Consider the following 72,089-nt stretch of genomic DNA (forward strand, 5'->3'; position numbering starts at 1 on the left):
AGCAGAGGAGGACAAAGGGCTTAATTAGGAAAGGAAAAATAGATTATGAAAGAAAACTGGCAGGGAACATAAAAACTGACTGCAAAAGTTTTTATAGATATGTGAAAAGAAAGAGATTAGTTAAAACAAATGTAGGTCCGTTGCAGTCAGAAACAGGTGAGTTGATCACGGGGAACAAGGATATGGCGGACCAATTGAATAACTACTTTGGTTCCGTCTTCACTAAGGAAGACATAAATAATCTGCCGGAAATAGCAGGGGACCGCGGGTCAAAGGAGTTGGAGGAATTGAGTGAAATCCAGGTTAGCCGGGAAGTGGTGTTGGGTAATTTGAATGCATTAAATGCCGATAAATCCCCAGGGCCAGATAGGCTGCATCCCAGAGTACTTAAGGAAGTAGCTCCAGAAATAGTGGATGCATTAGTAATAATCATTCAAAACTCTTTAGATTCTGGAGTAGTTCCTGAGGATTGGCGGGTGGCAAACGTAACCCCACTTTTTAAGAAGGGAGGGAGAGAGCAAACGGGGAATTACAGACCGGTTAGTCTAACATCGGTAGTGGGGAAACTACTAGAGTCAGTTATTAAAGATGGGATAGCAGCACATTTGGAAAGTGGTGAAATCATTGGACAAAGTCAGCATGGATTTACAAAAGGTAAATCATGTCTGACGAATCTTATAGAATTTTTCGACGATGTAACTGGTAGCGTGGATAGGGGAGAACCAGTGGATGTGGTGTATCTGGCCTTCCAGAAGGCTTTCGACAAGGTCCCACATAAGAGATTAGTATACAAACTTAAAGCACACGGCATTGGGGGTTCAGTATTGATGTGGATAGAGAACTGGCTGGCAAACAGGAAGCAAAGAGTAGGAGTAAACGGGTCCTTTCACAATGGCAGGCAGTGACTAGTGGGGTAATGCAAGGCTCAGTGCTGGGACCCCAGCTATTTACAATATATATTAATGATCTGGATGAGGGAATTGAAGGCAATATCTCCAAGTTTGCGGATGACACTAAGCTGGGGGGCAGTGTTTGCTGTGAGGAGGATGGTAGGAGACTGCAAGGTGACTTGGATAGGCTGGGTGAGTGGGCAAATGTTTGGCAGATGCAGTATAATGTGGATAAATGTGAGGTTATCCATTTTGGTGGCAAAATCAGGAAAGCAGACTATTATCTAAATGGTGGCCGACTAGGAAAAGGGGAGATGCAGCGAGACCTGGGTGTCATGGTACACAAGTCACTGAAAGTAGGCATGCAGGTGCAGCAGGCAGTGAAGAAAGCGAATGGTATGTTAGCTTTCATAGCAAAATGGTTTGAGTATAGGAGCAGGGAGGTTCTACTGCAGTTGTACAGGGTCTTGGTGAGACCACACCTGGAGTATTGCGTACAGTTTTTTTTTTTTTTTTTTTTTTAATATTTTATTTTATTAGAAGTAAGTACAGTCATATGGCACCAAAGTGCCTAATATATATTTTCATAATTCATTTTATGTACAACTTCTTTTTTTTTTTTTATTACACTGAAAAAAGATTAGAATAAGAAAAAGAAGTTAGATAGTAAAGGATAGAAAGATGTGAAATATATAGTGTGTGAAAAAAGAAAACGAGTAAATGAAGAAAGTTGAGAGATAGAATAGAGAAAAGAAAAGAAAAGAAAAAAAGAAAAGGAGATCATTATTTATAGTCTTGACCAACCCTCGTCCAGTCCTGAAACAGTTATTTTTTACAATTGTGTTGCACCATATGATTCCAAAAAAACGACGAATGGAGACCAACTCGTTATGAATTGGTCTGATTTATCCATTAGGAGGAATCGCATTTCCTCAAGATGAGCGGTGTCCAACATACTTGCAATCCACATTTTAAGCGTTGGTATTGATGTACCCTTCCAAAATTTAAGAATTAATTTTTTTGCTATTATTAGACCATAGTTAAGGAATAGATTTTGAGATGTATTCAATTTATTCCCATCTTCCATTACGCCAAATATAATCATTTCAGTATTAGGTTCCATTCTTGTCTTGAATAATTTTGTAAATATTTCAAAAATATCATTCCAAAATCTATAAAGTTTTATGCAGGAAACTAAGGAGTGTGTTATAGTTGCCTTTTGGGCTAGACATTTATCACAAGTGGCGGATATATTTGGATAAAATTTGTTCAATCTTGTTTTTGAATAATATAATCTATGTACAATTTTAAATTGAATTAGATTATGTCTTACATTAATTGAACATTTGTGAATATATATCAGGTATTTTTCCCATTTAACCTTCGTAATTTTTATAATTAGTTCCCGTTCCCACTCTTCTCTAAGTACCTCTGTCGATGGTAGGTCTATATTTAGAATACTATTATATAAATATGATATTAATTTTTGTGAGTCAGCTTCAATATTCATTGCTTCTTCCAATAAGTCAGGAGTTACTTTTTGATATCCTTGTATATATTTTTTCACGAAATCGCAAATCTGAAGATATTTAAAATATTGGTTGTTTTTCAATTTAAATGTTAATTGTAATTGTTGGAATGATAGTAGGTTTCCCATTTCATACATATCCCCGATCCTTCTAATTCCGAGACTTTCCCATTGGTTATATGTCTTATCAATAAGAGATGGTTTAAATAAAGGGTTATTCGCTATTGGCATTAACAGTGATAGATTTCTTAATTTTAAAGATAATTTTATTTGTTTCCAAATTCTTATTGTACCATATATAATTGGGTTCTTCTTATATATTGTGTTATTCAGTTTTTTTGGGGAGAAGAGGATCGTTCCTATATTACAAGGATGGCAATCCTCCTTCTCCATTTTTATCCATTCTGTCTGTTGGGTAGAACTATCCAACCAATAAATCATATTCTTAATATGCACTGCCCAGTAATAATACATAAAATTCGGAAGTGAAAGTCCCTCGACCTCTTTTGGTTTACATAAGTGTTTTTTTGTGATTCTATGTGATCTATAGTCCCAAATATAATTAGTAATATTAGAGTCTAATTTAAAAAAAAAATATTTTGGTATATATACCGGTATAGATTGAAATAGGTATAGTAATTGTGGTAGGAAGATCATTTTTATTGCATTTATTCTACCTAATAATGATAAGGGAAGTGTTTTCCAAAATTTAATCAACGTATTAAGTTTATTTAATAAAGGCATGAAATTAGCGTTGAATAATGCTTTATATTTTCTAGGTAATCTGAATACCCAAATATTTAAATTTTTCTGTTGCGATTTTAAAGGGGAACTTCAGTAAGTGTGTAGGTTCTTGAGGTTTTAATGTCATGATTTCACTTTTATTCCAGTTTATTCTATATCCAGAAAAAGACCCAAATTCCTCTATTAAGTTTAATAAATTTGGTATACTCGTTTGTGACTTTGTAATATATAAAAGTATATCGTCTGCATATAATGAGATTTTATTCTTTGAGTCTCTGGTATTATAGCCCTGAATATTCGGATGAATTCTTATACTTTCAGCCAGGGGTTCTATCATAAGGGCAAATAGCAGGGGTGATAGTGCACATCCCTGCCTATTACCCCTTGATAGTTGAAATTTTTGAGATAACATGTTATTAGTTAAAATTCTTGCCATCGGTTCATCATATAATAATTTTACCCATGTTATAAAATTCTCTCCCATATTAAATTTTTGTAGTACTTTATATAAGTATTACCACTCTACCTGATCAAATGCTTTCTCTGCATCCAAAGAAATAATTGATATATCTTCTTCCTCTACTTTATGCGAGTACATTAAATTAAACAGGCGTCTCAGATTATTAAATGAGTATCTTTTAGGTATAAACCCCGTTTGATCAGGGTTTATCAATTTACTAATATATTTGCTTAATCTTCTTGCTAAAATCTTTGCTAAAATTTTCTGATCTGTATTTAAAAGTGATATAGCTCTGTACGAGCCCGGATCTTCTAAATCTTTATCTTTTTTTGGAATAAGCGTAATAGCTGATTCTGCTAGTGTTTCAGGTAGTTTGTTTTCTTTAAAAGCATGGGAGTATAAATTAAATAAATAAGGGGTTGTTATCTCCTGAATTTTTTTATAAAATTCATTATTAAAACCATCTGGTCCCGGTGTCTTACCATTTTTCAGCGATTTTATTGTTTCACCTATTTCTTTGATTGTAATTTGAGCTCCTAATTCCTCTTGTTCCAAAAGGTCCAGTATTGGAAGATTACAATTATCTAGAAATTTTTTTATTTTACTATCTTCTCTTTTAATTTTAGATGTATATAAGTTTTGGTAAAATTGGGCAAATCTATTATTAATATCTTTAGGTACTTCCGGCGGCGTCATGGAGAATTAAGGCGCGGCATTGAGCTTCTCCCCCGTAAAAAAATTGTAAAAGCCGTTTTAAGTCAGCTCCGATTAAAAAAAAAAACTCACCGAAGTCTTCTTGTGTTGTGTAAGGGTGTTATCATCAGAAGGTGACGTGAAAATCGGGGAGATTAATGGTGAAATCGGGTGTTTAAATGAGTTTAAATGAGCAGAGATAATCGTTCAAGGGCGCCAGAGAAAAATACTATCAGCCTTCAGCTCGAGGAAGTTTTGGATACTCTGCAAACGACAGAAGAAGAAGATTCTTACAGCCAAGGGTCTCTGCTTGAAATGGCAACAAAAGGAGACAAGAAGGAGAAAGAGGTGAAGCAAATGCTTTTAGATATGACTGCTACAATTAACATGACACTGGAGAAGATGCAAAGTATGGAGTCTCACATGGAGAGTAACAAGCAGAGTATGGAGATTACCATGGAGAGTAACAAGCAGAGTATGGAGATTACCATGGAAAGTAATAAGCAGAGTATGGAGACTTGCATGGAGAGAATTTCTCAAAAAATTGATAATACTTGCAGTGAGTTAAAAGAACTCAAAAAGCAGTATAAGGAATTTGATAAGAGATTAAAATCAGAGTGTGTCAGAATTGAAAATGATTACAACAAGAAATTTAAAGGTGTAAAGGATGATATCGGAAAGCTGGATGAGATAATGGAAGAGATGGAGAATGAGATAAAAGAGATTGTCTCGGAAATAAAGAATTTGAAACAATCACAGAAAACTGAAGAGGAAAAACTTGGAAGAATGACTAATAAATGTCTGGACCTGGAATCAGGAACTCGGAGATATAACCTGAGGATTCTCGGAGTAAAGGAAGGACGAGAGGGACATGAATCTCAAACATGTACTTTCGTTACGGACTTACTCAAAGATGTCTTGGAATTGTCGGAAGAACCAAGAACAGACGTCGCTAAACGAGTTGGAAGAGGAACAAATTATTCAAGACAGATAATTGTGAAATTCCGTGACATCTCTTCAGTAGAATTTATATTGAAAAAGATCACCTATGGGAAGAAGCTGACATACCGTGGGGATAATGTGCGAATATTTCGCGATTACCCGCCTGAGGTAGTCCAGAAAATGAGATTGTTTACACCGGCAAGACACACTTTGAGGGAAGTCCCGGGAGTAAGATATGGAATTTACTTTCCCGGAAAAATGAAGATATCTTATAACGGCGTTGAACGCTCATTTGCAGATCCCGGAAAAGCTTTAAAGTATGCAGAGGATATCGTTAAGAAAACATCGGGGCAAGCTGCCGACAAGGAAGAAATTTGAACTTTTTACAGAGTTTTGAACTGATTAAAATGGCCGAGCTACCCAGACAATTATAAAGCTTATCTCGTTGGAATGTGTTATTCAGAGAGCTTGGTTATATTCAACCTTGGATGAAAAGCTCAAAGTTTAACCCCTTGGCACCTGCTTGTACGGTAGTTAACCCTTTGGTACCAGCTTGTATGATGTATGGTAGTTATAGAATGGGATATTATGTAAGAATCCTGGGTGGATATATATGGGAAAGTTTAGATTAGATTAAGATTGGATAAATTAGAGGGACATATATACTTATATAATCGTGTATATGTTTGTTCTATATTTGTTTTGTTTTTTTATTCCTTATGTCTCTTTTTTCTCTCGGCTGTCACTAGCGCTGATTTGATAAACTCATATAAGAAAAAACACAATATGAAACGGTATGTAACTTTTTATGAGGATTCACCAAGGGGGAGGAGCTCAATGTATAACAACATCACGGAGGTCTATACATTTTTTGCCATCGTTGATGGCTATTCGTCCTTAAGGTATCTTCCCTTAGATACCTTAATAGCACCTTTTTTTTTAAAGCACAATCAAGATTTTTATCTGTTTCATTTTTTTGAAAGTAATTGTGTATCACATTCTTTTTTTCTTTTTCTAAGGCACTTTACAAGAAGGAGATGCAATATAATTCTAATAAACCGGGATGACCACCCAAGTCCTAAAATTCTGAGGTATTTGTTTGCACCATATGATTCAGGAATATTACCTTGATTTACAATGCAAGACGATAGACAAATAAAGAATGGAGGAATTACATTTTGTAGTTGGAATATAAGGGGTGCCAACGAACCAATTAAGAGGGGTAAAATATTTGCCCAACTAAAATCGTTGAAAAGCGACATAATGTTTTTGCAGGAGACACACATGAAACAACAAACACAAATAAGATTAAAGGCGAATTGGATAGGCCAAACATACTACTCCTCATTTACTTCTAAATCTAGGGGTACAGCTATTCTTATTAGGAAAGGTATTCCTTTTAAATTAAATAATACCATATCAGATAAAGAGGGAAGATATATTATAGTTTCGGGTGAAATTTATGCAACCCCACTAACTTTGATAAATATTTATGCTCCGAATTTTGATAACCCCCACTTTTTCGATAAAATTATTGACATAATATCAGAGTTTAATTACCAAAATGTGATAATAGGGGGGGACTTTAACTGTGTTTTAGATTCATATCTAGATAAATCAGCAAAACAAAAGAAGAGTAATTTAAAATCTAAAACTAGCGAACTTCTAAATACATATATAAAAAATACTAATTAAATAGATGTATGGAGATCTGCTAATCCAGTTGGAAGGGAATACTCGTTTTACTCTTCGGTGCATAAAACTTATTCAAGAATTGATTATTTTTTAGTGGATATGAAATTAATGCCATATACAAACAACCCAACATACCACATTAGTAGTATTTCAGATCACTCCCCGTTGACATTTTCAGTAAAATTTGAGGGAATGCGGGGTAAAAAATTTTTTTGGAGGTTTAATACACATATTTTAAATGACGTGCAAGGCTATCAATATTTAAAACAACAAATGGAACTTTTTTTCGATACAAATGATATACCAGGTACTTTGCCTTCTTTATTATGGGAAACTTTTAAGGCATTTGTGAGAGGAATTATAATTTCATATCAAAGTTTTCAAAATAAAAAGAATAAGACAGAACAATTGTTGTTAGAACAAGAAATCAGACAGTTAGAGTTGGATAATGCCAAAGATTCCACGACAGATAAACACAATAAGATAATATTACTGACATTTAAACTTAATCGAATTTTATCGGCAAGAGTAATAAGACTATTCCAAATTACAAAACAGGAACATTTTGAGTTTGGTGACAAACCACATAAGCTTTTAGCTCGCCAATTGAAAAAACAAGAAAAGGAAAATACTATAACCAAAATTAAATCAGAGAAAGGTGAATTACTAATACTACCTAAAGATATTGCGTACAGTTTTGGTCTCCAAATCTGAGGAAGGACATTATTGTCATAGAGGGAGTGCAGAGAAGGTTCACCAGACTGATTCCTGGGATGTCAGGACTGTCTTATGAAGAAAGACTGGATAGACTTGGTTTATACTCTCTAGAATTTAGGAGATTGAGAGGGGATCTTATAGAAACTTATAAAATTCTTAAGGGGTTGGACAGGCTAGATGCAAGAAGATTGCTCCCGATGTTGGGGAAGTCCAGGACAAGAGGTCACAGCTTAAGGATAAGGGGGAAATCCTTTAAAACCGAGATGAGAAGAACTTTTTTCACACAGTGGTGAATCTCTGGAACTCTCTGCCACAGAGGGTAGTCGAGGCCAGTTCATTGGCTATATTTAAGAGGGAGTTAGATGTGGCCCTTGTGGCTAAGGGGATCAGAGGGTATGGCGAGAAGGCAGGTACGGGATACTGAGTTGGATGATCAGCCATGATCATATTGAATGGCGGTGCAGGCTCGAAGGGCCGAAGGGCCTACTCCTGCACCTAATTTCTATGTGTCTATGTTTCTTTCATATCACCGCACAGTCCAAGCGGCGATCTCCTAGCAAGTAACGTGGTTAGATAGTTTGATTTTTGAATTAGATTACTTATTTTGTGACCGATACATATTTCATACAAACAGCAAAAAGGCAAAAGTTTGTTGTAAATTTGAAAGGAAAAAAAAACACGTCACGATACATATCGGTAAATATTCAGCAAGTGATCGAATTAACGGATCAGAATAAATAACTAGGTGTTTGGCAGCCCGTGGGAAAGGTACCCGCGGGTTCCACAATGGGAGAATTTCTCTCCCCCCCACCACCCCCCCCCCCCGCACCCCCACAGACACACACACAAACTGGGTTCGTCAGCCCGTGTCCCACATATCGATCCACTAGAGGCTACCCCGCCCTCCTGATATAAACAATTGACCATTTATCCACTTAAGTTCTCATAATCGCTTCTGCCTTTGTCGCCCACACAAAATGCTGGAGCAAAATGAACGGCTCAAGCAGTATCTGTGCACGAAAACTATCGGCGAGGTTTCGGTCAGGGACCATTCGGTCTGAAGTGGCGTCACCCATTGCTTCCCGAAACGTCACCCATTCCTTCTCTCCAGAGATGCTGCCCGTCCCTCTGAGTTACTGACGCTTTTTATGTCACCCTTCTTCAGACCCCGTGCTTTGCCACGATACCTCGCCTATCCATAAACTTCCACAGATGCTGCGTACCCGTCTCATTTAATAAAACGTTTCATGTTTAGCTTAAGATTGCAGCATCAACAGTTTATAAGTTGATGTTGTAGGAGCAGAATTAGGCCATTCGGTCCATCAAGTCTACTCTGCCATTCATTCATGGCTGATCGATCTTACCCTCTCACCCCCGTTCTCTCACCTTCACTCCATAGCCCCTGACACCATTACTAATCAAGAATCTGTCAGTCCCCGTTCCAAGTTACTTGAGTCTATCTTTGGCCTTACTCGGACTGCGTACAGCTCTGTGAACCTTGTTGCACTCTTTCTGTCTGCAGGGTCAACTATTTCAGCGCTGGCCCGCATTGGAGCCTGTTGCTCTCCTGCTCAATACAACGCATTTCCACTTCCTTTCATGCTGTAGCTGGGATCCAGCGAGTCTGAATGTGTCGGATGCAAATGGTAAGCCGTGGAAGTACACTGCATCTACATGAGAATCTCCAACCAAAGATGCTTCAGAAAGAAACAGTGAAGAGGACAGTCTACAATCCTATGATATTAGTGATGTATTTTGATATTTCAGGTGACTCACAGCCACCATTATCCTTCCGATTCCCACCTGTCCACCCAAATGCTCTGCCAAGTGTCATCTATTTCATCCCCTGCCTCTTCCACAGATTTGCCAGGACGACGCAGTTACCACCATGGTTTTATTTCCAGTCAATGGCGTTCTGCTGAGTTTTGGTTGCTTTTGTTTTTTTGCGTAGTTGACATGAAGTCACAGGAAGTGGTGGCGTGTCACAGCTGCGGTCTTCAAGGCAGCTATGCTGACGATTCTTAGAAACCTTTGGGGAGGAGGACGAGATCAAGCGTATGAACCATGTCCAGGCGCAATAATTAGGGAGATGATCACTGCCTTCCTGTAATTGGTCGCCTCGCCCTGCAGATGTGTTCTGTTGAGCCACCGGGACCGGAGACACAGAGCGGGGAGCTTTTTTACTATAATACAATACAAATTTATTGTCATTTGACCCTCAAAAGAAGTTCAAACGAAATTTGGTTTCTGCAGTCATACAACAAGAAAAGAACCAAGACACACAAACAACACAATTTACACAAACATCAATTTCAGTGAATCAACTCCTCACTGTAATGGAAGTCAAAGTCCTGTCTCTCCCCTGTGTTGAATTCTTCTCCCGATGTTAATGCCCCCGGCGGGCTATGGGAAGTCCCGCGGCCGTTAAGGCTGCGCCGGGCGATGTAAAGCCCCGCTCCGGGTATTATTGTTGGAGCCCCCGGCAGTCGATGGCAAGTCCTGCGCCGGGCGATGTAAGGCCCTGCTCCGGGACCTAATGCTGGCGCTCCCGGCGAGCTATGGTATGGCCCGCGGCCGTTAAAGTTGCGCCGGGCGATGCAAGGCCCCGCTCCGCATCACTATCAACTCCGCAACTCGGGCGGGAGAAGTTGGCCGTTGCGCGAGCTCCCGATGTCACCGTCCATCGGACCTGCGGCTGAAGCCTCCGTGCACCGTAGTCGGGCCGCAGCTACGCGCCACCACAGCTCTTCACGCACCGAGGCCGGCCAGCCCCACGATGGTAAGTCCGCAGGCTCCGCGACTGGAGCCCCCAGGTTGTTCCGATTGGAGGCGGCTCCGCGGTGCTAGGCCCCAACGCCAACGGAGAACCAACAGAGAGCAGTTCGGGTCACCCGTACAGGGTATATATTTAAATCTGCCCCCCCCCCCACACACACACACACACACACACACACACACACGCACGCACGCACACACACACACACACACACACACACACACACACACACACACACACACACACACACACACACACACACATACCCACACACACACACACACACACACACACACACACGCACGCACGCACACACACACACACACACACACACACACACACACACACCCACACACCCACACACACACACACACACACACACACACACACACACACACACACACACACACACACACACACACACACACACACACACACACACACACACATAAACACAGCTAAGAACAATATAAAACCACAACAAACTATACATTCAACGGGACAGAAATTAAAAAAAGACAGACGGACTGCAGGAGTCTTGCAGTCAGTTCTCAGTCACCAGCCCCAGCACAATGCAGGCCGACATCAGGATGCACAGATTGAAGTCAAACATTCCATCTACCAACAACTTATTGAGAAAATCATCTGAAATGAGTTGGTGAAAAGTATCAGCTATTCGAACAGAGTGGGAGCCGCCAGAGACTGACGTCCACTTTAGACCCTCTAACCCACACCCTCTCCTCCCCCTCGAGCCTGTAGCGCTCGTCGACACTCTCCGACATTTCTCGCCCAGTTTTCATGCCCGAAGACCACGCTCTCTCCTTTCCCTCAAGAGGGAGGGTGGGTGCCAAGTCCACCATTGGCGGGAAGCGTAAGGATATATTCTTACTTTAACCCGTTCAATCCTTTCCACGTTAATTCGGGTAGATGACGTGTTAGAGTTTGCTTCATTCTTCAGTCACACGTTGATGAACCGTCTGCTCGTCGTGTGCTCTTTCGTGCATCTGCGGCATCAACAGCGGGAGAGACTCCGGTTTCCTCAGACCACCAACATACGATCCAGGTCAACACGCACGGGTCGTCAAAATACTTTAAAAGGCTACTCGAAACGGTGCGCCTACTGGCCATTAAACACCAATTTAATCTTCGCAGATCTATGTGATCTGGATTATCGACCATAGTGACATTTCATCCCTGAAGCACCATCGCCGTCCTCCCCCTTGCAAACTCCAACTCGGTTCTCCAGCCTCATGTTCCATTCGTGGCCTTGTCCGTGCAATTCAAAATCTGTGCATGTTTTTCCCCACATCTGTCTGAACGTCTTTGGCCTGGTTTACATTCATGCCACAGACAGAAGCTCCCCTGAAGTCCTTCGGTTAGTTGGCCCAGCGTGAACCTAAAATAAAGAACAGTCCAGGATTGGAAGAAATACCGCGCATCATGCCTGCGGCGATCACGATGCCAACACCTATGATCTTATCTGCGTCCATACGATGTGTGCACCTCCATTGTATGCCTGTTCATGTGCGGCTAAATTGCTCCTGAATGTTGCCATCGGATCTACAGCTACCGCCTCCCCAAGGCGCGCATCCAGCACCTAAAGGAGAACTGTACTGGAAAATCTAATTAAAACTCTCCTCCATTCACTTTATAACCATTCCATTTAGCAATTAACATTTCATCCTCTTGCTTATACTATATGCATAAAATGCCTTGGACTTTTCCAGTACAGTTCTCCTTTAGGTGCTGGATGTCCGGCATAATGCCAGACTTCATCATACTTGCCTGGAAACGTCCATGGCTTTTTTGTTTAAATTATTTCTTTATATTCGGCTGCTTACCTTTCCTAACTTTACATATGCTTCATTGTTGATTAAGGCTACAATACTTCTTATCATCCAAGGTTTACAATCTTGCAATCGTGTCCTCATTCCAACTTGGTTCTTAACTCTAATTATCTGGCTTTCAAATGATTCCCACCAATCAGACGAGGATGCACTGAAAAGGCCAGTTCAACCGGTGTTGCAGCGGTAGAGTTGCTGCCTCACAGCCCTTGCCGCGCAGGAGTCTCGGGTTCGATCCCGAACACTGGTGCTGTCTGTACGAGGTTTGTACGTTTTCCCCGTCACCGCTTCTCGGAGAACTTCGGTTTCCTCCCACGCTCCAAAAGCGTACAGTTTTGCCGGTTGATTGGCTTGGTACACGTGTACATTATCCCGAATATTATCCTGAATATTGTTAATGTGTGGGATCGCTGGTCAGTCCGGCGTCGGTGTGCTGAAGAGCCTGTTTCTGTGCTGTATCTCTAAACTAAACTACATCTAAACCTAATTTCTCCAGTTCATGGCTGATAATAATGTGATCACCGTTTCACCACGATAGGTTTTATCCAGATTCATTTTATTACGTATCAAATTATGATAATTGTCCGCAATACGCAAATCCATTGAAATTTGATCACAAGATCAGAATTATTACTAATATATTTTAGTGCTGCCCTATCCCTCGTTTGGCTGTTTACATATTATTTCAAGAATCATTAGAAAGGCATCTAACAAATTGTGTGCAATCTGAGCTTCACTCTATAAGTGAGTTCCAGTCAATATTGCCAATGTTAAAATCACCAATTACAATAGCCCTTTTAATTGAACCTCTTTCCGTGATCTGCCCGCATATTTCCAGGAAGCCTATAACGTAACTCCATCTGTAGTTAATGTGATTTTCTTTTCTTGAGTTCGAGCCATACGGCTCGGTTGGATGAGCCTTCAAAGATGTCCCCGCATAGCAGCAATGACATTGCTCCTCATCCCTACTGAAAATCCCCAGCTAACTTTCCTCCTTCTCGAAAACGTTTAAAACATGGTAAAAAATCCAAATGGTTGATTGGAAGAACCCCTTGTTCAACGTGATGGTAACGCTTTGAAGAACAGGCTCTTGCACCTTCTTACAAATGGTAACAACGCGCTCACAGCGTCGCCAGAGTTGTATGTGTGTATTTGGTGGCATTATCTTCACTGCTTCCTGTAGGCCTCGTATCACAGTTGGATGTTCTGATGTAAGGTGCGGTGGAAGATTGCAACCTTCACGTGGTCCGTCGTGTGTCGACGAATGCAATCAACCCGGTGTGCTAAATCAAATAAGATCAAATAGAACAAAATTGTCCTGCACCTTTAGGTTGTGCACGCCATTCGAAGGAAGAAGATGTGACGTCATTAACGTGAAACGCTTAAGACAGGAAAATACAGATGTTGTGCTCTTGAGCAAAAGAACAAACTGCTGGACGAATACAGCGGCTCCGGCTGCTTCTCTGTACATTCATGTTCAGAAGTGATAGAGCAGATTTGGGCCATTCAGCCCATCACGTCTACTCCGACATTCGATCATGTCTGATCAATCTTCCCACCATAACTCCATTCTCCTGCATTCTCCACATAACCCCGTAGAAACCAATAATCTATCCATCTCTGCCTTAAAAATGTCGATTGACTTGGCCTCCGCAGCCTTCTGTGGCAATGCATTCCATGGATTCACCACCCTCCGCTGAAGAAATTCCTCCTCAGCTTCTTCATAAAGGAACGTCATTTTATTCTGAGGCTATAACATCTGTTTCTGGCCTCTCGCACTTGTTGAAACAATAGACAATAGTCAATAGACAATAGACAATAGATGCGGGAGCAGGTCATTCGGCCCTTCGAGCTTGCTCCGCCATACAATGTGATCATGGCTGATCACCCACAAACAGTACCCCATTCCTGCCTTCTCCCCCATACCCGCTCACTCCGCCGTCTTCAAGAGCCCTATCTAGCTCTCTCTTGAAAGTTTCCAGAGAACCGGCCTCCACCGCCTTCTGAGGCAGAGAATTCCACAGACTCACAACTCTTTGTGCGTGTTCATCTCCGTTCAAAATGAGTTACCTCTTATTCATAAACTGTGGCCCCTGGGTCTGGACTGCCCTAACATTGGGAACACGTTTCCTGCCTCTAGCGTATCCAAACACTTAATAATCTTATAGGTTTCAATAAGATCGCCCCTCTTCCTTCTAAATTTCAGAATATACAAGCCCCGCCGCTACATTCCCTCAGCAAATAACTGTCCCGCCATCCCGGGAATTAACATTCCTATCCACATCCACTTTATCCAGGCGCTTCACTGTTCGGTAAGTTTCAATGAGGTCCCCCGAATGGACCCCCCCCCCCATCCTTCTAATCTACAGCGAGTAGACGTCCAGTGCCGTCAAACACTCATCGTATGTTAATCCATTAATTACTGGGATCATTCTAATTCCTGGAATCATTCTCATGATGCTCGTTCGGACCGTCTCCAGCGCCAGCACACAGTTTCACTGATATGTGGCCCAAAATTCCTCACAATACTCTAAATGCGGTCTGACGAGCGCCGTATAAAGCCTGACCATGTCCCCTATGTTTTTTATTCTAATCCTCTCGAAATAAATGCTCTCGTTGTGTTTTCCTTCGTTACTACAGTTTCGACTTGCAAATTAACTTTTTGGGAATCATGCACGGGCATTTTCAAGTCCCATTACGCCTCCACTTTTCGAAATATCTTCCCATTTAGTAAATAGTCTATGTCTGTATTTCTACTTCCAAAGTGCATGCCTCCACACTTGCTACGTTGTATTGCATCTTGCATGCCTCTGTCTACTCGCCCAACCTGCCCACGTGCATCAATAAAGTACCTGCTTACTCTACACGACATGCCCCTGCACATATCTTTGTATCATGTGCAAACTTAGCCACAAAGCCTTCAATTCCCTCATCCAAATCATTGATATACAACGTGGAGTAGCGGCCCCAGCACCGACTCCTGCAGAACTCCACGAGTCACTGGCAGCCAACCAGAACAAGTTCCCTTTATGGCAAATCTATGCCTTCTGCCATCGAGCCAACCTGCTGACTCATGCTAGTATCTTCCCTTTGATACATTAAGATTTCATCTTTTTTAACAGCCTCGCGTGTGGCATCTTATCAACGGCTTCATGGAAATCTAGGTAAACAACATTCGCAGACTCTCCTTTGTCTGTTCTGGAATTTACATCCTCAAAGAATTCCGACAGATTCGTCAGACCATGCTGCCTTTGACCTATCTTATCATTATTCTAGGTACTCATACACAGCATCCTTTAGGTTGATCTAAAATCGTATCAACCATTGAAGTCAGGCTGTGTTTTCTACTCTTCCTGTTTGCTCCCTTCTTGAGCAGCATATTTCCAATCTTCTGCAAGCCGTTTAACTAGCGATTCTTGAAAGATCACTGCGCATCACATCGCAATCCATGCGGCCATCTCTTTCAGAACCATAGATTGCAGTCCATCAGGTCCAGGTGACATATTCACCTTCAGACCTTTCAGTTTCCCAAGCACCATCTCCTTAGTATTAGCCATTCTACTAACTTCCATCCCCTGACTCCCTTCAATTTCAGGCACGTTGCTGGCGATTTCTACTGTGATGCAAAAAGGGTATTCAATTCCTCTGCCATTGCTGCGTTCACACTTCTCCAGCATCATTTTCCAGCGGTCCAACGTCCACCCTGACCTCTTTCTCATTATTTATATATTTGAACATCTAGTGCTATCCTCTTTTATATAATTGGCGCCTTATCTTCGAATTTCATAATTTTTCTCCATATTTCCTTTTTTAGTTACTTTGTTGTTTATTTAAAAAAATATCAAATTCTCTACTTTCACGCTCATCTTTGCAATGTTTTTGCCTTCTCTTTTATTTTAGTGCCGGATTTGAGTTATCTTGTCAGCCACGATCGCTTCATTCTGCCTCTAGAATCGTTCTTCCTCTTTGGGCTGTAAAGATCCTTTCGTTATATTCCCAGAAATTACTACATTTCTATTCCACATGGGTTCCTCCTCGGATCCCTTTCCATTCAAATTTGGCCAGCTAATACTTCATGTCCAGTGTAATACCAATCGCTCCGATTTCATCTTCTCCCTCTCAAATTGCAGATTGAATATTATCATATGATGATCGCAACCAGTTCATTACACATATTCATAATTACCTAATCTCTGTTTGCTCCACTACAAATCCATCCTCGAAAAAAACATCTCAGGGCCCTAATAAAATGTGTTGGGAATAGTCAGATGACGTTTCAGTTCGGGAACCTTCCACAGGCACCTACTACAGGGTAATTTATTTCAAGTTGAAATCTTATTACACTCTACACGTGTCGCCCGATCTGATGAAGAATTCAGGACATTCTGTGATGTTTATGTCAAACATAATCAAACTATCAACACATGCCGGGTGTTTTTACTTTTTGCGTTTGAAATATAATGAATCATCGGCACGTAAAGCAGAACTACACTTAACGAGAAGAGTACAACGGCGAAGATGCCCAGATGAATATACTGTCGTGTCCGAAGAGGGCTTTGGATTTGATCGGCTTCAACTCCACCACATGAGTTTTACAAGTTGTTTAACTGAATAATTGACCTTTGAATTCGAACTAAGCAAATCGTGGTGTCATGATCCTTCCCTTCCATATGCCTATAATTGTGATCAATAGCGGTAAATATTTCCGAGTTAGTTCTGCTAATACACTCCAAAAACAAACCAACCGATGCCTTGCTCGGTTGCACAATAGTTTCAGCTAAAGGGTCGGTAATATGTCCGCGGCCTCATACATATGATTTTGCATAAAGCATTCCTCCACCAAGGGATAAGTGATATTATTTCACAGTACGGAAATAAATGTGTTTGTTCAAGAGACTGTCAATAACACCTGGGATCCGCCACTCCCCTATCTCACTGGAGAGTTGGCGCGAGTATTAATGAGCATCTGAACCGCGCTATTTGCTCATTGTCCGCCCGAACATAACGCCGTCACAGGAACTCTTCCAGAATGGGACGTGCTCCAATTCTGTACGTCACTGAAATCATCTATCCGACCCTGGCGGTGTTTGGTATCCCCGGTAAGCTGTATTTCAGTCGCTTAATGTGGTGTTGGTCTGATTCATCGTGACAGACCACGATTGCTTTCGCAGCCCTTTTGCGCGATGTCCTGCACTTAGCAGTAACCCGCTGTGCTATGAAGAAAGCGAAATCATCTGCATACGCATGGCCGTAGCACCACCAAGCATAAATGGATAGATATGGAACAGTTTAGTAGAAACATCGGGCAGACCTCTAAAGCGTAGATAAAACGAGATTTTAAAGCATCGTTGTAAATGGGTGGGCGGGGGGATATGGGTTGTGGTAAACTGGAACCTGACTTTCCAGATCATCGGTTTATTCAGGGAAACAATGAAACAGTTTTCATAAACTCAACTGTTTCATTATTTCAATGATTAAACCGATGATCCCAGACCAGAATGGAAATTGAACGGTGAGCTCGGGACAGCGACGCTGGAGGAGGAAATAGGAATTGCAGGATATAAGCAGAAAGAGGGGTTTACAATGAGAGGAAGAACATTATGTTGGAAGGCATTGCTGGAGTAACTCAGAGGATCACGCAGCATCTCTGGAGGACATGGATAGACGTTGTTTTTGTTTCTTTTATATAATATTTTTATTAGAAGCGATGCATATCGTAATCCAAACCAATAATAATTTGTTTAACGATTACATATTATTAATATCGAGGTTCCCGGGGTCCCAGCTATCATAATAGCTGGTGTCCTCATTGATCAATTACGTATTAACACTGCTTCTAATTGTTTATTTGTATTCATAGAGAGGAAAGAAAACAAGAACATATAAAAAAAATAGAGTAAACTATCAATATGAATAATACATCTTAGGAGATGGGTCCGTAGGTTAAAAAAAATGTAACTATTCATCTAATCCTGGATTCAACTTTCAGTCAGGCTTCCGTGCTGGACCATTCTACCCCTTCAAATAATTTATAAATGGAGACCATATTCTAGTAAATAATTCTGGTTTGTGAATTAAGACAAGTCTATTTGTTTTTCAAATGTAAGGTCTCCGACATCTCCATAATCCACATTTTAATTGTTGGGTTTTTCCAAAATTTTAATAATACTTTTTTCACAATTATTATAGTATAATCAAGGAAATGTATTTGGCTTGTTATAAGTTTTACGCATTGTTCTGATATTCCCAATATCATTAATTTGGAATCAGGGTCCAATTGAATATTAACAAATTCGGAAATTATTTTAAAAATATCCGTCCTGATTGTCTTTAATTTTTATACAATTTACAAAAGTATGGGTTAAATCAGCCACTGAATATTGACATTTGTTACATATAGGGGAGATATTAGGAAAAATTCTATTTAGTTTTGGTTCGGAAGAATGCAGTCTATGTAATACTTTAAATTGCATTAAAGAATGCCTGACATTTAACGAGCATTGATGTATGTGTTGTAGACTTTCATCCCAAATATATTTCGTAATAGATTGAGCTAATTCATTTTCCCATGCTTGTCAATATAATTCCGACGACGGGATCTCACTATCTAAAAGAGTATTATAAATGTAAGATATTAATTTAACTGTATTAGGATGTTTATTCAAACATTCATCAAGAATATCTGGCTCTCTAGTTCTATAGTCTTCTGTATGTGATTTAACATAATCTTTAAGCTGTAAATATCATATAACCATATAACCATATAACAATTACAGCACGGAAACAGGCCATCTCGCCCGTTCTAGTCCGTGCCGAACACGTATTCGCCTCTAGTCCCATATACCTGCGCTCAGACCATAACCCTCCATTCCTTTCCCGTCCATATAACTATCCAATTTATTTTTAAATGATAAAAACGAACCTGCCTCCACCACCTTCACTGGAAGCTCATTCCACACAGCCACCACTCTCTGAGTAAAGAAGTTCCCCCTCATGTTACCCCTAAACTTCTGTCCCTTAATTCTCAAGTCATGTCCCCTTGTTTGAATCTTCCCTACTCTCAGAGGGAAAAGCTTATCCACATCAACTCTGTCTATCCCTCTCATCATTTTAAAGACCTCTATCAAGTCCCCCCTTAACCTTCTGCGCTCCAAAGAATAAAGCCCTAACTTGTTCAACCTTTCTCTGTAACTTAGTTGCTGAAACCCAGGCAACATTCTAGTAAATAAATAAATAAATTCTAAAAAAATATTTGAATGTAATCCATAATTCTGTTGAAACTCCAGAAATGAAAGGAAAACACCGTTTCTATAAAGATATCACACATTTTTAATTCCGTATTTTTCCATTGTTCAAAACCTTTATCCAACACAGAAGGTTTAAATGAAGGATTATTTACAAATGGGAAGAGAAAGTGAGAAATTATCCAATTTTAACGCATTTTTTAATTGTTTCCAAATTCGTTTCCCACTGTATATTATAGGGTTGTCATTACAAGTTGTTTTATACCGTTTTGTGGGAGCTAACAGCATCGGGCCAATTTCAAAATGCAGGCAATCCTCATTTTCCATCTTTAACCAGTCTGGTTGCTGATCCATATCTTCCAACCAAAAGTTCATATTTTTAATATTCACTGCCCAAAAGTAAAATAAAAAAATGGGTAAAACTAATCCTCCTTTCATCTTGTATTTGCATAAATGTTTTTACTTATTCTATGGTTCTTATACACCCAAATAAAACTTGTGACAATAGAATCAACTTTAAAAAAAATGGGGGGATATATCGGGATTGATTGGAAACGGTGTAGTAATTGCGGGAGAAAAATCATTTGTATGGCATTGATTCTACCGAGCATTGAGATGGGAAGTGTTTTCCAATATTGAATATTCTTATGTAGTTTATTAAGTAAAGGCGGAAAAAATAGTTTAAATGATAAATCATTTATCACATCAATTCCTAGCTATTTAATTTTTTCATTGACTATTTTAAAGGGAGATTGTTGCGATATATACAAGTTAAGTTCCGTCATTGGCATGATATCACTTTTATTCCAGTTAATTCTATATCCCGAAAATAAGCCTAATTGAGTTATAAGATTTAACAAGTTTGGGATGTTAGTTTCTAGATTTGTAATATATAGTAATACATCATCTGCATATAAGGAGATTTTATTAACTGTATTTTTAGTATTATACCCATATGTTTCTGGGTGGGCTCTAACACTTTCTGCCGATAGTCGTCGTTTTGGGTCTGAACATTTCATCTGACCTTTTGGACGCTGGGTTACTCCACTACTGTATTCGACGAACTTAAAACTATCATACCGATGACTCCCAGGGATGCTGCCTGACCCGTTGTATTAAAAGAGCATTTCGCGTTCCATGGACGCATCAAAATATCTACCGTCCTTTTCGTCTCCTGAATTATATTAGAATCTGATTTAACATGTGGACAGGGGATGCGGCGAGGGATGGAAGGGAGGTCGAAGGACGCAGTTGATATTGATACCGGGGGATTGGGGATGAAAGGATCATAAGCGGCGTAATAGAGGGAAATGAATGATAATATTAATTCCCCTGCTTCTGAGTACTTACTTCCCAGACTGCCTACCAGCCAAAAGTAAATCTTCATCCTTTTGCTCACCATTACATCCACCCTCGTCTTTTCGACCTCCCTTGCCGCTTGTGCCAGCAGTTGTTCTCTCCGATACCGCCCCCGACCCTACATGATGAAACGAGTTATATTGAAGCATTGAATCTCGTCTCCCCGCGTCGATGAATCCCGAATAGCTATGTATCCGCAGCACTATTTGATCCAAAATCAAATATACAGATCCCGTAGTTTTCACTTTGCTTTACATTTTGATACGTTTACAAACCAAAAGGGGAATCAGCGCGCAAATGCTCCAGATCAGAAATCAAATCAGAATATATTGGTAAACAGAAGCAGCGTCTTTGCTTAGCCTAACGACGTCAATGTTTCACGCCAGACATCATCAATTATAATAGGAATGTTACAACATTTTGAGATTTCAAAAATCAAGCCTGTACTTCGTCCCATCAGATAAAGCATTAAGATAACTTTAATTTGAGACCTAATTCACTTCAGTATTTTAAAAGTTATGGTCATTCTCATACTCGGAAATTAGCATCTTGTTCCCTGTTGTTTTTCCATTCTTAACACAAAATCTGTGACGGAGGACAGTCAAAAGCCCATAACTTTCTTAAAAATTAAGAGAGATTGAATGACATTTTCAATTATTATAGATTGAAGCATTCTGAAACAAATATGAAACACTTTATAACTATATAGCCATATAACAATTACAGCACGGAAACAGGCCATCTCGACCCTTCTAGTCCGTGCCGAACACGTATTCTCCCCTAATCATATCTGACGAATCTTATAGAATTTTTCGAGGATGTAACTAGTGACTAGTGACTAGTGGGGTACCGCAAGGCTCAGTGCTGGGACCCCAGCTATTTACGATATAAATTAATGATTTGGACGAGGGAATTGAATGCAGCATCTCCAAATTTGCCGATGACACGAAGCTGGGGGGCAGTGTTAGCTGTGTGGAGGATTCTAGGAGGCTGCAAGGTGACTTGGATAGGCTGGCTGAGTGGATAAAGGAGAACCAGTGGATGTGTTATATCTGGACTTTCAGAAGGCTTTCGACAATGTTCCACATAAGAGATTAGTATACAAACTTAAAGCACACGGTATTGGGGGTTCAATATTGATGTGGATAGAGAACTGGCTGGCAGACAGGAAGCAAAGAGTAGGAGTAAACGGGTCATTTTCACAATGGCAGGCAGTGACTAGTGGGGTACCGCAAGGCTCAGTGCTGGGACCCCAGCTATTTACGATATATATTAATGATTTGGACGAGGGAATTGAATGCAGCATCTCCAAATTTGCCGATGACACGAAGCTGGGGGGCAGTGTTAGCTGTGTGGAGGATTCTAGGAGGCTGCAAGGTGACTTGGATAGGCTGGCTGAGTGGGCAAATGCATGGCAGATGCAGTATAATGTGGATAAATGTGAGGTTATCCACTTTGGTAGCAAAAACAGGAAGGTAGACTTTTATCTGAATGGTGGTCAATTAGGAAAGGGGGAGATGCAAAGAGACATGGGAATCATGGTACACCATTCATTAAAAGTAGGCATGCAGATGCGGCAGGCAGTGAAGAAGGCGAATGATATGTTAGCATTCATAGCAAAAGGATTTGAGTATAGGAGCAGGGAGGTTCTACTGCAGTCTTACAGGGTTCTGGTGAGACCACATCTGGAGTATTGCGTACAGTTTTGGTCTCCTAATCTGAGGAAAGACATTCTTGCCATAGAGGGAGTACAGAGAAGGTTCACCAGACTGATTCCTGGGATCTCTGGACTTTCATATGAATAAAGACTGGATAGATTCGGTTTGTACTCGCTAGAATTTAGAAGATTGAGGGGGGATCTTATAGAATCTTACAAAATTATTTAGGGGTTGGACAGGCCAGATGCAGGAAGATTGTTCCCGATGTTGGGGAAGTCCAGAACAAGGGGTCACAGTTTAAGGATAAGGGGGAAATCTTTTAGGACCGAGATGAGGAAAACATTTTTCACACAGAGAGTGGTGAATCTCTGGAATTATCTGCCACAGAAGGTAGTTGAGGCCAGTCCATTGGCTATATTTAAGAGGGAGTTAGACGTGGCCCTTGTGGCTAAAGGGATCAGGGGGTATAGAGAGAAGGCAGGCACAGGATACTGAGTTGGATGATCAGCCATCGTGATATTGATTGGCGGTGCAAGCTCGAAGGGCCGAATGGCCTTCTCCTGCACCTATTTTCTATGTTTCTATTATTTTTTTCACAACACATCTAACTAAAACTGTACGCTGGATATTTAGATTAAAAATATTGATCATGGATATACAATAACACAAAATGTAGATGATTTAGATATTCTTATGACATGATTGTGCAAAAAAAAATTATTTGATTATCTTGAGAGTGGATGTTTCTTGAATGTGATAGATTGGAATGTTGACGTGGCCGTAAATTTAAACCCACATCGGCAGGCAAGACACGGTCGATTCGTATGTGGGCCTAAATAACATTTTCGCATCATGCGATTAAAATGAAGCCACAACAAAAAGCAAACTAATATGTTAAATAAACGACATACCTTTTGTTTTGTCCTGATATTGCGATCCGTGATGTTGAAGGCGTTAAATGCGTTTTTAGTCGAGTTAAAATTTAATTTCTGCGATTAAATCGTCTAATATTTTTTTTTAATCCATGACCGGAAGCCCGAACGATTTTTCTTCATCAGTAGCCCGAAGATATCCCTCTCTATCCCTTTTCTAGCAGCCCGAGGACATCCTTTTCCGACAACCAATGCAAACCTGCATTTTCATCCGACCCCCCTTCCCCCCCCCCCCCCCCCCCGCGCACAACGGCTCCGGAATCGCACGCACCGGCAGTGGCAGATCTACTGCGCCGCTGATGGTAGGTTTTGTAACATCGCCATTATATGTGTGTGAAGGAACTGCAGAAGCTGGTTTAAACCAAAGATAGACACAACATGCTGCAGTAACACATCGGATCGAAATGCTGCATGTTTCGCTGAGTTACTCCAGCTTTTTGTGTCTACCCCACCCATTTTTCTCTGATGCGCACCGCCAATCCAGCTGATGATCCTTGGACCGAACGCCTGAACTTTAAGCAGCTTCCAGCTTACTCTCTGCGTACATCCAGGATGTTCTGTATATTTTTTCATTTGTTCTGGGGTAAAAAATAACAGTCGAAAGTTCAAATTGATGATCTTTAATCAGATATCCTCGAGCGCTTTGGGAGTTTGCGAAAGACAGCAACTATTTTTAAGAATTAATTTTTGGAATATACATGGCATTGCTCGTGAACGCCATGTATAGTTGCAAAGTTATTGCTCTGAATGTTTTTTCTGATTAATCCCGTTGATCGCAAGACTAGTAAGATCGAACAGTAACCATAACTCCGTAACACCAGTGGCCATTTAAATATTAATTTCGCTGTACTTTATTATTTCTCCAGCAAACATACTGACGGCAGCGGTTTACCATGTCCTTCACATTTGACCGTTTTGTCAGCATTTGCTGCCCGAAGCTGAGACTCACATATTGCACGGATAGGACGGCCGTCACGGGCTGCATAAAGTATATCCCCTTCCATTTCATGTACGTGCCACGTTTAACCGTGGACAATGTGAATTGGTGGTTCTACACAAACGCGCCTACTTCATTTCCACTTGGTGGTTGTTTGGTTCGTGGATGTGTTCAATCTCTCTCCCCTTACTACCCTTCATAATAATTATATTGTTCAACGGACTGACGGTCAGGAACATCATAGCGGCCAACAGAGTCCGTCGTCGCCTGAAGGCAGTTGATAGTCAGGATACTGAGACGGAGAATCGGCGGAAGTCCATCTTTTTACTGTTCATCGTGTCCGGCGCCTTCATTCTGCTGTGGACAACGGTAGCTGTAACCTTCGTCTGCACTCAGGTCACTGTGAATTTCGCGGGCGGGGATCACTCATGCACATCTTACATCGGCAATGAAGTTGGGAACTTGCTCATGCACATCAGCTCCTGCGCCAACACGTGTATCTACGGGATGACACAGAGGAAGATCAGGCTGGAGGTGACGAACGCGCTTATAAATTTACAGCGTATTATTGTTAAACTCGTGACACCCGCGCGGCAGTTGCCTAGTACTGGAGCCCTTAATCTATTCCTTCACATGACCGCGCTATTCCGTAAATTTGGTTGCACCCAGAGCGGGCATCTTGGGCAGGACTCTTCGTGGAATTACATTTTATACCAATGTCCAATGTATTGTTAGTTGCTATCCCCAAAATATTTCTTATGTCGCGCGCTCGACATTGAAGACTAGCTCGTAGGTGACCTCTTTTTTCTTCAATCATTAATATCCGGCACATACTTTATGATTCAAATCCATAGGTTCTACAAATCCATACAATCTACATGCCCCCTCCACTCTTTGTTGTGTGCAACGTGAACGCACATTAATTTCCTCCCACCTTCAAATCTGTACCCTCTCCATCCCTCCGCCTTCCCGGTTCTCCGACCAGTTTGACTCTCCCCGATTACATCATCTCTGTTTGCTTTTTTTGTCACCTTCTCCTAAGTAACAATGATCACACCTGACACTTCCTTATCTCTGTGCCTGCCTCTCCAATGACGTTTAGTGCGAAGAATGGTCTCGACCGGAAACGTCACCCATCACATTCAGAGATACTGCATTTCCCGCTGAGTTATATAGCATTTTGCGTCTACCTTCTGTGTAAACCAGTATCTGCAGATGCTCCATTCTCCTTTCCACCGATATTGGTTCCTCTGACTTCATATTTTACGCGTCCTGTATTTTTAGCTCCTTCTCTCACGCTGTTTTCTCTTTTCATCTCTGGTATTTGTACCGATACGAAATTCCTTGTGTCTGCATTTACTCTGGCTGAACGGAAAATACGGCCGTCGCGTCTCGGTGCCTAATGGTTCTCTACAACCGGCGTCTGCATCATTTACCCTCGATCCAATATGTAAAATTTATCGGTTTAAATGTACGCTCTAGTGAAATAGAACGATTAACTTTGATTAATATTTGCATTGACATCGAGTGAAAATCTGCATTGTTTTAGAATCACTTCATCTGCAAACCTGCCAGAGTTCTTTTCGAATCACATTGCAGATAATCCGTTCTTGGGTGAGGAATGGCTAAGTTTCATGATAAAAGCAGATGCGCGGGACAAGTGCGGAGGTGTGTTTTGAACAGGAACAGGTTTGGATGTTAGAGGAAAGTGCTTTCTTGGGGAATAGGTCCATCGATGACATGTCCGAATCAAAAGGCCTTCTGATCAAAGTGCAGCATCAGCATCTTCCAGTGAAGAGGAGAGCTAAGGATGGCACTCGAAACGGTCAGTGTATGACGAATAGGGTGGACAATAGACAATATACAATAGTCCATAGGTGCAGGAGTAAGACATTCTGCCCTTCAAGGGAGCACCTCCATTCAATGTGATCATGGCTGATCATCCACAATCAGTACCCCGTTCCTGCCTTCCCATATCCCCTGACTCCACAATCTTCAATCGCCCTATAGAAACATAGAAACATAGAAATTAGGTGCAGGAGTAGGCCATTCGGCCCTTCGAGCCTGCACCGCCATTCAATATGATCATGGCTGATCATCCAACTCAGTATCCCGTACCTGCCTACTCTCCATACCCTCTGATCCCCTTAGCCACAAGGGCCACATCTAACTCCCTCTTAAATATAGCCAATGAACTGGCCTCGACTACCCTCTGTGGCAGGGAGTTCCAGAGATTCACCACTCTCTGTGTGAAAAAAGTTCTTCTCATCTCGGTTTTAAAGGATTTCCCCCTTATCCTTAAGCTGTGACCCCTTGTCCTGGACTTCCCCAACATCGGGAGCAATCTTCCTGCATCTAGCCTGTCCAACCCCTTAAGAATTTTGTAAGTTTCTATAAGATCCCCTCTCAATCTCCTAAATTCTAGAGAGTATAAACCAAGTCTATCCAGTCTTTCTTCATAAGACAGTCCTGACATCCCAGGGATCAGTCTGGTGAACCTTCTCTGCAATAATGTCCTTCCTCAGATTTGGAGACCAAAACTGTACGCAATACTCCAGGTGTGGTCTTACCAAGACCCTGTACAACTGCAGTAGAACCTCCCTGCTCCTATACTCAACTATCTAGCGCTCTGTTGAAAATATCCAGGTAGTCGGCTTCCACCGCCCTCAGAGGCAGAGAATTCAACAGAGTCAAAACACTTTGTGTGAAAAAGTGTTTCCTCATCTCCGTTCTAAATGGCCCACTCCTTAAACTGAGGCCCCTGTTTCGGGACTCCCCCAACACCGGGAACATGTTTTATACCTCTAGCGTGTCCAAACACTTAATGATCTTATATGTTCCAAGAAGATTCCCTCGTCCTTCTAAATTCCAGATAATTAGCCTAGCCGCTCCATTCTCTCAGCATATGACAGTCCCGCCACCCCGGGAATTAACGCTACACTCCCGCAATAGCAAGAATGTCCTTCCTCAACATTGGAGACCAAATCCGCACACAATACTCCAGTTGTCGTCTCACTGGGGCCCTGTACAACTGCAGAAGTACCTCTTTGCTCATATACTCAACTCCTCTTGTCATGAAGGCCAACATACTATTTGCTTTCTTCACTGCCTGCTGTACCTGCATGCTTACTTTGACTGATGAACAAGGACCTCCAGATCCCGTTGTACCTCCACTTTTCCCAACTTGACACAATTTGGATAATAATCTGCCTTCCTGTTTTGCTACCAAAGTGAATAACTTCACATTTATCCATATTAAACTGCATATGCCATGCATCTGCCCCCTCACCAACCTGTCCAAGTCACCCTGCTTCCTCATAGCATCTTCCTCACAGTTAACACTGCCACCAAGATATGCGTAATCTGTAAATTTGCAAATGTTACGTGATACCTTCATCTAAATCATCAATATGTATTGTAATTAGATGCGGTCCCTCTGAAAATGACACGTTAATCGCTACTCTTTGTTTCCTGTCTGCGAATCAAATTGATGTCCATGTCAGCGCTCTACCCCCAATACCATGTGCCCTAATTTTGAACACCAATCTCCCATATGGGACCTTATCAAATGCTTTCTAAAAGTCCAGGTACATTATATCCACTGGCTCTCCTTTGTCGATATTTCCTAGTTACATCCTCAAAAAAATCCAGAGGTTTAGTCAAGCATGATTTCCCCTTCGTAAATACACGCTGTCTCGAAACGATCTTGTTACTGCTATCCAAAGGTGCCGCTATTTCATCTTTCGTGATTGACTCCAGCAACTTCCCCACCACCGATGTCAGGCTAACTGGTCTATAATTCCCAGTTATCTCTCTCCCGTCTTTCTTAAAAAGTGGGATAACAGTAGCTACCCTCCAATTCACAGGGCCTGATCCTGAATCTATAGAACATTGGAAATGATCACCAATGCGTCCACGATTTCTAAATGGTGACAGAGGGAAAGGACATCAGAAGGAAGCATATGACGTGGCTTTGGAGTAATATAAAACGAGTCGGAAACTGATGCGGACAATTACAGAGACCAGAAGGAAGCACTAAATGTCAAGCAAGGCAGATTAAGGGAAATCCCACGACTTCTTCTGGAAATAAAATGGTGGCAGGGGGAAGGTTTGACCATTCAAAGATCAAGGTGGAATGTATTCGTGGAGGTAGATGACGTAAGTGGGGAACTGAAGGAGTACTTTGCATCTACGAGGAGAAGGAGTTGGAGGATTGCAATATTAGTGTAGAAAATACAAAATATGGTATTTTATGATCGAGAAGGCGGTGGTGCGGAAGTTCTTGAAGAACATTAAGGTGGATAACACCCCAGTGCATGACGGGATCTATTCTAAACTATTGGGGAGCCATGAGAGGCGATTGAGGGAGACTGTACAAGTATATTTGATCATTCTCCAGCCAAAGGTGAGCTCCCAGAGTACGTCAGCGTGGTCACTGTTGTTCCTTTGTTGAAGAAATAGGGAGTCAAAATACAGAAAACAATAGTCCGTTGAGCGTCACATCAATGGCAGGGAAACTATTGGAGGGAATTCTTGGAGATAGAACTCACCGATTTGAAAGGGAGTAGGTTCAGTGAGATTAGCCGGCAATGCTTTGTCCGTGGTATGTCGTGTCGTGTTGATTGTGATTTTTGAGGAGATGACAAGGGACATTTGTGGCGATAGGGCGGTGGATGTTGTGTACATGGACTTTCGTCAGGCTTTTAATAAGGTCCTTCGTGTAAGGGTGATCCAGCTGATTAAAGTGTACCGGATTCATGATGACTTGATCGTATGTATTCGTAATTGTGTTATTGGGAGGAGAGAGAGTGCTGGTTGAAATGTAGCTATTCCGGCAGGAGCCCTGTGACAAGTGTAGTACCGCAGAGAACGGAGCTGGGACCTCTGCTGTTTGTGCTATTTGCAATGATTGGCACCATCGCACCTGATTCCGGCACCGCCCTCGGTAGCGCGTCCAGTCTGCATTGAGCATAGAACATGGAACAGTGCAGTTCATGTGATAAGCACATCGGTGTGGAGGGAATGAAGGTAGATGGAACACTAGCAGGCTGAGGACATTAGTCTATAGAGTATGAGTCATAGAGTAATACAATTCGGAAACAGGCCCATCGGCCACCTTGTCCTAATCTAATACCATGCCCCAGCTACACTAATCCAACTTGTCCGCGTTTGGTCCATATCCCTCCTGTCCATGTGCCCGTCTATCTGTTACTTAAATGTTGGGATAGTCCCTGCCTCAACTATCTCCTTTAGCAGCTTGTTTCATATCCACCACCCTTGGTGTGCAAACGATGTCCCCTAGATATCTATAACATATTTTCCACTTCACATTACGCCTTCCTGTTGTCCGCGATTCACCTACTCAGGGCAAGAGACTCTGTGCGTCTACCTGATCTATTCCTCTCATGGTTTTGTAAACCTTAATAAGATCACCCCTCATCCTCCTGCGCTCCGATCAATAGAGCCCCAGCATACTCTACGTGTCCCTATACCAACCCGTGCAGTAATTCTGATTTTTGCGCTTTTTATGACCGTGATTAGTATTTCCACTATAATTGCGTCTGTGTAACATCAACTCATTTCATTGCGTTTTATGCCTGCCATTGCCTCCCAGTGCCAGAGGAGTGCACACGCGCACACACACACGCACGCACACACACACACACACACACACACACACACACACACACACACACACACACACACACACACACACACACACACACACACACACACACACACACACACACACACACACACACACACACACACACACACACACACAAGGGTCTATGGGATGGAGCTTGGTACCAGGAAGCATTATACTGTTTTAAAATGAAAAGATGAACTCCTCAGCAATTTAAAAGCGAACATTGGGGATTTGCTCATTCTGATTCAACTTGCAACTTACAAATGTTGACTGGCAGGGACATTTCAAAGTGAGATAGGGAGGGTTCAGAGTGAGTAAATCGCTATTAGGGTTGTCCAGCTCAGTTGATGTCGGCAGGCCGAGAGAACTCTGGCTGACGAGGGATATTGAATCTCCAGTCAGGAGAAGAAGGGGGTACGTGTCAGGTATCGGCAGCTGGTAACAATTGAATGCCTTGAGAGTTACACGGAACACACCAGGATGGATTCACCTCGGATGGAAATCCGGAGAACAAAAGGGGAATATGACATATTCCTGACATATGTGGTAAAGCGAAGTTCCAAAGGTTTCTTTTGTAATTTAAGAAGAAAGGGTTGCAATAGGCGAGCTAAAGGTGTGGGCATCTGTGTATGCAACCGCGGGTTGATGGCCAAGGTCGTAAACCTACTTATCGGGTATAGTCAGCACGGCCTTTTTAAATATGCCCCTCAGTTCTCAAAACTTATCGATGGATATATGTAATCCCAGCTTCCTATATCTGTCCGTTGCCTCCTCATTCTGCCTTACCAGAGGCTCAATTTAGTTCGTCATCCAAGTTTCCTTACTCCCACCTGTTTTGCACCTCACTCTAACAGGAGCATGCATGACATCAACGGCCACCATACTTTCAAAAACAGTCCACTTACCCGACGTTAGTTTTGCGGGGAAAACTTGGTCCAATCAACTTTAACAAGTAATTCTCCAATACCATCAAAGTTTGCCTTGTCCCTGTACAGAATCTTAAGTGGTGAGCTCACTCTGACTCGCTCCAAAATTATCCTGAAGCTCTAGTGATCGCTGAAAGGTTTGCCCACGAACACTTTCGTTATTACGCTTCCCAAGCTCCAAATAGTAGACCTAGCTGTAATAAAGGAACAATGTCATTAAACCAGAGAAGGTATGGAAATATGCAAGAGAACCTTTCACATGAACCCTGCCTCGTTGACCAGAAACACGCTGCTGAAGAAAGATTGCGCAAACACGCCCGTATATTTTCCCCAAGCAGCGCGCCAAGCACCTGTTTAAAACGGCTTACGCGTAGTCTCCTTGTTCTTACACGTTAGTAACAATGACACTTGAATAACTCGAACTACTTATTTACCAGAAACCACATGCTCTGTAACTTCCCACCAAATCAATATGCTTCCGGGTCTCTTTCCTGCACACCTTTAAATAAGCACACATCTCTCCTTTTCCCCACCCCCATTCCACCCCATTCCCCAGTCTCCTTTCACCTCTATTCACCCACCTGCCTTTTTACAATTCTTCCATTATTATCTCCTTATGTCACGTGTCCTATTCCCCTTTCACCTCTGGCCTTTGTCCACCCGTGTCCAAAACACCCATTACCTCTATTCACCGTACACACACCAGACGTGTTCCCGCCACACCCATCGTCCTGCCCTCTCACCCTCTTCTAGTTCAATTAGACTGAGGAAAGATCCCAACTAGAAACGTCGCCTATCCATGTTCGCCAGAGGTCCAGCCTGACATGCTGACGTATTCCAGTACTTAGTTTTTCTTTTAATCCGGATTCCTATTTCCCCGCGTCTACACAAGTTACCTGCTTCTGATTTGTGTTATATTTCTTGAGTTTTTTTGCGTTTAGAGATAAATCGCGGAAACAGGATCTTCGGTCCCACCGAATGTGCGTCGACCAAACATCACTCCGAACAGTAGCGCTATCCTACTGACTGGGGTCAATTGACAGTAACATCGAAGCCAATTAACCCACAAACCTGTATGTGTTTGGAGTGTGAGAGGAATCGGAGAACTCGGAGAAAAAACACACGGTCACATTGGAAATGTACACACAGGTTTGGAGAGAGAGAAAAGACACTGGGTTAAAATGACTGAATGGTAATTCTTACTCCAGTTCTTTTCTATACACGTCATATCTAACGCATTTTCAGTGAATGATGAGCGAGTAAATGCTTCGTGCTTAACGGAGATTGCGGGGCGTTATTTTTTTCAGAGAGGGCGGAGGGAGTCGTGGACATGCTGTCCAGGGGGTGGCGGAATTGGATTCCATGGCGGCATTTAAGGGGCTTTTGTATGGGCATATAAATATGCAGGGAATGGAGGGATGTGGAACATGGGGAGCCAAAGACGAATAGTTTAACGTGGCATTACGTTTGGCACGGACGTTGTGGGCCGAGAGCTCTGTTGGTGTTTATCACTGTTCCATGTTTCATGCACCGTTCAAGGTGTTTCGGCTCCTAGTGCACGGATTCCGTTTCCCGTCGCATTTCGGTTCTCGATCACTCTCCAGTGCCCCGGTGCCAGCTGAACGCCCGGGCGCATCCTCTCTCTCCGTCTCGCGTTCTCTCTCTCCCTCTCTCTCCGTCTCGCGTTCTCTCTCTCTCTGTCTCTCTCTCTCGCACACACGCACACACACACACACTCACACACACACGCACACACACGCACACGCACACACACGCACGCACACACACACACACACACACACACACACACACAAACAAACACACACACACACACACACACACACACACACACACACACACACACACACACACACACACACACACACACACACACACACACACACACACACACACACACACAGACATGCGCGTACACATTGAGAGCAGTATCGGTCACCATATCTGAGGAGGGACGTGCTGGCTCTGAGCGAATGATGAGTGTTTGAAGGGACTGGGCTGTTGCACGCTGGTGTTTAGAAGGATGTGGGCAGACTTTATTGAATCTTACCTAATAGTGAAAGGCCTGGATTAAGTGAATATGAATACGTCGTTTCCACGAGTTGGAATAAGACCAGATGCACAGCCTCGGAATAAAAGACACACCTTTAGTTAGGAATGGTGACGTTATGGGGAGAAGGCAGGAGAATTGATATGTGTGAGAAAGATAGGTGAGACATGATTGAATGGCGGAGTACACTCGTGGTGCTGAATTGCCTACTTCTACTTCCATTACTTAGTAATGCATGAATCGAACGCACAACTGCATACGCACACGAATCTACACACACGCACATACACTCACACACTTACTCAAACACGCGCGCACACAACGCCGCATAACCATATATATGCAATAATCTACACACACACGCTCTCTCTCTCTCTCTCGTTTTCTCCTAGAGAGAGCGATCTCTGCGGGATCCTAGCCTCTGAGCTCTCGCTCTCTCTCTCGCTCTCTCTCTCTCTCTCTCTCTCTCTCTCTCTCTCTCTCTCTCTCTTTCTCTCCTCTCTTTCTCTCTCTCTCTCTCTCTCCCTCTCTCTCTCTCTCTCTCTCTCTCTCTCTCTCTCGCACACACATACACACGCGCGCGCGCACACATACACAGTGTTGGCGCGGTGTGTGTGTGTGGGAGGGGGGGGGTGATGGTGGCTAAAGTGTCAGTGTCGGCGCGGTGTGCAGGTGGTATTTAATGATATTTACTGCCTTATTTATTCAGGCAGCGCTTCTTTCAATTTCTGTTGTATCCTATTTGGGTATTCTGTTGTAAAGTCGTGAACGTGAAACTTTTAAGACGATGCTGTGACCTCGAGTAGAAGCTGACACAAAGACTTAAAAGCTGAAGTAACTCAGCGGGACAGGCAGCATCTCTGGAGACAAGGTTGCGTTTCGGGTCGAGACCCTGCTTCAATACTTTCAACGTGAAAGCTAATTTCTCTCTACACACGATGCCCGATATGATGTAAATCTCTGGGCATTCTCGGATTTTTAGGTCAAATGTGCATTCAAACTTGCAACATGTGCAGGGTGTTTTTGATCATTGAAACTAAAATGGAACATCCGCACATAGTTTACTGATATAAAGCTGTTTTTAACGTGAGGCGACATAGAAACATGGAAACTAGGTGCAAGACTAGGCCAATCGGCCCTTCGAGCTAGCAACGCCATTCAATATGATCTTGGCTGATCATCCAGAATCAGTACCTTATTCTTGCTTTCTCCCCATATCCCCCTGATTCTGTAAGCCCGATGAGCTATATCTAACTCTCTCTTTAATACGCTACAGTGGTCCAGAGGAATACATTTGCGACTATATTTGCATTACACCCACCCCGTGAGTTTCATCCACTGATTCCATGAATTCCAATACTGATGATTCACCTTTGAATTGGAAATGCATGTTAAGCATTTTGTTATGTCAAATTCCCTTTTCTGTCGATATTAATGCAATAAATGCGTTTTTTATTTCGGATTTGATTGTGTTTTGATAATTTTGATAATTTGCCAAACCAGATGAATGGCCGCGCGGAGCAGGCACTCGAGCGTTAAAACGGAACTTTTGTGAAGTACCACCTGGCTTTCGACGTTTTTACTCAGCTGTTATTATGTTATTTTTGTCGGGTAAAGAAACAGAGTTAAGGGGCAGAAGTTCTCGAGTATTTTGGGATTTACGAATGGCAAAAAGTTATTTTTATAACGAAGTTGTATTGCAACCCGTCGCCAGCGTAAAGTTCTATTGAACGCCACGTGATAATTGCTGTAAAACGAGCCTCGCATCGTTAAGGGCTGTCGCGCTACGTAACATTCAATCGTAAAACTTTAACTCCGTTACATCGGTGGTTCCATTTAAATATTAATTTCACTGTGCTTTGCTATTCCCCCAGCGAACGTGCTGACGGCTGCGATCCTGTACCGGGGAAAGTGCGGGCTCGCTAAAGGAACCACCAGGTACATGGTTGCGATGGCAATCTCCAACCTCCTCGTTCTCATCGCTCACGTGTTAATTGAGAAAATCTACATGCACTACACCCCTAACTCCTTCCTCTTCCTCACCGCAATTTGTCCATCCAACATATACCTACGGGTCGTTACTCTGGACTATTCTGTCTGGTTAACCATGTCCTTCACCTTTGATCGTTTTGTCAGCATCTGCTGCCCGAAGCTGAGACTCGCCTATTGCACGGATAGGACGGCCGTCATGGTCATTGTATCATTGTGGCCGCTAAGTTGCTTAAAGTTCATTCCCTTTAACTTCATGTACGTGCCACGCCTCATCGTGGATAGTGTGAAATGGGAGTGCCGACCGAAACGCGACTTCTTCATTTCCGGTTGGTGGCTGGTTTTTTCGTGGATGTGTACAATTTCTCTCCCCTTACTACCCATCCTAATAATGGTATTGTTCAACGGACTGACGGTCAGGAACATCATAGCGGCCAACAGAGTCCGTCGCCGCCTGAAGGCACTGGTTGGCAAGGACACTGAGGCGGAGAATAGGCGGAAGTCCATCGTTTTATTGTTCACCGTGTCCGGCGCCTTCATCCTGCTGTGGACAACGACAACTGTTAGCTTCATCTGCACTCGGGTCACTGTGAATTTCGCGGGTGGGGATCACTCAAGCCCATTTTACATCGCCAATGAAGTTGGGGTCTTGCTCACGCACGTCAGCTCCTGCGCCAATTCGTGTATCTACGGGATGACACAGAGGAAATTCAGGCTGGAGGTGAAGAACGCGTTTACACATTTAACGAGTATTGTTCAACTCATGACGCCGGCGCGCTAGTTGCCCAGAGCTGGAGTTGGGAAATGACGCCACCCTTCAATCTCGTCTTGCACATGTCGCGCTATTCCGTGAAGTTGGTTCCATCCAGAGCGGGCATGTTAGACTCGTGAAATGAAATGTTATACCAATATTCAATGTATTGTTTTTTTATTTATTTATGTATTTATTAGAAGTAGACATATTATAAAATGTAGTTACATATTATAGTAAAAAAACTTTTCATATACATCAGTCATACATTATTAAAATTTTCCATTATCAATTACTTCTGCTTCTAGTGTTTTTATTTTTTATAGAAAGAGGGAGAAAGAGAGGGTAGAAAGTTACAGATAAAAAAAAATAAAATAAAAAAAACACAACAGAAAAACAAGGGACGTGGAATGGGTTACCTGTAATACGTCAATGGAGATAGGTTCGTAGGTTATAAAGTATAGCTTTTCATCTGGTACTGAGTTCAAGTTTCAGTTGGGTCCTCTGAAGGGATAGATTGCTGTGCCAATCTATCCCTTCAGATAGTTAATGAATGGAGCCCAAATTTTATGGAAAATATCTTGTTTGTCCATTAAAACAAGTCTAATTCTTTCTAAGTATAGGGTCTCCGACATTTCCGTAATCCACATTTTAATTGTGGGGGTTGTAGGGCCTTTCCAAAATGTTAATATTAATTTTTTTCCGGTTATTATACTATAGTTGAGGAAATTTATTTGGTTTGTTGTGAGTGTTAAGCTTTGTTCTGATATTCCAAGTATTATTAATTTTGGGTCTGGGTCCAGTTTTGTATTAATAACTTCTGAAGTTATTTCAAAAATATCAGTCCAGAAATGTTTAAGTTTTATACAGTTTGCAAACGTATGTGTTAAATTGGCCTCTAGATGTAGACATTTATCACAAATAGGAGATATTTGTGGGAAAATTCTATTTAGTTTTATTTTAGAGTAGTGTAGTCTATGTAAGTAAGTAAGTAAGTAAGTAAACTTTATTTATATAGTGCATTTTAAGTCAATTTGCATTGACCCCAAAGCGCTTCACATAATTTAAATAATAATAAGTTCCATTGCAAACCATAGAAAAAGGTTTAAAAAAAAAAAAAAAAGAATAAAAATGGACACAACATATTACAGAGTTCAACACAAACATCCCCCCACAGCAGAATCAAAACATTTCCACTGCGGGGGAAAGGCACCAGAAAGTTAAGTCCTCTTCCTCTGTGAAACATCCCGAGGTCAGGGCCCATCTGTGGCCGTGCAGCCAGTCCGATGATTTTCAGGGCCCTCTTGCCGTAAAGATGAAACATCGGCGTCGGGTGAAACATTCCTCAGCGGCTTGGAAAAGTCTGGAGCGGCTGTCCCCTCCCCGGAGACCGGAGACCGCGGCACTCGTAGTCCTCCGGCCGCGCCGGCTGAAGCTCCGACCCCGGTGAACTCGATCTCTGGCTCTGCGGCGCTCCAAATCCAAATCCAGCGCCGCCCGCGGCCGAACGCCCGCAGCCACAGCTCCGCGATGTTGGAAGTCGGCAACCAAAGCGCTCCAGAGCTTACCGCACGGCGACCCGGTAGGCATCGCCCGCTCCTTGTTGGTATCCCAGCGCTGCGCCACCGCCGCCGAAGCTGTAGTCCCAGCCGGTCCCGACAGGAAAACGCCGCTCCCCTTTCGGTGGTAGGCCGCGAGGACGGGGCGAAGAAACAGCACGGAGGGATGCTGCCTCTCCGACCAGGTAGGGGACTAAGAATAAAGTTTCCCCCGTCCCCATCCCCACCCCCCACATAGAAGACCTCCACTAACATAAAATAAAATAAAGAAAGGTGTAGAGGCGGACTGCGGGCAGGCTGCCATACACAGACGGCGCCCACTCCCGCACATCCGCCATCTTGTGTATATGTAAGTATATGTAAGACCTTGAATTGTATTAAAGTATGTCTGGCATTTAATGAACATTGATGTATTTGTTGTAAACTTTCGTCCCACATATCTTTCGTGATAGGGTGACCTATTTCATTTTCCCATTTGTATCTATATGGTTCGGTCGGTGGTACCTCGTTGTTTAGTAGGGTGTTATAAATATAAGCTATTAGTTTTTCAGTATTAGGATGCTTGTTCAAACATTCATCAAGAATTTCTGATTCCCTATTCCTGTAGATTTGTGTATTAGATTTAACATAATCTCTAATTTGTAGATATCTGAAGAAATTATTTGAGTGCAGTCCATAATTCTGTTGTAACTCTTGAAATGAAAGAAAAGTACCTTTCCCATAAAGATGTCCTATATTTTTGATTCCATAATTTTTCCATTGTGTGAAACCTTTGTCCATAAAGGATGATTTGAATAAAGGATTATTTACAATGGGAACGCAGAGTGGTATATTATTCAATTAAAATTTTTTTTTATTTGTTTCCAAATTCGTATTCCACTATGTATTATGGGGTTTTCTTTATAGGTTTTTTTGTGCAGTTTTGTGGGGGCAAATATGATCGGTCCAATTTCAAAAGGTAGACAGTCTTCCTTTTCCATCATTAACCAATCTGGTTGTTGATCCATTTCTTCCAGCCAGAAATTCATGTTTTTAATATGGACTGCCCAAAAATAAAATAAGAAATTTGGCAAAGCCAAACCTCCATTTATCTTTGACTTACATAAATGTTTTTTACTTATTCTATGATTCTTATAATCCCAGACAAAACTTGTAACGATGGAGTCGACTTTTTTGAAAAAAAGTTTTTGGGATATATATCGGAATTAATTGAAGTAGGTACAGTTGCGGTAAAAAAAATCATTTTTATAGCATTAATTCTCCCAAGCATAGAAATGGGGAGTGTTTTCCAGTATTGAATATTCTTATGTAGTTTATTCAGTAAGGGTGGGAAATTTAGTTTAAATAAAGAGGTATATGTCTTAGTTACATAGATTCCTAAGTATTTAAATTTATCTTTAACTATTTTAAAAGCGGATTGTTGTATTGTATGTAAATTGAATTTTGTTATTGGCATGATTTCGCTTTTATTCCAATTAATTCTATATCCCGAAAACTGACCAAATTGAGTTATTAGATTTAATAGGTTTGGAATACTAGTTTCTAATTATGTAATATATATTAGTACATCATCTGCATATAAGGAGATTTTATTCCTTGTGTCTCTAGTATTGTATCCAAATATTCCTGGATGGTTTCTAACGATTTCTGCTAGGGGTTCGATTGCAAGAGCAAATAATGGTGGGGATAGTGAGCATCATTGTCTACAGCCTCTAGAGAGATTAAATTTAGTTGATAACATTTTGTTTGTTAATATTCTAGCTATTGAGGCAACACCAAAGGCAGTGGAGTTAAAGCCCTTTTTCCTGAAGAAATAGGACGCCTCCGATGTCCTGGTGTAGAAGGCCTCATCTTGAGCACTGAATCGGAGATAGAAGAGCCGAGAGATGGGGTGGCATCCTCACAAGAGGCAGGGCTGGAGGAGGCACCGGCTCGGTAGATGATGGAGTCAGTGGGTTTGTGGTCAATGTCTAGTCGTCAACTCGATGTATGAAAAGGTACACAACAGTCAGAGCCGACACTGATGACGAAGGAAAAGTGGTTCTCACAATGGTCCATTGTTGACTGCGGAAGAGGTGATAAATTAAGGGTACGAACAGTGAAACTCGCCGGACGCCTAGGGTGGAGGGGAGGGGGGCGGGGGCGGTAATGCCAAAGTTACTCGAAATTCTTCTCCCCAGAGATGCTATCTGTCCCATAGGGTTACTCCAGCTTCATGTGTCTATCCCCGATTAACAGAAAATGGTTTAGTATAGAAATACAGCACGAAAACATGTCTTTCGGACTACCGAGTTGACGCCGACCATCGTTTAACATTAATTCCATGTAATCCCACATTCTCATCCTTTCTCTTTACACTAGGGGCTACTTCAGCTTTATTTTTCTCCCTTCAAGTAATTTCCGATTTCATTTCTCCCTCCTATTTACAACTCCCAATACAATCCTTTACCGCCCTCATCCGAAAGACGTCAATACGAATTAATTCACTCGGATAGACCAAACCTGAAACTCTTGGAATTTCTCCTTCAGACCAAAGAAGGGTCCTGATCCCAAAGCGTGGCTTTTCCATTCCCCCCCCCCCCCACAGATGCTGCCTGGCCCGCTCATTTCTTCCGGCACTTAAATAAAAATACACAACCATTTCAACAGATTCGTTGTATCTACCATTTCCATTATTTACTTTGCATTCTCCCACATCTGACAATTTCCGATTTAATGCCGTCCACCCACCGATCTACATATGCCCCAAACTGGCCTTTTCATTGCTGTTGAAGTCCGCACCAACACCGCTTGTGCCACAACTTATTTATGTCCCACTGACCGACACAGTTAACGCGTTAAAATGAACGGATCGACAGGGCTGATTGTAGTCCTGTTGTTTTCACTCTTCCACATTTACATTCCCTTGGTTTTATGTCCATGGAATTTGGAGTTTCAAAGTCGTCCTGTTGTCCGCCGGATTTCTGCCAAAGAGCCCCATGAGCCCGGCTCCTCACGCCAGTCCCTAGACCGATCCTTTTACACACCCGGACTCGGAGCAAATTCTCAGCCACCGGCATAATTCCCAAGTCCCGAAGAAAGGATCGTTTTTCCGTGAATTTATTCCCAGTGAAGGTTTGGAAATGGAACATGATGTCTTCGTCGTAAAACGAAACTGCCCCAGACTTGTAACAGAGATACACTCGCAGCCTCCTGGGGTGGGTCGAGCGGGGAGACGGGCGGAAGGGATCCCGCCGCCAGATGCTCCAGACTCCTGTCTTCCGGGGACAGGTCGATCGGTCTCGTCCCCTTCACAGACCCTGCGGCGACTCCCAAACCCCAGCACCGAGTATCTACAACCTCCACATCCCAGTAATGTCTCCCTGATGTCAAGCCCTCCGATCCCAGCACACACGCCCGGTCTGTAAACCTCTTCCCAAGCACCGTCTCCTTAGTAATAGCCACTCGACTAACTTCCATCCTCTGATTCTCTTGAATTCCAGACACGTTGTTGGTGTTTTCTAATGCGAATGCCGATGCAAAACAAGTTATTCAATTCATCTGCCGTTGCTGCATTCACAAATATCACTTCTCCAGCATCCTTTTCCAGCCGCCCAATGTCCACTCTTGCCTCTTTATTATTCTTTATATATTTGAAGAACACTTGCTATCCCCTTTTATGTCATTGGCTCCTTATATTCGTATTTCATATTTTTCTCTCCATATTACCTGTATAGTTACTTTGTTGTTCTAAGAAAAAAATCCAATCCTCTAACTTCCCGCTAATCTTTGCTATTTTTTTTGCCTTCTCTTTTAGTTTTTGTGCTATATTTAACTTATCTTGTCAGCCACGATCACTTCATTCGGCTTCTAGCATCTTTCTTCCTCTTTGGGCTGGAAAGTTCCTGCACCTTCTGATATATTCCCAAAAATGACTACATTGATGTGCAACATGGGTTCCTGCTCGTATCCATTTCCAGTCAAATTTGGCCAGTTCCTACCTTATGTCCAGCTGTAATACCGATCCCTCCGATTTCATCTTCTCCCTCTCAAATTGCAGGTTTCATATTATCATATGATGGTCGCAACCTCCTAGTGGCTCCCTTATCAAATCCAGTTAATTACACAAATTCAGAATCGCCTATTTTCTGTCTGGTCCACTAAACATCCATTCTCGAAACAACAATCTTGGGGCCCTAAAAAAAATGTGTAGGGAATAGTCAGATGACGTTTCAGGTCGGGAACATTCCACATATACCTACTACAGAGCGACATATTTCAAGTTGAAATCTTATTTCTCTTTATGCATGTCGCACGATATGAGGAAAAATTCTGGACATTCTCTAATGTTTATGTCAAAATTATAATCAAACTATCAACATGCGGCGGGTGTTTTTATTTTTGCTTTTGAACTAACATGAAGCATCTGCACGCAACACAGATGTAAACTACGTTTAACGAGATTACATTGGCGAACTTGCCCAGAGGATTATATTGGTGACAAAGTCCTGTGCCCGAAGAGGGCCACGGATTTGATAGGCTTCAAATCCACGACATGAGTTTTACACGTTGTAGCCCTGAATAATTCGTCTTTGAATTCGAACTGCAACTTAAGCAAATCGTTGTGCCATGATCATTCCCTTTCCTGTGCCTATAGGTGTGCCTATCATTAGCGGTAAATATTTCAGAGTTGGTACTGCTAATACTCTCCAACAACAAACCAACCGGTGCCTTGCCCGGTTGTACAATAGATTCAGCGAAAGGGTCAGTAATATGTCCGCGGACTCATACATATGTTTTTTGCATAAAGCATTCCTCCACCAAGGGATAGCTGAAATTACTTCACTGTACGGAAATAAATGTGTTTGTTCAAGAGACTGTGAATAATACCTGGGATCCGCCACTCCCCTATCTCACTGGAGAGTTGGAACGAGTATTAATGAACATCTGAACCGCGCTATTTGCTCCATTGTCCGCCCGGACTCGACGCCGTCACAGGAACTCTTGCAGAATGGGACGTGCTCCAATTCTGTACGTCAATGAAATCATCTATCCGATCCTGGCGGCGTTTGGTATCCCTGGTAAGCTGTGACTTCAGTCGCTTAATGCGTTGTTGGTCTGATACTTAGTGACAGACCACGAGTGCTTTAGCAGCCTTTTTGCGTGATTTCCTGCACTTAGCAGTAACCCGCAGTGCTATGAAGAAAGATAAATCATCTTCATACGCATGGCCGCAGCATCACCAAACATAAATGGATAGATGGGGAACAGTTTAGAAGATACTTCGGGCAGACCTCTAAAGCGTAGATAAAACGAGAATTTAAAGCATCGTTGTAAAGGGGCCCCCGGAGGAGGGGGGGGGGGGGGGGGGGCATGAGTTGTGGTAAACTAGAACTTGAATTTCCAGATCATCGGTTTAATTATTGAAATAATTAAACCGTTGAGTTCATGAAGAGTCCAGAATTGAAAGTGAACGGTGAGCTCTGGACAGCGACACTGGAGGAGGGAATAGGAATTGCAGGAGATAAGCTTAAAGAGGGATTTGTAATGAGAGGAAGAACATTATGTTGGAAGGCAGTGCTGGAGTAACTCAGAAGATCACGAAGCATATCTGGAGGACATGGATAGGCGTCGTATTGGGTCTGAACATTTCATCTGACATTTTGGACGCTGGGTTACTCCACTACTGTGATCGACGAACTTAAAAATCTTATACCGATGATCCCAGGGATGCTCCCTGACCCGTTATATTAAAACAGCATTTCGCGTTCCACGGAGGCATCAAAAATATGCCGTTATTTTAGTCTCCAGTGTTATATTAGAATCTGGTTGAACATGTGGACGGGGGATGGGGCGAGGGATCGAAGGGAGGCCGATGGACGCAGTTGATATTGATACCGGGGGATTGGGGATGAAAGGATCATAAACGGCGTAATAGAGGGAGATGAATGATAATATTAATTCCCCTGCTTCTGCGTACTCTCCTCCCAGACTGCTAACCCGCCAATGATAAATCTTCATCCATTCCTCACCATCACATCCACCCTCGGTCTTTTCGACCTCCCTTGCCGCTCCTCCCAGCAGTTGTTCTCTCTGATATCGTCCCCGACCCTACATGATGAAACGACTTATGTCGAAGCATTGAATCTCTTCTCCCCCCGTAGATGAATCCCGAATAGCTATGTATCCGCAGCACTAATTGATGCAAAATCAAATATCCAGACCTCGTAGCTTTCACTTTGCTTTACATGTTGATACGTTTACAAGCCAAAAGTGAAATACGCGCGCAAATGCTCCAGATCTGAAATCAAATCAGAATATATTGATAAACAGAAGCCACGTCTTTGCTTAGACTAGCGAAGTCAATGTTTCAAGTCAGACATCACCATTTATATGTGTATGAAGGAACTGCAGATGCTGGTTTAAACCAAGGATTGACACAAATGCTGGATTAACTCGGCAGAGAGAATGAATGGAGATGCTGAATGTCTCGCTGAGTTTCTCCAGCTTTTTGTGTCTACCCCACCCATTTTTCTCTGACGCGCACCGCCAATCCAGCTGATGATTCTTGGACCTGAACGCCTGAACTTTAAGCAGCTTCCAGCTTACTTTCTGCGTATATCCAGGATGTTCTGTATATTTTTTCATTTGTACTAGGGTAAAAAAAATAACAGTCGAAAGTTCAAATTGATGATCTTTAACCAGATATTTTCGAGCGCTTTGAGAGTTTGTGAAATACACCAACTATTTTTAAGAATGAAACATGGTATTGCTCTTGAACGCCATGTATAGTTTCAAAGCTATTCCTCTGAGTGTTTTTTCTGATTAGTCCGGTTGATCGCAAGACTGGTAAGGTCCAACATTAACCATAACTCCGTTACATCGGTAGTCCATTTAAATATTAATTTCGCTGTACTTTATTATTTCTCCAGCAAACATACTGGCGGCAGCGGTCCTGTACCGGGGAAAGTGCGGGCTCTCCAAAGGAATCACCCGGTACATGGTGGCGATGGCAACCTCCGACCTCCTCGTTCTCATCGTTCACGTGTTAGTCCGTGAAATCTACATGTACTACGTCCCTAACTCCTTTCTCTCCCTCAGCGCAATTTGTCCATCCAACATATACCTACGGGTGGTTACTCTGGACTATTCTGTCTGGTTAACCATGTCCTTCACCTTTGACCGTTTTGTCAGCATCTGCTGCCCGAAGCTGAGACTCGCCTATTGCACGGATAGGACAGCCATCACGGTCATTGTGTCCCTGTGCACGCTGAGCTGCTTAAAGTACATCCCCTTCCATTTTATTTACGTGCCACGCTTCACCGTGGATAGTGAAGAATGCCGACCCAAACGCGCATTCTTCGTTTCCAGTTGGTGGATGGTGTTTTCGTGGATGTGTAGCATCTCTCTCCCCTTCCTACCCTTCCTTCTAATCCTATTGTTCAACGGACTGACGGTCAGGAACATCATAGCGGCCAACAGAGTCCGTCGTCGCCTGAAGGCAACGGATGGCAAGGACACTGAGGCGGAGAATCGGCGGAAGTCCATCGTTTTACTGTTCACCGTGTCAGGCGCCTTCATCCTGCTTTGGACAACGGTAGCAGTCACCTTCATCTGCACTCGGGTCACTGTGAATTTCGTGGGCGGGGATCACTCAAGCCCCTCTTACATCGCCAATGACGTTGGGGTCTTGCTCATGCACATCAGTTCCTGCGCCAACACGTGTGTCTACGGGATGACACAGAGGAAGATTAGACTGGAGGTGAAGAACGCGCTTACATATTTGCCGCTTATTATTGTTAAACTCGGGATACCGGCGCGGAATTTGACTGGAACTGGAGTTGGGAAATGATGCCGCCCCTCAATCTATTCTTTCACATGATCGTCCTATTCCGTGAAGATGTTTCCACCCAGAGCGTACATGCTGGTCAGGAATCTTCGTGGAATTTAATACAAATGTCCAATTTATTGTAACTTGCTAGCTTGGTCTGAAGAAGTGTCTCGACCCGAAACGTCACCCATTCCTTCTATCCAGAGATGCTGCCTGTCCCGCTGAGTTACTCCAGCATGTTGTGTCTATCTTCGGTGTAAACCAGCATCTGTAGTTACCTTCTTCCTGCATCTTTCCACTTACATTGCTTCCTCCGGCTTCATATGTTTACGCCCCCGGTATCCTTAGCTCCTTATCGCACGCTTGTTCACTTTTCATTTCTGACATTTGTGGCTGTACGGTCAACACGGCTATTGCGTCTTGCTCCGCGTTTCACTCGGTGGTTAACGGCTCTCTTCAACCGGTGTCTGCAACATTTATGCTCGACCTTTGTGTCATATTTCTCAGTTTAAATCGACTCTCAGGTAAACAGGAACAGTTTACTATGATTTTTGCATTAACATCGAGAATTTGAGATAACAATCGCGTTGTATTAAAATACTGTATCTGCAAACCTGCCCTAGTTCTTTTCGAATCAGTACATGGAATCTGTTCTCGGGTGAGTAATGGCTCAGTTTAAAGCAGATGTGCGGGCAAGTGCGGAAGTGTGTTTTGAATACGAATAGGTCAGGATGTTGAGGGAAATTACTTAATTGGGGAATGGGCCCATAGTTGACATGTCAGAATCAAAAGGCCTTCTGACCAAAGTGCAGGATCAGCAGCTTCCAGTGAAGACGAGACCTAACGGGTCAGTGGATGATATTGGGGTTGTAAACGGTCACGAAGGATAAGGATTTTCGGTAGATGACGAAGCATCAGACGCGGCTTTTGTGGAATATAAAGCTAGTCGGAAACTCAAGGGGACATTTACAGGGGCCAGAAAGGGTTATGAAATGTCTCGCAAGGCGGATTGAGGAACTTCCCGTTACTTCTTATACGTCCGTTAGAAATAAGCGGGTGGCAAGGGGAAGGTAGGACCATTCAAAAATCATGGAGGGAATGTATTCGTAGAGGCGGATGATGTACGTCTAGTACACAAAAATTCCGGAGAAACTCAGTGGATGCAGCAGCATCTATGGAGCGAAGGAGATAGGCTACGTTTCGGGCCGAAAGCCTTCTTTAGACTGATAAGAGGTGGGGGGAGGCGGGGAGAAAAAAGGAAAAAGGAGAGGGAGCCCGAGGGCTGAGGTAGGTAGGGGAGGAGACAGCAAGGGTTAACAGAATTGTGAGGAAATCAATGTCCATGCAGCCTCCCCAAGCGGAATATGAGGTGCTGTTCCTCCAATGTCCGGTGTTGCTCACTTTCCTCCAATTTCCGTTGTTGCTCAGTACCTTCGATTTTCCAGCATCTGCAGTTCCTTCTTAAACACTTGATGAACGTTTGGGACTGATGGTGTGCATCTGTACTCAAAGAGCAGAAGTGCTTGGAGGACAGAAATAGCAGTGTAGAGAATACAAATATGCTGAAGAAGGGTATCGACCCGAAAATTCACCAATTCCTTCTCTCCCGAGATGATGCCTGTCCCGCTGAGTTACTCCAGCAATTGGTTTCTCTAAATATGTTAATGTTCGAGAAGGCAATCTCAAGAAGGCAAGCTCTTGAAGTCAAGTCAAGTCAAGTCAAGTCACATTTATTTATATAGCACATTTAAAAAACAACTCTCGTTGGCCAAAGTGCTTTACATTTGTTATAAGAATAGCACAACAAAACAGACTACATACATATATACATATAGCCATCGCTCAGAGGACGTCAGGAAAGGATTGGGAATATTGATAAGTCTTTAGTCTTGACTTAAAAGAGTCGATGGAGAGGGCAGTTCTGATGGGATAGGGAATGCTGTTCCACAGCCTAGGGGCTGCAAACGCAAAGGCGCGGTCGCCCCTGAGTTTATGCCTAGACTGTGGGATATTCAGCAACCCCAAGTCGGCCGATCTGAGGGGCCTGGAGTTGGAGTGGTGGGTGAGAAGACTTTTTATGTAGGTGGGGGCAAGCCCAGTGAGGGCTTTGTAGACATAGATGAGTATCTTGAAGTTTATACGGAACCGCACAGGGAGCCAGTGGAGAGAGGCCAGGATCGGAGGTGATGTGGTCCCTGTGAATGAATCATCCACCTCGATGTGAAGAACATCGAGGTGGATAAGGCCCCAGTGCCTGACGGAATCTATCCTTGATTATCGTGAGTGACAAGAGAGGGGATTGCGGGAGCCTTCACAAGGATCTTTGTTTATTCTCGCGCCCGATGAGAAACTGGAGGACCGGAGGGTGGTCACTTTTGTTCCTTTGTTTAAGAAATACGTAGCGAAAATTCAGTGAACCATAGTCCCTTGAACAGCAGGTCAATGGTGGGAAAACTATTGGAGGGAATTCTGCGAGATAGGAAATACTCCCATTTGAAAGGGGATGGGCTAATTAAGATTAGCCAGCAGGGCTTTGTCCGTGCCTACAACCTGTAAAATGACTTGCTTGTCACACAAAGTCTTTTACTAGATAACGTTATTATATGCACTACACACACTATGCACTAGCTGTCCGTGGTCATCACTGGAGCTAGAGAGCGAGCTGGAGGTGGGGAAGCTACAATTATACAAGAGACCACGGGGAGTGGTTAGTAGTGGTGAGGTCACTATGTTAAAGGAGCATGCACTGATCTACATCCTTCCTCTTGGAAACAAAAGCATTGCACTTGCACAGAGCGACCACGGCTCATACGCTAGAATTAGAAACCGCGCAGGGAACAGTTAAAACATATCATGATACAGGCTACTCAAACTCCCCGTAACGGACAGGCGGCTTGACCAACCGCCCAGAGCGGGTGCGCAACCAGCCTTCCCCCTCAACCGCAGGAGCCGCAGGGACGGGGGCAGGGACAGAGACGGGAGATCCGGGTGAAGAGCGCCCAGGGGAAGGAGGAGAACGGGGAGGCGAAACAGGTACACTCGCAGGCGAGGCAGGAGAAGGAGGCTGGCGTGAGCGGGGCACAGAGAGCTGAGAGGGCAGTTTCCGGGGCATGCGAGGAGTGACAGGGGCAGGAGGAGTTTCGGGCAGAGGGGAAGGGACAGGCGGTGAAAACGGGTCTGCGGGAGGCGGAGCAGGCTCGTTGACAAGCAGCAGGTGCTGGCGGGACCGACGGTACACGGTGCCCTCGTAGTCAACCAGGTATGGCCGGGGAGAGCCAGCATTGCCAACGACAACGGCCAGCCGGTAGTGACCGGAGGTGGACTGCATCCGGACAACCTGGCCCGGGAGCAGACGGGGAAGGAGACGGGACGACTTGTCAAAGGAACGCTTCTGGATGGCCTGCTTCTCGATGATGCGCTCCTTGACAGCGGCAGGGCTCCGGACCGTGGGCTTGAGGGATTGCTGAGAGACCGGGAGAGGAGGGCGAGTGGTGCGGGACATGAGGCGCTGGGCAGGCGAACCGAGTGCGGGGTCCCGGGAAATGTTGCGGAGGTTGAGGAGGGCAAGGTAGAAGTCAGAATGAGAAAGCCGACAATGTTCCAGCAGCTCCTTGGCGCTGCGGACAGCGCGCTCCGCAAGGCCATTGCTTTGCGGGTACTCGGGGCTGCTGGTGATGTGGCGAATGTTCCAACGGGCGGCGAAGGCACGGAACTCTGCGCTTGAAAACTGGCTGCCGTTGTCGGATTGGAGAGTCACCGGGGACCCAAATGTTGAAAAGTGGCGGCGAAGCTTCCCGGTGACGGCAGCAGACGTGAGGGAAGGCAGCTGGTCCACCTCGAACCAGCTGGAGTAGGAGTCCACCAGGACCAGGAAGTGTTTGCCACGCCATTCGAATATGTCAGTGGCGACAGCCATCCACGGCAACTCGGGAGCCGGCTGCTGCATGAGAGGTTGGCGCTGTTGATGAGGCAGGAGACTGTTGCAGGCAGCACAGGCGGAGACCCTGTCCCGGATGTCCTGAGCCATGCCCGGCCAGTAAAACTGGCTTTGGGCCTGGGACAAAGTGGCCTCAACCCCGGGGTGGCCGTTGTGGGCGGTTTGAAAGTAATGATCCCGCAGCGCGGCCGGCACCACGACCTTGTGACCCTTCACCACCACGCCGTTGTGCAGCACCAATTCATCCCGAACCAGGAAGTAGGGCACGGCACCAGCCGGCAGGGAAGAGCGTCGGTCAAGCCAGCCACGGCGGATGACGTCCGCAAGCTGTTGCAGGGCAGGATCAGCGGCAGTGTGTTTGTCCAGGGACTGCATCTGATGGGAAGGAACAATGTTAACGTTCAGTACCATCAGGTCAGACGATTCGTATGGATGGCGGGCAACGGAAGGGAGCGGCGCACGGGACAATGTGTCGGCCACGAACATATCCTTGCCCTTGCGGTACACAATCTGGAACGTGAAACGCTGGAGCTGCAGCATCATCCGCTGCAAATGGGAAGAGGCAACATGGATAGGCTTGTTCAAGATAGAGACCAGCGGCTGGTGGTCAGTTTCAATGGTGAAGGTGTTGCCCAGAATGTAGTCCTTGAATTTGGAGCAGGCGAACACCACGGCAAGGAGCTCCTTCTCGATCTGAGTGTAGCGCTGCTCAGCAGGGGTCATGGTGCGAGAAGCATAGGAAACAGGCAGCTGCTGGTCGTCATGGAGCTGCAGGCAGGCGGCACCGAGGCCGAACTGAGATGCATCGCAAGTGAGGACAATTGGCCTGTTTAGATCGAAGAACTTGAGAGTCGGGGTGCGTGCGAGCTTGGACTTCAGGGCCACGAATGCCGACTGGTGATGCGGGAGCCAGACCCAGGCATTGTCCTTCTTGATCAGCTCCCTCAGGGGAGCACTCAGTTTGCTGAGGTCGGGTATGAACTTCCCCAGGTAGTTGACCATGCCCAGAAAGCGCTGCAGGCCGGGCACGTCGGTGGGAGCGGGCATTTCGGTGACCGCTGCCGTCTTCTGGGGGTCTGGCTTTAGACCCCCGGCCGTGAAAACGTGGCCTACGTAAGTGACTTCCGGAACGCGGAACCGACACTTCTTCGGGTTGAGTTTGAGATTGGTCTCACGAGCCCTGTCCAGGACTTGGCGGAGGTGCAGGTCGTGCTCAGCGACGTCCCTCCCGTACACCAGGATGTCATCCACGATGATAGCGCACGGCAACCCGGTAAACAGCTGTTCCATGGTGCGCTGGAAAACCTCGCTTGCTGAGTTGATCCCAAAAGGCATGCGGAGAAAACGGAACCTGCCGAAGGGTGTGATAAAGGTGGTCAGGAAGGAGGAACGTTCATCCAGAGGGATCTGCCAGAAGGAGCTCTTGGCATCTAGGACCGAGAAGACTGTGGCCGGACCGACCTGTGCAGCGACGTCCTCCACCGTCCGCATGGGGTAGTGCGGGCGCTTGATGGCAAGGTTTACAAAATCCTCAACATCCACTCCAGCAAGTGGTGGACTCTTAGTAATGTGCTCTGGAGTGTGTCACTTGCGCTGGGAGTACTACGGTCCTTAAGAGTTCTGCAACAGCTAAAGAGATTTTCGGGTTGATGCAGATCCTGATCCCGCGCTTGTCCTTCTTGGCAGCAACGACCATGGTGGAGACCCACTGGGTGGGAGCACTCACCTCCTTGAGGATGCCCATGGCCACCATGTCACGTAGTGTGGACTCCACGCGGCCCTTCATGGCAAAATACACACGGTGGGCCGGTCTAATCACCGGGTTGACCCCCGGGTCAACAACGATTTTGTAAGCACAGGGCAATTTGCCCAGAACGTCATCAAAACGGTCGGGGTACTCGCTCAGGGGGTCCATGGGGGCCTGCACCAGGTGGATGTCGCGGTGGAAAGAGACCAAGCCAAAGTCCTGGCATGCACGGGCGCCCAGCAGAGTGACGTTTCCAGCAGGAGAAAAGTGAGGGGCCGAGAGGTCTCAAGAACTGTACAGATAAGTGTGGCCTTCCCCACAGGGACCAGAACACCTCCTCCATAGGCATGAAGGCGGGAGTCATCGAGAGTAACCCTCTCCCCAGATCTTATCTGCTTGAAGAGGCTAACAGACATAACATTGGCAAAAGCACCAGTATCGACCTTCGCAGGGAAGGAGTGGCCATTCACAGTAACATGTACAGAGGGATCCGTTATCAATGCAGGTGCACCCAAAAGCGAAAACACAGTTGAATCACCATGGGAGGAGCTCGTATCAGAGTCAGGGAGTTCATCCGACTGGTACTGGGAACCAGGCGCGCTATCAAAGTCCATAAGGTTGTTTAGACTCCTTCTTGGAGCAGGGACCGACTTCCCACGGGATCGACATGCCGCAGAAAAGTGGTTCAGCTTCCCGCAGGAATTACAAGTTTTACCCTGCGCTGGGCAAACGTTGAATTGGTGGGAAGAGAAATTGCAATTTGGGCAGCGACGAGGGGTGACCTTAGCGGGCGCAGCGGCGGTGCCCTGGCGTGGCGGGCCATTGATCCGCCGGCGGCCAGCAGCACCGGTGAAGTTGATGTCCTGGGACACCGGTTGAGATACGGAGCCAACAGCAGAGGCCATGCGAGCGGCATGCATAGCTTCCCTTAGCGTTAGATCAGGCTTCATCAGGAGCTCGTCACGCAGCTTAGAGTTCAGGAGACCGTTGACCAGGACATCCCTGATCATTTCGTCCGGGGTTATCGTTTCAAGGCGGCATCGCCGAGCCATCTGACGCAAAGAGGCAATGAAAGCGTCAATATGCTCACCGGGAATCTGACGCCTTTGGAAGAACTTAAAGCGCTCGATAATGTTATTGGTAGGGATATCGCAGAGGGCAGTGAATTTAGCCATGAGACATACCGGGTCGCGACGGTCTTCACCAGGGGCGAACTCGAACGAGGCATAGTGTTCCATGGCCTCCGGGCCAGCCAGGTTGAGGAGCAGGTGAGCCTGTACAGCAGGAGTGGCATCAGGATGAGCGATTGCAATATAGTGTTCATAGTCGCGCTGGAAGACAGTCCAGCGGTGGACGATTTCCGTGTCAAAAACGAGCGTGTCGGGACGACGACACAAGTTGGACATAATAAAAACAGGGGGATGGGGACACAACTGGGAGAAAGCAAATAATAAAAATAAAGCCGATGAACAGGAGACGCGAGTCTACCGCTGTGACACCATGTAAAATGACTGTAGCGGCAGATTTTTCAGATCTTTCAGGAAATTAACTCCCTAGCCACTAATTGGTTGAGAGGGGATAAGGGGAATATCTTCGGTACGCATGCAAGCTGCCTCAGAGACTTACAGAGCTTCTACTTTCATAAAGCTTCAGCACACAGTCTTTTAATGAATATTTTCTTTATTGTAGATATAAAACAGTAAGATACATCCAAGGTTTTCCGTCTTGTTCCAGCAATCTTCTTCGAACTCCAGCGCATTGCTTCAGATACTAGAAAACTCTTCGTGTCTTCTTCTTCACATGAGGCTTGACATGCTTGACATGCTTGACATGGTCGAAGGATAAACCTTCTCCCTCTCCTGTCCAAAACGAATTCCCAACTAAACTAACACGCAAGCAGTTAAGCTGCATAAACACGCCCCAAGACACGTCATAAAATCCCACCCATATTATAACGGGCTGGCTAAAATTTAAAGGAACATGCCATCCACAATGACATGCAAAACAGGCCAAATGGCCACTTATTACCGGCCCCTAATTGTTCCGAATACATAATGAGGCAATTACCAAATAACATCAAAAAAGTGGCCATTAAGGCTTAACATACATCAAAATCAAAATCAAAATATCAGGGAATAAAACCCTGTGGCTCCCTCGTCAGGAAATCAAACCGCGATCGCCCGCATGGCAGGCGTGGATACTAACCACCATACTAATGAGGAAAAAATAGCATGCACTATATATCTGCAATCACAATTCTTTCTCGACTCTTCCATCTTCGCTTTCGCCTTCTAGAAACAAGCACAACTTAGTTATTGGTCTTATTAAAACATTGTTTTTTGTTTTCAGTCGCACTATACGTACCAAACCCTGAACATCAGGCATGATTTCCAGTATTCTACCCATTAACCAAGAACCTCTAGATGCTGTAGAGTCAGCCACCAACACAATGTCGCCTGGAACAAAGTTCCTTTTAATCCTTAGCCATCGTTGTCGTTCTTGGATTAAAGGCAAATACTCTTGTATCCATCTCCTCCAAAAAAGATTTGCCATATATTGTACTTGCTTCCATCTACGTCTCATATACAAATCTTCTTTTACAAAAAGCCCAGGTGGAAGTGTTGGAATGGTTTTCAGCAGAAGAATATGATTTGGTGTGAGTACTTCCAGGTCATTAGGATCGTCAGAACCTTTCGTAATAGGTCGATCGTTTAAAATCGCCTCAATTTCACAAAACAGTGTCTGTAACCCTTCATCATCCAAAACTTGTTGTCTCAGAACGGAGCGCAGCACATTTCGTACCATACGAATTAATCGTTCCCAAATACCGCCATGATGGGAACCCATTGGAGGATTAAAGTTCCATTTTATGCCTTGTTGAAGCATAGTATATTGGATTTTATCCTGATTTAAGTTTTTGAGTGCTTTTTTTAGTTCCCTATCCGCTCCAACGAAATTCGAACCATTATCCGATCTTAACGAAGTAACTTGACCCCGTCGACAAATAAATCTCCTTAATGCCTGAATACATGAGTCCGTGTCGAGTGTAGATGCAACTGCAAGATGTACCGCTCTACTCGCCATACAAGTGAAGATCACACCATATCTTTTCACAAGGCTACGTCCTCTCTTAACTTCCATAGGACCAAAATAATCCACCCCCACATCTGTGAATGGAGGTTTGTCTGGAGTGATCCTCTCCAAAGGCAAGTCTGCCATCTTCTGTATACCAAGTTTCCCACGCTCTCGCGTGCATATGATGCAATTTTTTATTATCTTTCTTGCTGCTGAATTAGCCTTGGTAACCCAATATTTTTTACGAAGTTGGGATAGCATGTAATTTCTTCCTCCATGCCCAATTTGTTCATGAATATGCCGTAATAATAATGTTGTTATGTAAAAGTCCTTAGCGAGAATGATAGGACGTTTCTTTTCTTCAGGCATTGCCAATCTGTTTAGGCGTCCACCCATCCGCAGAAGATCTCCTTCCCAAATTGGGTCGAGCTTATACAATTGACTACTTCTTTTTACCCCTTCTCCACCAGCTTGTAATGTTAATATCTCTTCTTTGTATTTCTGCCTTTGACAGAAAGAAATGATCGCATTTTGCGCTTTGAGGAGATCATCAAGACATAGATGGCTAGGTGAAGCTTCAAAAACTTGCGTCTGGAATTTGATTTCCTTTTCCCTTTCCGCAGGATTCTTCTCCAAGATACTTTCTGTTTTGGCTTTCTTTTCCCGAATTTTCATCAACAATCTTGTTTTTATTTTAAGAAACCAGGCTACCGATGTTCTCAATTTATTCCATGATGAAAAGTGGGTAATTAAACTATTCACGGTGTCATATGAGTTTTTTTTCAATCACATTCACCGAAATGTTTTGTTTAATTTCCGGATCTGTTGTAGAGATTTCAAATCCGAGTTCAAGCTTTGGCCATTCTCTACTTGGCTTACTAAGAAACTTTGGCCCATTGATCCATCTCTTGTTATTAAGAAAGCAATTTGCTGTTTGTCCCCTAGAGGCTTCATCCGCAGGATTTTCCTTTGTATTAACATATCTCCATTGAGAAACATTAGTAGCTCCTAGTACAAAGGAAACTCTATTTGCAACAAATGTCATAAAACGTTTGTTTTCATTGTTAATGTATTTCAAGACCGTAGTGCTATCGGTCCAGAAGGTAGATTCTTCCAGTTGAAATTGCAGTTCCTTTCTCAGCATTATGTCAATTTTAACAGCTAAGACTGCTGCTGTAAGTTCCATTCTGGGAATCGTCATTTGCTTCAATGGTGCTACTCTGGCTTTTCCCATTAAGAATGCAACATGCACTCTTTTGTTTACATTTTGTAGTCTTAAGTATGAAACAGTCCCATAACCACTTTCGCTGGCATCCGAAAAGTGATGCAGTTGCGCATTTCCGATATTACCAATGGTTTTAGGCTTTATACACCGATCTACCTTAAACGTTGACATTTTTTGGAGGTCTTTTAACCATTCTGTCCAACTGTGCGAGGATGTTTGAGTTATACTCTCATCCCAACCAAGTTTTTCTCGACACAGATTCTGTAAAATTAACTTGGCTAGCAGTGTAAATGGTGCCAGAAATCCCAAAGGATCATATACTGAACCAATCACAGATAAGATACCCCTTCTTGTGCATGGTCGTTCCTGAATTGACAATTTAAACTTAAACACATCCGTTTCCACACACCAGTGCAGTCCCAGTGCCCTTTCCATTGGCAAGTTGTCTTTGTCTAAATCCATCACCTTGGTTTCTTCGTCTCTGTCATCTGGTGGAATGCTTTCCAAAACAGCACGACTGTTGCTGACCCACTTGGTAAGTACAAATCCTCCCTTATTGCAGAGAAAGGTTAGGTGCTTCACTATTTGAATTGCCTCTAACTCGGTAGATACGGATTTTAGGCAATCGTCCACATAAAAATTATTTTTCAAAGTGGAAATTACCTCCTCTGGGAAATAATCTTTATTATCCTCTGCGGTTTTCCTCAAAGCGAAATTCGCACAACTTGGAGATGACACTGCTCCGAAAAGATGTACTTTCATTCGGTAATCAACAAGGTCTTGCTGCACATCCCCTTCAGGCCACCATAAGAATCGCAGATAATCAATATGTTTACCAGTTACTTTCACTTGATAAAACATTGCTCTGATATCAGCCATCAAAGCTATCGGTTCTTGCCTAAATTTGATGAGAACTCCAAGGAGCGAGTTAGTAAGGTCTGGACCTTGCAGTAATTCACTGTTAAGTGATGTCCCTTTAAAGACTGCCGCGCAGTCAAAGACCTCCCTCAATGTCCTTTTCTTCGAGTGGTACACCCCATGGTGCGGAATATACCAGATCTCTCCATCATCTCGATATAGTTGATTCATTGGTATCCTTTCAGCATAATCGTTATTAATCATATTCTGTAAGAAGGATGTATATTCCTCTTGAAATTTCGTGTTCTTAACAAATTTACGTTTCAAACCATGAATACGCTGTTCAGCCATATAGCGATTATTTGGTAAATTGACACTTTCCTTCTTGAAAGGTAAATCCAAACAATAATGTCCATTTTTCATCTTAACTGAATGGTTCATAATATCTAAGAATTTCAATTCTTCTCTAGACATTTCTTCATGTTCTTGGCTGGTACTTTCATTGAAGTCATGATTATATTGCTTCATTAACAGCTTTTCCAATTTACCTGTAGATATTTGGTTAAAAGCAACAGCACGGCAATTCATTTTGCTGGTGCTTTCCTTATTCTTACCCAAGGAGCCATAAATAACCCATCCTAGTAGGGTCTTCATAGCATACGGTCCATCCCCTTGGCTCCTAATTATCTGTACAGGTTCTAATGCTCTCAGGGCATTCGTTCCAATAAGTAAGTCAATATCAGAATTTATCTTTGTTATTTTGACTTCTTTCAGGTAAGGCCATTGCTGTAAGTCTTCACATCTGGGTACATTTTGACGACCAACAGGCATTGTTTCATGTGTGAAAACCTCTGAAATTGGAATAAAATTATCTTCATCCAAATTGGATATCTCCATATTTGTTATATAATAACTCTGGTAATCCTTTTCTTTATTCATGGTACGCATTTGAATTTTAACTTTCTCTCCAGTAATGTCCAACCTTCTCATCAAATTCTCTGTGCAAAAAGTAGCTGAACTCCCATGATCCAGAAATGCATATGTTTGCAACACTACATTAGTTTCCCTATTTCTCACTTGTACTGGTAAAATAGAGAAAATGCATGCTTTCTCTCCGGCCCCAATATGTGCAGTTACTTGAGGCGAGGTGATAGCATTTACATCCGCTGACTCCTTTTTCTGCTCAGTATGATCTGGCTCTTTCTTTACAGTATGAAGCACATCAGGATGATTCTGCTTACATTTGTCACAAATTATTGGACACCTACAGTCTTTTACCATGTGCCCTTTCTTTAAACATCCATAGCAGATTCCATTCCTTTTTAAAAAGTCCATCTTTTTTTCATATTTCTTTTCCTTAAATTTACGACACCATCTTATGGTGTGACCTACTTCATCACAAAATGGACAGAATTCATTCTTTCTGGTCGGTGCATCCTCTTTTGCACCACCTAACACCTTCTCAGGTATTATATTGGTAGCAAAATTGCTTTTCTTAGGCCCTGTCTTTTGTTTAGTTTTGACATAGGTAGAACCCTTATAAATTGCAAGTGGCTTGGCTTCTTCAATAATCCCGCTGCATGAATCTGACATGTACCGTACTTCTCTTTCTAAATATTCCACCAGGTCTGGTAGCCTGGCCACTTGTTTGCACTGATCACGTATTTCACCTGCCCTATCTCTCCACTTTTCTCTCATTCTTCTGGGCAACTTGCTAATGATGATTCTCATATTACTTGAAAGATTAATTTCCTCCATATAGCCAAGATTTTTCATCGAGCTGCAATATCTTCTCAGAAATATTGCATATTCACTCAATTTATCCACATCTTCTGGCTTGATTTCTTTCCAATCATGGGCCTTTTCAATGTATGCATTCGCAATCCTCTGTTCATCACCAAAACGTTCCTTCAATAATCTTCTCGCCTTTTTATAACCCTGGTTGTCTGGCTCCATCTGACAACTTTCCACAAGCCCCTTCACCTTTCCTTGTGTGTACTTCACCAGAAACCTTAAGCGCTCTTTTTCATCCATAACTTTCTTCTCTAATACCTCTTCCAGTGCCCTCACGAAAGTTTCATATTCTAAAGGATCTCCAGCATACGTAGGAATTTCAACTGGTGGTAAAATGAGAGATTTATTTCGTCGAGCTATAATCTCGTTGAATTCAGATTGCTTATGTAGCAGTGCCAATAGACCAACCTGATTCCCTTCTCCTTGGTCCACTGGTCTTTCTCGAGTTTGTACGGATGTTCTTATAGTAGCTAGTTTCGGTCCAGCACCCATTTGCTGAGCTGAAGGTTCACTCAACCTATTTAGGTTTTCCAATCCAAGGTATCCTGTGGGCTTTGACCGTGGAATCGATTCAACTGCCAATTCACTCTGAGCAGGTCTAGCTCTCTGTCTAGAGCTTATCGCCTTTGATGATCTAGAGCTGCATCTAGACCCTTCACTTTCCAGTATGTCCCTTCTGGCTTTAGCCACCTTCAACTTTGTATCTAATTCCAGTTGTTCCTGACATCGCGCCATTTCTTCTTGCTGTCGTGGCTTTGTCTCATCTTGCTGTCGGGCCATCTGTTGCATCATCTCTTCTTGTTGTCGGGCCATCTCATGTTTTTTCTTCATAGCATCCGCTTCTATTGAGAGCGCTGCTAACTCAGCCTTTGCTCCTAAACGAGCAGAAGCCCTCGAAACCGAACTGGCTGAGCTACCAGATTTACGGCCTGATCTTTGTGAAGATATATTTGAGATACTATCTTCCGGTTCTATTTCATCACCTTCTTCTTCTGGCTTAGTATCTTCTTTTCTGCTGCCTTTACTTTTGCTAACTTGCTCTAACCATCCTTCTACAACTTCTTTGGATTCATCATAATACCCCGTATTTTCACAATCCCACTTAAAATGTCTTTCACGCTCCTCTGGAGAACGCTCTGCCTCCAGCAGTGTGTCCTGCTTCTCTTTCAGCTCATGGTTAAGGCTACTTATCAGGCGTAATTTCTCTTCCACCTGGTCCTGGTTCTCTTCTGATTCCATGAGTGTCTTCACACTTTCAAACAGCTTTCTAATCTTCTTCCCCAACTTATTCCTATCCAATTCAGCCTCCTTGAGAATATAACTTCGACCTTTCTCAGTGAGTTTAAGTTGTCTGGCTGGTCTTTCTTCACCACCATGTGGCTCTTCTGGCATAGCTCTGCCCTCATCTTCCTTCATGATTTAAAAGAGGTCTTGGCAGATTGCCAAGTCTGTAAATTAGTCGAAAAAAAGTCTCTGCTTCTGAGTGACTTTGTTATTATCAACAATTTCTTCCAAAACTAAAACATACTGATAATGTAGAGAACCTCTCTCTAATTCCAGGTGCAAAATAAATGATGCTAATTCCAATGGAATGCTCCTTTATCTCTTTGATTCAAAACAATCCAAGGTCGGTCTGCCTTTCCCAGACACGCTGGAGAAAACAGCTTGTTGAGCTCTATTACAGAATTCTTTCAATTAAAACCGTAATTTTAATTCAAAAGGTAATAATCAATTCGTACTCACAATCCAGTGATACGTCTTCCGTGGTTCCGATGCTGTTGATAGACCTCAAGGCTCCTCCTGGCCGAGATCTTCTTCAGTTCCACGATTGGAACCAATCTTCTTTGGCTGCGCCTTTTCGAGGTCTTAGCCTTCGTCCTGCTCTGGCCGCACCTCTCCTAGGTCTTAGCCTTCGCACTTCGATCTTCTGTCCCTATCTCAGGGACTGGTATTGACCCCCGCCGGAGGTTCGCTTTTACTTATCTTCTTCTGTCCCAATCTCTGGGACTGGCAATTACCCCCTGCCGGAGGTATCCTTCGAATTAATGTAGCGGCAGATTTTTCAGATCTTTCAGGAAATTAACTCCCTAGCCACTAATTGGTTGAGAGGGGATAAGGGGAATATCTTCGGTACGCATGCAAGCTGCCTCAGAGACTTACAGAGCTTCTACTTTCATAAAGCTTCAGCACACAGTCTTTTAATGAATATTTTCTTTATTGTAGATATAAAACAGTAAGATACATCCAAGGTTTTCCGTCTTGTTCCAGCAATCTTCTTCGAACTCCAGCGCATTGCTTCAGATACTAGAAAACTCTTCGTGTCTTCTTCTTCACATGAGGCTTGACATGGTTGACATGCTTGACATGGTCGAAGGATAAACCTTCTCCCTCTCCTGTCCAAAACGAATTCCCAACTAAACTAACACGCAAGCAGTTAAGCTGCATAAACACGCCCCAAGACACGTCATAAAATCCCACCCACATTATAACGGGCTGGCTAAAATTTAAAGGAACATGCCATCCACAATGACATGCAAAATAGGCCAAATGGCCACTACAATGACTTGCTTGTCACACAAAGTATTTTACTAGATAACGTTATTATATGCACTACACACACTATGCACTAGCTGTCCGTGGTCATCATTGGAGCTAGAGAGAGAGTTGGAGGTGGGGACGCTACAATTATACAAGAGACCATGGGGAGTGGTTAGTAGTGGTGAGGTCACTATGTTAAAGGAGCATGCACTGATCTACACAACCCATCTATCTATATTCTCTATATTCAGATGTCTAGGCAGCGTTGAGACGGAGCAACAACAAAGTGAACAACATAAGATAGACACAAAATGCTGGAGTAACTCAGCGGGACGGGCAACATCCATGGAGAGAAGGAATTGGTGACATTTCCAGTCGAAACCCTTCTTCAGAAGATGATTCAGCGTTTGACGATTGGTCTCGATCCGATACGTCACCTATTCCTTCGCTCCACAGATTCTTGCTGTCCCGCTGACTCTCTCCGGCACTTTGTGGTCTATATTCGGTTTAAACCAGCAACTACAGTTCATTCCTACACATTGAACAACATGACTGGCACATGACGTTCGATTGTTCACTTCCCACAGAAGGTGCTACTGTTGTCAGATAAAATCGCCTTTCTTTCTTAAACCTATTTCCTCTACCTGCTTTACGCGTTTAACATAAATGTATGTACGTTGTTATGTGGTGTGATTGGATAGCATGCAAATTATAGCCTTTCGCTATTCCTCGGTACAGTTGAAGATAATAAACCTAAACCTAAAATGATTGGGCTCACCAGGGATTCCAAACGCCGCCATAATCAGATAGCCGAACTCCTTCACGTACAGAATCGGAGCCCGCCTTTTTCGGGAAGAGTCGCAACGTCGGCAGCAAACCCGGGGACACAGTGGATCAAAGAGCGCGGCTCCTTTCCTCATTCACAACCGCGACAATCCTGTAGTGGCTATTGGGAGTGACGGGGCAATTATCTTAGTCACAGACACCTTAATAATCATTTCGAGACAAATGAATCCATTCCCCGTTTCTTGCTGCAGGAATAGTGTTTGTAAAAACGCATAAAAAGCCACCGAGTTGCCACCGACCAGTCTCTTGATCCAAGCTAGATACAAAGAAACATAAAAAATAGGTACAGTAGTAGGCCATTCGACCCTTCGAGCCAGCACCGCAATTCAAGATGATCATAGCTGATCATCCAAGATCAGTACCTCGTTCCGGCTCTCCCCCCATGCAATGTTAAGGTATTTTCTTGATTCGGGAGTCGGTTCATTCACAGGGCGATAGACAGGGTTAATATTATGGATTTTAACGCTGGGAAATCCCAAATATAATCTATACTCTGTGGCGCCACGTGATGGTCAGTCCACTTATGGTCGAACCCTATTATTTTTCCTTAACTGCGGAAGAGGGATTGGCGAGCATCATTATTTGCTCACATCATTTTCTTAGACTAAAATGGATGTGCATCATTAACCATTCGTTGCGGAATATAAAGGTATGTAGTTGGTGTTACTGAATAATTCCATGTTGTTCTTTCATATCACCGCACAGTCCAAGCGGCGATCTCCTAGCAAGTAACGTGGTTAGATAGTTAGGTTTTTGAATTAGATTACTTATTTTGTGTGATACATATTTCATACAAACAGCAAAAAGGCACAAGTTTGTTGTAAATCTGAAAGGAAAAAAAAACACGTCACGATAAATATCGGTAAATATTCAGCAGGTGATCGAATTAACGGATCAGAATAAATAACTAGGTGTTTGGCAGCCGGTGGGAAAGGTACCCGCGGGTTCCACCATGGGGGAATTTCCACTTCCTTTCATTCTGTAGCTGTGATCCAGCGAGTCTGAATTTGCCAGATGCAAATGGAAAGCCGTGGAAATAAACAGCATCTACATGAGAATCTCTAACCAAAGATGCTTCAGAGAGAAACAGTGAAGAGGACAGTCTACAATCGTATGATATTAGTGATGTATTTTGATATTTCAGGTGGCTCACAGCCACCATTCTCCTTCCGATTCCCACCTGTCCACCCAAATGCTCTGCCAAGTGTCATCTATTTCATCCCCTGCCTCTTCCACAGATTTGCCAGGACGACGCAGTTACCATCATGGTTTCATTTCCAGTCAATGGCGTTCTGCTGAGTTTTGGTTGCTTTTGGGGTTTTTTGCGTAGTTGACATGAAGTCACAGGAAGTGGTGGCGCGCACAGCTGCGGTCTTCAAGGCAGCTATGCTGACGATTCTTAAAAACCTTTGGAGAGGAGGACGAGATCAAGCGTATGAACCATGTCCAGGCGCAATACTTTGGGAGATGCTCACTGCCTTCCTGTCATTGGTCGCCTCGCCCTGCAGATGTGTTCTGTTGAGCCACCGAGACCGGAGGCCGAGAGCGGGGAGCTTTTTGACTATAATACAATACAAATTTATTGTCATTTGATCCTGTTCAAACGAAATTTGGTTTTTGCAGTCATACAACAAGAAAAGAACCAAGCCACACAAACAACACAATTTACACAAACATCAATCTCAGTGAATCTCCTCCTCATTGTAATGGGTCAAAGTCCTGTCTCTCCCCTGTGTTCCATTCTTCTCCCGATGTCAATGCCCCCGGCGGGCGATAGCAAGTCCCGCGGCCTTTAAGGCCGCGCCGGGCGATGTAAAGCCCAGCTCCGGGTATTAATGTTGGATCCCCCGGCAGTCGATAGCAAGTCCTGCGCCGGGCGATGTAAGGCCCGGCTCCGGGTCCTAATGCTGGCGCTCCCGGCGGGCGATGGTATGTCCCGCGGCCGTTAAAGGTGTGCCGGGCGATGCAAGGCCCCGCTCCGGGTCACTCTCAACCCCGCAACTTGGGCGGGAGAAGTTGGCCGTTGCGGGAGCTCCGAAAAGCGTTCTCCCACCAGAGACCCGCGAGCTCCCGATGTCGCCGTCCACCGGACCTGCGGCTGGAGCCTCCGAGCGTCGTAGTTGGGTCGCAGCCACGCGCCACCACAGTTCTTCACGCTCCGAGGCCGGCCAGCCCCACGATGGTAAGTCCGCAGGCTCCGCGACTAAAGCCCCCAGGTTGTTCCGATTGGAGGCCGCTCCACGGTGCTAGGCCCCAACGACAACGGATAACCGACAGAGAAAAGGTCGGGTCACCCATACAGGGAAGATATTTAAAAGTCCCCCCCCCCCCCCCCCCACACACACACACACATATACATAGCTAAGAACAATATAAAACCACAACAAACTATACATTCAACGGGACAGAAATTTAAAAGAAAGACAGACGGACTGTTGCGGGGCTTGTCTCAACAGAGGCCCAGGAGCCGTTACAGAGGGAGGAGCGACCTTCGTGTGGTGAGTTAAAAAACCCATCGCGGGGCTTGTCTCAACAAAGGCCCAGGAGCCGTTACAGAGGGAGGAGCGACCTTCGTGTGGTGAGTTAAAAAACCCATCGCGGGGCTTGTTTCAACAGAGGCCCAGGAGCCGTTACAGAGGGAGGAGCGACCTTCGTGTGGTGAGTTAAAAAACCCATCGCGGGGCTTGTTTTAACAGAGGCCCAGGAGCCGTTACAGAGGGAGGAGCGATCAAAATCTGCAACGTTCCATTCGCAGATCACACTTCAAATTAAGGGGGCTGGTGGACGCCTCTGATTGGTCGAACGGACTAGAGGAAGCAGCCGTTACAGGACTAGAGGAAGCAGCTGATTGGCTTGTATCCCGGGTAAGGCTTTATTGTATTCGGATAAGGGGGATAATGAGGGCCAGGGCAGTTTACTGTTCTGGATGTCAGATGTGGGAGGTCATGGAGTCTGAGTGCTCTCCAAAAGTCCACATCTGCGCCAGGTGCGTCGAGATGGGGCTCCTAAGGGACCGTGTTAGGAACCTTGAACAGCAACTCGATGACCTCTGTCTGCTCAGGGAGAGCGAGGAGGTCATAGATAGGAGTTACAGGGAGGTGGTCACTCCAAGACCACGGGAGACAGAAAACTGGGTCACAGTTAGGAAGGGCAACGGTCAGAGGCAGGGACTGGTGAGTACCCCGGTGGCTGTACACCTTGAAAATAAGTTCTCATGTTTGAGTAAGGGTGGGGGAGACAGCCTACCTGGGGGCAGCGACAGCGGCCGGGCCTCTGGCATAAAGACCGGTCCTGTTGCTCAGAAGGGTAAGGAAAAGAAGAGGAGGGCAATTGTAATAGGGGACTCTATAGTCAGGGGGTCGGATAGGCGATTCGGTGGACGAAGACAATAGACCCGGATGGTAGTGTGCCTCCCTGGTGCCAGGGTCAGGGACGTGTCTGAACGGGTCCAAGAAATGCTGAAATGGGAGGGAGAGGAGCCTGAAGTTGTGGTACATATAGGTACCAACGACATAGGTAAAAAAAGAGAAGAGGACCTGAAAGAAGAATTTAGCGAGTTAGGTAGAGAGTTAAGGAGAAGGACTGCAAAGGTAACAATCTCAGGATTACTGCCTGTGCCACGCGACAGTGAGAGTAGGAATGGAGCGAGGTGGAGGATAAATGAGTGGATGAGGGACTGGTGCAGTGGGTATGGATTCAAGTTTCTGGATCATTGGGACATCTTTTGGGGAAGGTGCGACCTGTACAGAAAGGACGGGTTGCACTTGAACTCGAGGGGGACCAATATCCTGGCGGGGAGATTTGCAAAGGCTACTGGGAGACTTTAAACTAGTATGGTTGGGGGGAGGGACTCAAATTGGGAAAGCTAGCAGTCAGTGTGTGAGGCAGGAGGCAGAGAATGGTAGCTCTCTGACCCAAAATGTAGGGGAGAGAGAAGAAAAAGACAATAAACAGAGAATAAGAGAGGGTGGGTTTTTTAAATGTGTATATTTTAATGCTAGGAGCATTGTAAGAAAGGTGGATGAACTTAGAGCCTGGATTGACACATGGAAGTATGATGTTGTGGCGCTCAGTGAAACATGGTTGCATGAGGGCTGTGATTGGAAACTAAATATTCCAGGATTTCGTTGCTTCAGGTGTGATAGAATTGGAGGGGCAAGAGGTGGAGGTGTTGCATTGCTTATCAGGGAAGATATTACAGCAGTGCTTCGGCAGGATCGATTAGAGGGCTCGTCTAGGGAGGCTATTTAGGTGGAACTGAGAAATGGGAAAGGGGTAGCAACACTTATAGGGGTGTATTATAGACTGCCAAATGGGGAGCGAGAATTGGAAGAGCAAATATGTAAGGAGATTGCAGATATTAGTAGTAAGCACAAGGTAGTGATTGAGGGAGATTTCAATTTTCCACACATAGACTGGGAAACACATTCTGTAAATGGGCTGGATAGGTTGGAGTTTGTAAAATGTGTGCAGGATAGTTTTTTTGCAGCAATACATAGAAGTACCTACTAGAGAAGGGGCGGTGCTGGACCTCCTGTTAGGAAATGAGACGGGTCAGGTGGCAGAGGTATACGTTGGGGAACAGTTCGGGACCAGTGATCACAATACCATTAGTTTCAATATAATTATGGAGAGGGTCAGAACTGGACCTAGGGTTGAGATTTTTGATTGGAGAAAGGCTAACTTTGAGTAGATGCGAAAGGATTTAAAAGGAGTAAATTGGGACATTTTGTTTTATGGGAAAGATGTGGAAGAGAAATGGAGTACAGAATCTTTATGTCCCTGTTCGGTTGAAAGGAAATAGTAAAAATCGGAAAGAGCCATGGTTTTCAAGGGAAATTGGACACTTGGTTCGGTAAAAGAGGGAGATCTACAATAATTATAGGCAGCATGGAGTAAATGAGGTGCTTGAGGAGTATAAAGAATGTAAAAAGAATCTTAAGAAAGAAATTAGAAAAGCTAAAAGAAGATATGAGGTTGCTTTGGCAAGTAAGGTGAAAGTAACCCCAAAGGGTCTCTACAGCTATATTAATAGCAAAAGGATAACGAGGGATAAAATTGGTCCATTAGAGAGTCAGAGTGGACAGCTATCTGCAGAGCCAAAAGAGATGGGGGAGATATTGAACAATTTCATTTCTGCGGTATTCACCAAGGAGAAGGATATTGAATTATGTGAGGTAAGGGAAACAAGTAGAGTAGCTATGGAAACTATGAGATTCAAAGATGAGGAAGTACTGACACTTTTGAGAAATATAAAAGTGGATAAGTCTCCAGGTCCGGACAGGATATTCCCTAGGACATTGAGGGAAGTTAGTGTAGAAATAGCAGGGGCTATGACAGAAATATTTCAAATGTCATTAGAAACGGGAATAGTGCCGGGGATTGGCGTACTGCGCATGTTGTTCCATTGTTTAAAAAGGGGTCTAAGAGTAAACCTAGCAATTATAGACCTGTTAGTTTGACGTCAGTGGTGGGAAAATTAATGGAAAGGATACTTAGAGATAATATATATAAGCATCAGGATAAACAGGGTTTGATTAGGACCAGTCAACATGGATTTGTGCCTGGAAGGTCATGTTTGACTAATCTTCTTGAATTTTTTGAAGAGGTTACTCGGGAAATTTATGAGGGTAAAGCAGTGGATGTTGTATATATGGACTTCAGTAAGGCCTTTGGCAAGGTTCCTCATGGAAGGTTGGTTAAGAAGGTTCAATGGTTGGGTGTTAATAGTGGAGTAGCAAGATGGATTCAACAGTGGCTGAATGGGAGATGCCAGAGAGTAATGGTGGATGGTTGTTTGTCAGGTTGAAGGCCAGTGACTAGTGGGGTGCCACAGGGATCTGTGTTGGGTCCACTGTTGTTTGTCATGTACATCAATGATCTGGATGATGGTGTGGTAAATTGGATCAGTAAGTATGCAGATGATACTAAGATAGGTGGGGTTGTGGATAATGAAGTAGATTTTCAAAGTCTACAGAGAGATTTATGCCAGTTGGAAGAGTGGGCTGAAAGATGGCAGATGGAGTTTAATGCTGATAAGTGTGAGGTGCTACATTTTGGCAGGACAAATGAAAATAGGACGTACATGATAAATGGTAGGGAATTGAAGAATGCAGGTGAACAGAGGGATCTGGGAATAACTGTGCACAGTCCCCTGAAAGTGGAACCTCATGTAGATAGGGTGGTAAAGAAAGCTTTTGGTGTGCTGGCCTTTATAAATCAGAGCATTGAGTATAGAAGTTGGGATGTAATGTTAAAATTGTACAAGGCATTGGTGAGGCATTAGTGAGGCCAATTCTGGAGTATGGGGCACAATTTTGGTCGCCTAATTATAGGAAGGATGTCAACAAAATAGAGAGAGTACAGAGGAGATTTATTAGAATGTTGCCTGGGTTTCAGCAACTAAGTTATAGAGAAAGGTTGAACAAGTTAGGGCTTTATTCTTTGGAGCGCAGTAGGTTAAGGGGGGACTTGATAGAGGTCTGTAAAATGATGAGAGGGATAGACAGAGTTGACGTGGATAAGCTTTTCCCACTGAGAGTAGGGAAGATTCAAACAAGGGGACATGACTTGAGAATTAAGGGACAGACGTTTAGGGGTAACATGAGGGGGAACTTTTTTACTCAGAGAGTGGTGGCTGTGGGGAATGAGCTCCCAGTGAAGGTGGTGGAGGCAGGTTCGTTTTTATCATTTACAAATAAATTGGATAGTTATATGGACGGGAAAGGAATGGAGGGTTATGTTCTGAGCGCAGGTATATGGGACTAGGGGAGAATACGTGTCCGGCACGGACTAGAAGGGTCGAGATGGCCTGTTTCCGTGCTGTAATTGTTATATGGTTATATAGTTATATGGACTGCAGGAGTCTTGCAGTCAGTTCTCAGTCACCAGCACTAGCACAATGCAGGCCGACATCAGGATGCACAGATTGAAGTCAAACATTCCATCTACCAACAACTTATTGAGAAAATCATCTGAAATGAGTTGGTGAAAAGTATCGGCTATTCGAACAGAGTGGGAGCCGCCAGAGACTAACGTTCACTTAGACCCTCTAACCCGACACCCTCTCCTCCCCCTCGAGTCTGTAGCGCTCGTCGACACTCTCCGACATTTCTCTCCCTGTTTTCATGTCCGAAGACCACGCTCTATCCTTTCTCTCAAGAGGGAGCGTGGGTGCCAAGTCCACCATTGGCGGGCAGCTTAGGGATATATTCTTACTTTAACCCGTTCAATCGTTTCCATGTTAATTCGAGTAGATAACGTGTCAGAGTTTGCTTCATTGGTTCAGTCATACGTTGATGAACTGTCTGCTCGTCGTGTGCTCTTTGGTGCATCTGCGGCATCAACAGCGGGAGAGACTCCCATTTCCTCAGACCACCAACATACGATCCAGGTCAACACGCACGGGTCGTCAAAATACTTTAAAAGGCGACTCGAAATGGTGCGCCTATTGGCCATTAAACACCAATTTAATCTTCGCAGGTCTATTTGATCTGGATTATCGAACATAGTGACATTTCATCCCTGAAGCACCATCGCCGTCCTCCCCCTTGCAAACTCCAACTCGGTTCTCCCGCCTCATGTTCCATTCGTGGCCTTGTCCGTGCAATTCAAAATCTGTGCATGTTTTTCCCCACATCTGTCTGAACGTCCTTGGTCTGGTTTACATTCATGCCACAGACAGAAGCTCCCCTGAAGTCCTTCGGTTAGTTGGCCCAGCGTGAACCTAAAATAAAGAACAGTTCAGGATTGGAAGAAATACCGCCCACCATGTCTGCGCCGATCATGTTGCCAACACCTATGATCTTATCTGCGTGCATACGATGTGTGCACCTCCATTGTATGCCTGTTCATGTGCGGCTAAATTCCTCCTGAATGTAGCCATCGGATCTACAGCTACCGCCTCCCCAAGGCGCGCATCCAGGTACCTAAAGGAGAACTGTACTGGAAAATCTAATTAAAACTCTCCTCCATTCACTTTGTAACCATTCCATTTAGCAATTAACATTTCATCCTCTTGCTTATACTATATGCATAAAATGCCTTGGACTTCTCCTTCATTATACTTGCCTGGAAACGTCCATGGCTTTTTTGTTTAAATTCTTTCTTTATATTCGGCTGCTTACCTTTCCTAACTTTACATATGCTTCATTGTTGATTAAGGTTACAATACTTCTTACCATCCAAGGTTTACAATATTGCAATCGTGTCCTCATTCCAACTTGTTTCTTAACTCTAATTATCTGGCTTTCAAATGATTCCCACCAATCAGACGAGGATGCACTGAAAAGGCCAGTTCAACCGGTGTTGCAGCGGTAGAGTTGCTGCCTCACAGCCCTTCCCACGCAGGAGTCTCGGGTTCGATCCCGAACACTGGTGCTGTCTGTACGAGGTTTGTACGTTTTCCCCGTCACCGCTTCTCGGAGAACTTCGGTTTCCTCCCACGCTCCAAAAGCGTACAGTTTTGCCGGTTGATTGGCTTGGTACACGTGTACATTATCCCGAATATTATCCCGAATATTGTTAATGTGTGGGATCGCTGGTCAGTGCGGCGTCGGTGTGCTGAAGGGCCTGTTTCTGTGCTGTATCTCTAAACTAAACTACATCTAAACCTAATTTCTCCAGTTCATGGCTGATAATAATGTGATCACCGTTTCACCACGATAGGTTTTATCCAGATTCATTTTATTACGTATCAAATTATGATAATTGTCCGCAATACGCAAATCCATTGAAATTTGATCACAAGATCAGACTTATTACTAATATATTTTAGTGCTGCCCTATCCCTCGTTTGGCTGTTTACATATTATTTCAAGAATCATTAGAAAGGCATCTAACAAATTGTGTGCAATCTGAGCTTCACTCTATAAGTGAGTTCCAGTCAATATTGCCAATGTTAAAATCACCAATTACAATAGCCCTTCTAAGTGAAACTCTTTCCGTGATCTGCCCGCATATTTCCAGGAAGCCTATAACGTAACTCCATCTGTAGTTAATGTGATTTTCTTTTCTTGTGTTCGAGCCATACGGCTCGGTTGGATTAGCCTTCAAAGATGTCCCCGCATAGCAGCAATGACATTGCTCCTCATCCCTACTGAAAATCCCCAGCTAACTTTCCTCCTTCTCGAAAACGTTTAAAACATGGTACAAAATCCAAATGGTTGATTGGAAGAACCCCTTGTTCAACGTGATGGTAACGCTTTGAAGAACAAGCTCTTGCACCTTCTTACAAATGGTAACAACGCGCTCACAGCGTCGCCAGAGTTGTATGTGTGTATTTGGTGGCATTATCTTCACTGCTTCCTGTAGGCCTCGTATCACAGTTGGATGTTCTGATGTAAGGTGCGGTGGAAGATTGCAACCTTCACGTGGTCCGTCCTGTTTCGACGAATGCAATTAACCCGGTGTGCTAAATCAAATAAGATCAAATAGAACAAGTTGTCCTGCACCTTTAGGTTGTGCACGCCATTCGAAGGAAGAAGATGTGACGTCATTAACGTGAAACGCTTAAGACAGGAAAATACAGATGTTGTGATCTTGAGCAAAAGAACAAACTGCTAGACGAATACAGCGGCTCCGGCTGCTTCTCTGTACATTCATGTTCAGAAGTGATAGAGCAGAATTGGGCCATTCAGCCCATCACGTCTACTCCGACATTCGATCATGTCTGATCAATCTTCCCACCATAACTCCATTCTCCTGCATTCTCCACATAACCCCGTAGAAACCAATAATCTATCCATCTCTGCCTTAAAAATGTCGATTGACTTGGCCTCCGCAGCCTTCTGTGGCAATGCATTCCATGGATTCACCACCCTCCGCTGAAGAAATTCCTCCTCAGCTTCTTCATAAAGGAACGTCATTTTATTATGAGGCTATAACATCTGTTTCTGGCCTCTCGCACTTGTTGAAACAATAGACAATAGTCAATAGACAATAGACAATAGATGCGGGAGCAGGTCATTCGGCCCTTCGAGCTTGCTCCGCCATACAATGTGATCATGGCTGATCACCCACAAACAGTACCCCATTCCTGCCTTCTCCCCCATACACGCTCACTCCGCCGTCTTCAAGAGCCCTATCTAGCTCTCTCTTGAAAGTTTCCAGAGAACCGGCCTCCACCGCCTTCTGATGCAGAGAATTCCACAGGCTCACAACTCTTTGTGCGTGTTCATCTCCGTTCAAAATGAGTTACCTCTTATTCATAAACTGTGGCCCCTGGGTCTGGACTGCCCTAACATTGGGAACACGTTTCCTGCCTCTAGCGTATCCAAACACTTAATAATCTTATAGGTTTCAATAAGATCGCCCCTCTTCCTTCTAAATTTCAGAATATACAAGCCCCGCCGCTACATTCCCTCAGCAAATAACTGTCCCGCCATCCCGGGAATTAACATTCCTATCCACATCCCCTTTATCCAGGCGTGTCACTGTTCGGTAAGTTTCAATGAGGTCCCCCGAAGGGACCCCCCCCACCCCCCATCCTTCTAATCTACAGCGAGTAGACGTCCAGTGTCGTCAAACACTCATCATATGTTAATCCATTAATTACTGGGATCATTCTAATTCCTGGAATCATTCTCATGATGCTCGTCCGGACCGTCTCCAGCGCCAGCACACAGTTTCACTGATATGTGGCCCAACATTCCTCACAATACTCTAAATGCGGTCTGACGAGCGCCGTATAAAGCCTGACCATGTCCCCTATGTTTTTTTATTCTAATCCTCTCGAAATAAATGCTCTCGTTGTGTTTTCCTTCGTTACTACAGTTTCGACTTGCAAATTAACTTTTTGGGAATCATGCACGGGCATTTTCAAGTCCCATTACGCCTCCACTTTTCGAAATATCTTCCCATTTAGAAAATAGTCTATGTCTGTATTTCTACTTCCAAA

General features: G+C 43.8%; 1 long non-coding RNA gene across 1 annotated transcript; it reads left to right on the top strand.

Moving 5' to 3' along the window:
• Positions 1-20,006: 20,006 nt before the first annotated feature.
• Positions 20,007-38,714, top strand: LOC116968967. Its single transcript, XR_004410573.1, has 3 exons — positions 20,007-20,182; positions 20,305-20,308; positions 38,675-38,714. It is a non-coding gene; the product is annotated as an uncharacterized LOC116968967 (long non-coding RNA).
• Positions 38,715-72,089: the final 33,375 nt, after the last annotated feature.

This window comes from Amblyraja radiata, chromosome 49 (genome assembly GCF_010909765.2).
Source record: "Amblyraja radiata isolate CabotCenter1 chromosome 49, sAmbRad1.1.pri, whole genome shotgun sequence".
Taxonomy (NCBI): domain Eukaryota; kingdom Metazoa; phylum Chordata; class Chondrichthyes; order Rajiformes; family Rajidae; genus Amblyraja; species Amblyraja radiata.